Source organism: Orcinus orca, chromosome 20, assembly GCF_937001465.1.
Source record: "Orcinus orca chromosome 20, mOrcOrc1.1, whole genome shotgun sequence".
Taxonomy (NCBI): domain Eukaryota; kingdom Metazoa; phylum Chordata; class Mammalia; order Artiodactyla; family Delphinidae; genus Orcinus; species Orcinus orca.
This window is the reverse complement of record NC_064578.1, coordinates 42,998,013-43,066,390: the sequence shown is the minus strand read 5'-3', so window position 1 is coordinate 43,066,390 and position 68,378 is coordinate 42,998,013. Positions and strand designations below refer to the sequence as shown.

At 56.1% G+C, this 68,378-nt stretch overlaps 3 protein-coding genes and 1 non-coding gene across 11 annotated transcripts; 1 reads left to right on the top strand and 3 right to left on the bottom strand.

Annotated features, from left to right (window-relative positions):
- Positions 1–11,690: 11,690 nt before the first annotated feature.
- HPN (hepsin) lies at positions 11,691–29,719 on the bottom strand. 3 transcript variants are annotated; one of them, XM_004284171.3, is made up of 13 exons: positions 28,998–29,717; positions 28,364–28,433; positions 22,269–22,370; positions 22,139–22,180; positions 16,965–17,094; positions 16,773–16,895; positions 16,594–16,634; positions 16,084–16,249; positions 15,792–15,982; positions 12,924–13,019; positions 12,588–12,730; positions 12,242–12,406; positions 11,691–12,024 (listed from the first exon to the last, which is right to left on the bottom strand). In XM_004284171.3, the coding sequence occupies exons 2-13, from the start codon at positions 28,377–28,379 to the stop codon at positions 11,986–11,988; spliced, it is 1,254 nt and encodes a 417-aa protein (XP_004284219.1). In that variant the 5' UTR covers positions 28,380–28,433; positions 28,998–29,717; the 3' UTR covers positions 11,691–11,985. The 3 variants fall into 3 exon arrangements, with proteins under 3 accessions (XP_004284219.1, XP_049559002.1, XP_049559001.1); XM_049703045.1 differs by having other exon boundaries at positions 11,691–12,406; positions 28,998–29,151; positions 29,611–29,701; XM_049703044.1 differs by having other exon boundaries at positions 11,691–12,406; positions 28,998–29,719.
- Positions 29,720–30,571: 852 nt separating this feature from the next.
- SCN1B (sodium voltage-gated channel beta subunit 1) lies at positions 30,572–41,006 on the bottom strand. Of its 3 annotated transcripts, none has more exons than XM_004284181.3 (6): positions 40,612–41,006; positions 38,781–38,947; positions 37,878–38,118; positions 31,922–32,063; positions 31,296–31,367; positions 30,572–31,207 (listed from the first exon to the last, which is right to left on the bottom strand). In XM_004284181.3, the coding sequence occupies exons 1-5, from the start codon at positions 40,649–40,651 to the stop codon at positions 31,301–31,303; spliced, it is 657 nt and encodes a 218-aa protein (XP_004284229.1). In that variant the 5' UTR covers positions 40,652–41,006; the 3' UTR covers positions 30,572–31,207; positions 31,296–31,300. The 3 variants fall into 3 exon arrangements, with proteins under 3 accessions (XP_004284229.1, XP_033269769.1, XP_033269770.1); XM_033413878.2 differs by having other exon boundaries at positions 31,291–31,367; positions 40,612–40,799; XM_033413879.2 differs by lacking the exon at positions 40,612–41,006 and adding an exon at positions 40,152–40,300.
- On the top strand, positions 35,298–35,404 carry LOC117198266 (U6 spliceosomal RNA). Its single transcript, XR_004479354.1, has one exon. It is a non-coding gene; the product is annotated as a U6 spliceosomal RNA (small nuclear RNA).
- A 3,020-nt stretch (positions 41,007–44,026) lies between the features above and the next one.
- On the bottom strand, positions 44,027–62,956 carry GRAMD1A (GRAM domain containing 1A). Of its 4 annotated transcripts, none has more exons than XM_033413831.2 (20): positions 62,764–62,954; positions 58,559–58,672; positions 58,225–58,435; positions 58,100–58,120; positions 57,536–57,620; positions 57,303–57,406; positions 57,126–57,221; positions 56,300–56,380; positions 52,860–52,972; positions 52,536–52,686; positions 51,801–51,999; positions 50,649–50,792; positions 48,965–49,083; positions 48,730–48,872; positions 48,053–48,156; positions 47,792–47,965; positions 47,586–47,673; positions 46,265–46,372; positions 46,061–46,181; positions 44,027–44,483 (listed from the first exon to the last, which is right to left on the bottom strand). In XM_033413831.2, exons 3-20 carry the CDS (start codon positions 58,324–58,326, stop codon positions 44,391–44,393), a joined length of 2,046 nt encoding a protein of 681 aa, XP_033269722.1. In that variant the 5' UTR covers positions 58,327–58,435; positions 58,559–58,672; positions 62,764–62,954; the 3' UTR covers positions 44,027–44,390. The 4 variants fall into 4 exon arrangements, with proteins under 4 accessions (XP_033269722.1, XP_033269723.1, XP_033269719.1 ...); XM_033413832.2 differs by having other exon boundaries at positions 58,563–58,672; XM_033413828.2 differs by lacking the exon at positions 58,559–58,672.
- Between the last annotated feature and the right edge of the window lie 5,422 nt (positions 62,957–68,378).

The following is a 68,378-nucleotide window of genomic DNA, read 5'->3' as shown; positions in this document are numbered from 1 at the left end:
GGAAGGCCAAGAACCCTGGTACAGAGGGGCAGGCCAGGGAGGGCAGAACCCCCAGCTTCCCCCCGCCCCCCACCAGATCCTTCTGCTGGCCTTTGGAACATGCAATGGGCTACTTCCTTTAGACAAAAAGGGGTTTTGTCTGAGGGACACTGAACTCACTCCTGAGAGGTGCATGGGACTGGGGTGGGCGAGGGGAGTCCCTGGGTCCCATGAATTAGCAGGTCCCGGGCCGTCAGGATAAAGCCCTCGCTCCGTGCCTGTCATTCAATGCCCTGTGGGCCCAGCCCTGGCCCATGTGCAGCCTCATCTCTCTCCAGGGATGACCGAGGTCATTCAGACCTCAGTTCAGAGGTCCCCTCCTCTGGAAACTTCCCCTTAGCCCCCAGGCTGGCCTGGACCCCTCCCAAGGGCTCCCACAGAACCAGAATGTCCCTCATTGAGCCCCAGTGACTCTGCCTGCACTTCCCCCCATCACAACCCCGACCGCCCTGGGTTGTTGCTGTCTGAGCACAGCTGTCAACGTCAGTGGAGTGGGGGCTCCACTGGACAGAGCCAGGGACATTGTCAGTCACTGCTGTGTCCCCAGCATCGCCCAGGGCAAGGTCTGGTCCAGAGTGCCTCCAACCCACTCTCTAGCTGTGTGGCCTTGGGCCAGACCCCTCACATCTCTGCCTCAGTGTCTCATCTGTGAAAGGGGTAAGAAGGTGGCTCAGGCCACCCCTCAGCTGCCTGCTGAACTGGGGAGGGTCTGGGCAAGGCTGACTCTTACTTCCCCCCAGGACGGGGTGACTCAGGATCTGGAACAACATCTGTCACCAACAAGGCCCCGGGGTGCAGAGCCCTGAGGGCAGAGTGACATCAGTGCAGCGTCTTTCCCTAAGGTGAAGAGTATAAATCTATCGAATAATGACAGCTAATACTTGACAGCATTCGCTGTATTGCCAGGAATTATTAATCTGTTGGATTCTCACAACAACCCCACAAGCAAGGTACTATTGGCATCATTTGTTTTTGTTAAAGGGGAAACTGAAGCACAGAGAGAGGTTAAGTGACTTTCCCAAGAGCACCCAGCTAGGAAGCGGTGCTGATCGAATTCTAACCAGGGCCGGCTGACTTTGGGATCTGTGTTCTCAACCCAAAGGCTGTACAGGTATATTGGGCAATCCCTGCTTTTAAAAAATAAAATAGAAAAAAAGGGAATGGAAAGTATTTGAGGACTTCCCTGGTGGCGCAGTGGTTAAGAATCCGCCTGCCAGTGCAGGGACACGGGTGCGATCCCTGGTCCAGGAAGATCCCACATGCCATGGAGCAAGTAAGCCCGTGCGCCACAACTACTGAGCCAGCGCTCTAGAGCCTGAGAGCCACAGATACTGAGCCCATGCGCCTAGAGCCCGTGCTCCACAACAAGAGAAGCCACCGCAATGAGAAGCCCGTGCACCGCAATGAAGAGTAGCCCCACTTGCCGCAACTAGAGAAAGCCCACGCGTAAAAATGAAGACCCAACGCAGCCAAAAATAAATAAATGAATAAATAAATTCATTAAAAAAAAAGAAAGAAAGTATTTGAGTGTCAACTATTTGGTGACACTTTCTATTATGTGTATGTACATATTGGTGTGACCAAATATTGGCCTAATCTTTGGATCTTGTGAACCTGTTACATCACATGGCAAAAGGAACTTTGCAGATATGATTAAGTTATGGACCTTGAGATGAGGGAGGTTATCCTGGATTATTCAGATGGGCCCAATGTAATCACATGAGTTCTTGACAGTGGAAGATGGAGGCAGAAGTGTTAGAAAGAGGCAGGAGAGATTTGAAGCATGAGAGGGACTGGGCCTGCTGTTAGTGGCTTTGAAGACAGAGGAAGGGGCCACAAGCCAAGGGATGTGGAAGGCCTCTAGAAGCTGAGAACAGACCTCAGCTTACAGCCAGCACAGAAATGGAAACCTCAGTCCTACAACCACCAGGAATTAAATTCAGCAATAATCTGAATGAGCGAGAAAATGACTCCCCTAGAGCCTCCAGAAAGGCCCACAGCCCTGCAGACACCTTGATTTTAGCCTGATGAGAACTGTGTCAGATTTCTGACCTATGGAATTGTACTGTCATAACTTTTTGTTGTTTTAAGCTACAGAGTTTGTGGAAATCTGCTACAGCAGCAATAGATAACGAACACAATTGGGTCCCCAAACTAATTGTATTTTGTACTGTGAGTCTTCATCAAAAATATTTGAAAGACTGCTTAATGATCCTGACAAAGGTGGCTCAGCAGCAGGGCAAGGATGGGGAGAAGAGTGTATGTTTGTCCTTGGGGCACCAGCCAGCACCCACTGTCCACTGCTAACATCACCCCAGCTTCTGCCCAGGCAACCTCCCCAGGGCCAGAGCCTGGAGTCAGGCAGAAGCCAATTGGGGAATCATCCCACCCCACATCCCTGAGCCTGGCCAGTGATTGGTTCAAGAAGGAGCCAGTCACAGCCACTGAGACACAGCGGAATTATGCTGGGGCTTCCCACCTGAGGCTTTCTCTTACCTGCTGGGCTGAAACCTGAGTGCCTGCAGGTCTGGAGCTACTCTTCTCTGGGTGAGCCTGTCCGGACAAGGGCCAACGTGGCAGGAAGCAGGAAACCAGGGCTGATGACACTGTTTGAACTCCAGACTGAGCCAGGCCTGAAGTAGCTACTCTTAGATCATCAATTACAATCAGCCAACAAAATGAGCTGCTTGGTTTTCTGTAGCTAGCAAGCAGAAGACTCCCGGCTGGCATGGAGAGGAAGGCAGTACCCATGCCCTGAAATCCAGTACAGTGGTCACTCACCACAGACTACCAGGTGTCTCCAGGGCTGCATGGGGACGCCATGCTGCTGGTACCGCTGGGCATAACTCCCCAGCACGGTACACAAGATCTCCCTCAAACCCCCGGTGGCACAGAGGTCGTGGACATGGTTCTCCATGGAGACTTGGGCCTTGGCTGGCTTGTCGCAGGCCTGGAAGGGCCCTTTGTGGCCCTCAGCAGCCCACAGAAGTTCAGGGACTGGTACTGGCCCTCCCTGTCGTGCGGGCACAGAGGGGCACGGAGCAGCCGGCTGCGGAGCCCCGGTCCTTCCAGCTGAGTGCAAAAAGACCTCTGTGTCGGGCAGCAGGGAGTCATCGGGGCCACAGTAGTCATCTTGGGGGTCCCCACTGAAGTCCCCACCCAGAGGGCACCAGCATAGGTCTCGGGCGCCATGACACATAGGTGGTTGCACCAGTCATAGGCGACTAGGAGGCCAGTCTTGGTCTGCAGCACTGCCCCGGAACCACTGAAGTACACATGCACAGGGTCTCCGGCCAGGGGCAAGGGCAGGTGGGCCTGGGTCCCATTAACCTGGAAACATAGATGGGGCCGTGTCCATATCAGACACCCCCGGGTGGGCCCTGACTCCCTCAGGACCCTTGGGATGGGCTCCCCAGGGGGGTTGCTGCCCCCCATGGACTTCTGGCCCTAGACCCTGCCCCAGCTTACCTGGACCCTCCCAGGAGTCTGAGCCTCCGTCATCACCTTCACCCTGTGGGCGTCCACCTGGATCCGCCGTGCCCCTGTCATGCTGGCTGTGGGGCTTAGGTAGTCATTGTCGACCCATGCTGTGAACGCCGGTGCCCCCGGCCAACTGGACAGGTACAGCTCAGCACATAGTGGCAGACCCCCTGGGCTGCGAAGGTGACCCCATCAGAGGTGCGGTAATGGGGGTCACCTGACACCCAGGTGCTGCCTCTCGGGACTCCACAGCGCCAGGCCCCAGCACGCAGGAGACATGCGGCCCCATCTCTGCAAGCCTGGGGGCTACAGCGAGGGGGCCCCCCAGGCTTTTACCCTTGCACGGCTCACGGCAGTGGGGGCTCAGCTCTCGAGCCCCCAGGGACAGGATATGGCCTGCCAGGGCAGCCCCAGGGACCAGGTGCACGCAAACCCCACCCGTGAACACAGAGCCAGCGCTGCACACACAGCCCTCGCGGCACGGGCTGTGGCAGGTCAGAGACACCTCCTCATGTGGGCAGCTGGCCCCGCAGATATCGGCACATGTCTCCCAGTGGCTGTTTTCAGGGTCTGGAGCAAGCAGAGAGAGAGAACGAAAGAGATCAGTATCAAGCTTTGAGTTCAAGACAATCTCAGACACACACACACACACACACACACACACACACACACGGTAGGGCTGTATCCTCTCAGACCCCAGAACAGGGCCAGATGTTTTTGTGCAGTTCACAGCCTGTGCAACTATACACAATGTTCTTGGGCCCAGCTCCCACCCTTCTCTTTACTATCTCTCTCCAGCTTACCACAGAAGTCAGGACCACGCCAGGTGCCCACAGGGATGTCAATAGTTTGACAGGCCCGGGTGACGGCAGCCAGGGCCTGACAGAAGACAGCCAGGCTCCCGTTGTCTGAACATAGCTCCTCCACACAGCTGTCCATGAATGGGCCTACAGGGAGGGTCCAGGCACAGGCTGCAAAGGGGCCCGTCAGCTCTGAGAGCTGCCCACAGGCCTTGGGACCTGCATACCTGGCCCTCAGGTGGGCTGGGCAGCTGGGCCATTCTGAGCTGCAGGACCCCGCCTCCTGCCAGCTGGCCTGGAATGACCCAGGCTCCAACTGGGGTGTTCCCAGAGGGGTCAGGGCCTCAGCTTCTTGTTCCACAAGCTCCGGATGCTCACGCTGGATCCACAGTTCGAGGCTGGTGTCCATGGCCAGGCGGGTGGCTGAGTCCCGTGCATGGACAGCAAGCCCAGCCTCGGGGATGTAGAGGGGCAGAGGAAGCAAACGCCCATTCACCTGTGGGGAAAGGATACAGCACTGGGCTCAGGGGCCTTGGCACGGTTAGACTATGGGGGAGGCTCTCGGTGGGAGACATTTGAGATAGAAATGCTTGTGTCAGGTGAGGCTCAGGTTATGGTGACACTCCTGAAGGGGGAAGGGGATGTAGATGGGGGTATTTACAGCAGAAAATGTGGAAGAGATGCCCAAGGGAGTGGGTGAAGATGGGGGTGAGAACACGGTGGACTGAGCCCAGGGGCACTCAGCGTTTAGGGTGACAGCTGATGAGGTGGCCCAGCTGGAGAGATGGGAGGAAAACTAGAAGCCTGGGGTCTTAGAAGCGGGGAAAAAAGTGCTTCAGGGAGGAGAGAGGTATCGGGCGGTGTCTGAAGCCCGCTGATGGTCAAGCAGGACATGGACGGAGGATTGACGGCTCGACGGGAGGCGGGGGGCCGTGCTCATCAAGGGTGGTTTGGGAGAGGGAGTTCCCTGGTGGTCCAGTGGTTAGGACTCAGTGCTTCCACTGCAGGGGCCTGGGTTCGATCCCTGGTCAGGGAACTAGGATCCCGCAAGCCTCTCTACAAGGCCAGAAAATAGATAGGTGGAGAGATAGATAGATAGATTGATAGATAGACAGATTTTTTAAAAAGAGTGGTTTGGGGGCTTCCCTGGTGGCGCAGTGGTTAAGAATCTGCCTGCCAATGCAGGGGACACCGGTTCGAGCCCAGGTCCGGGAAGATCCCACATGCCGTGGAGCAGCTAAGCCCGTGCACAGCAACTACTGAGCCTGCGCTCTAGGGCCCTCACGCCACAACTACTGAAGCCCCCGCGCCTAGAGCCCGTGCTCCGCAACAAGAGAAGCCACGGCAATGAGAAGCCTGTGCACCGCAACGAAGAGTGGCCCCCGCTCGCCTCAACCAGAGAAAAGCCCGTGAGCAGCAACGAAGACCCAATGCAGCCAAAAATAAAATAATTTAAAATTAATTAATTAATCAAGAAAAAAGAGAAAGAGTGGTTTGGGAGGCATGAAGTTGAAGGGGGACAAAAGCCTGACCAGAGGAGGTTCAAGAGAATGGAAAGACAGGGCCTGGAGGCAGCGAGCACAGACGACTCTGGTGGGCCTTTGCTATAAAGGGTGTCTAAGAAAGGGGGCAAGAGCTGGCGGGCAGGAGGGACCGAGGGAGGTTTCCTAAGATGCGACACATCGAAGCCTGTTGGCATGTGGTGAGGAGCCAGTAAAAAGAGGCAAACTGATATGGTGGGATTAAATCAGTGGGGCCCAGGCGTCAGAGTCCCCGAGGGGCTGGTTAAAACAGACTGCTGGGCCCACCCAGAGTGGTGGTCTAGGGTGTGACCCAAGAATTTCCACTTCAAACAAGTTTCCAGGTGACGCTGATGCTGCCGGTCTAGGCCCCCTTTGAGAACCACGGATGCAGAAGAGAGAGAGAAGGAGGCATCTCCGGGTGAGATTCGGGAACAGTCACGGAGTGGGGCTTAGCCAGGAGCACAGGCCGTCTTCCATCACCGCAGCCTGGGAGGCAGAGGGGCTCGGGCAGAGGGGCTCACAGAGGGTTTCTGCCCAGGTTTCCCAGTGAAATAGGAAGCGAGATCATCGCAGCTGAGAGTGAGGTGATTTGGTCTGAGGGGAGAGGGGGCCAGTGAAGGTACTGGGGGCCAGGTGAGATGGCTCTTCGAGTTCATAATTCCAGGTAAGGAGGTGGCCCAGAGGTGTTCAGCTGCCTAGGGGTGACCGCAAGAGGAGAGGGGAGCCTTCTGACGCGGGGTTTGCTTGGTGTGTGGGAGGGAGGGCACAGGAGGGAACGTGAAATCTGAGGAGGAAAGGGATGAGAAGGAAGCAGCAGGGTCAGTGGGTTAGTAGGTTGGATGGCCAGTGAGGTCAGCCAGTGGCTAGAGTCCGGGAACCAGGGCGTGGGAGCCAGAGTCTGGGTTGTGTAACAAAAAAAGGGGGTGGAGGGGTGTCAGCCTCCCTCCCGCTTTCCCTCGGTCTCTATTTCCTATTTCTCCTTTTCTGCCCCACCCTCCCACTCCCCGCCCGCTCCCCATCTATCCTTTTCTTCCTCTTTTGCTCTGTCTCTCTCCAACTGATGGTCTCACTCCCCTTGCTATCTCTCTGTCTTTCCTTCTCCATCTCTCTCCCAGTCTGTGTCTTTCCCTCTCTGTCACCCATTCTCTCTCCCTCCCTGCAGTTTCCCCTCTGTCTCTCCATTTCTCCCATCTCCCTCCTGTTTTTATCTCTCGCTCTTTTCCTCTGTCTCTGACTCTCTCCCAAGTCTGCTTCACTTGCCCAAGAAGCAGACCCTTCCTCCCTGGGCCTGGGCCAGAGAACCCCAGCCTGGGTCCTTCTCTCCCATCCCCTTCCTCACCTGGGGGCCAAGGGTCCCCCAAAAGAGAACTTGGTCCCAGGTGGCCACGAGAAGGGCGCGTGGGGTGGGAGGGCTGCAGGGGAGGCATAGGCCAGGTCTTGGGCCGCCCGCTGCAGTAGTTCAGGCCGGTGGCTCTGCCTGTACCACACATGGCCCCTGCTCGATGTGGACCACCCACCCAGAACGGGGCTGCAAAGGCCTGGCCCATCTCCAGGGGAAATGCCTCAGGCATGAACAGGGCCACAGGCTCCCTGAAGGACACCAGCCCACTGGTGCAGACCTGGGGGAAGTGGGGAAGGAAGAGACAGGCAGAGGGTGTCATCAGGTCAGGGATCAGACGGGGGACAGGACCCAGGACCCAGAAGGAGCAAGGAGCAGATACAGACAGGATGAGGCGGGGTGGGGGGGCGGTCAGGGTGAAGATGGGGCCCAGGGACCTCTGGTCAGGGGTCAGGGCACTCACACAGGCCATCCTGTGTGTGAACTCAGAGTGTAAAGGGCTCCTGCCGCTGCAGCTCCTCCAAGAAGCCATCATCCTCAGCAGGAAGGGCTTCGTCCCCGTGCTCCAGCCCGTAGGGGTACAGGAGAGAGGCTGGGGACACCAAGACCACTGAGGCTCCCCCAGGCCCACCAGGGCGGGGCCATGTCCCTCCAGCACCGCGCACCCCCCCGGACTGGGCCATGTCCCTTCAGTCTCCAAGGTCAGGGTCATGTCCTCTCAGACCCCTAGGACCCTCCCTACCTGCCCCCCAGTCCTGTCCCCTCACCAAGCTGGGAAGCATGTCCAGCCTCACCTCTGAGCTCCTCGCTCCAGGTCACTTGGCTCTGCAGGACTAAGGGGACGGGGTGTCTGCTAAGGGCCGGGGTCCACCCAACACAGCTGACCCTTTTCCAGAGCCCCCAATCCCACTGACCCACCAGCAGCAGTCAGAGCAGCCCCAAGGTAGCCCCATGGATTGGCTGGCCGCTCTGACTTATGCCTGGAGAGGAGGTGGGGGCCAGGTAGGGACCTGTAACTCAGCTCCACCAACCCATTGCTCATGGATCCAGGGGGCCTGGGAAGCACCCAGGGATGCTGGGTCTCATCCGGTCTGGCTGAGGCTGGGCCAGACCTGCAGGTGGGGGTGGGGCAAGGAAGGAGAGAGGAGGTGGCCCCAGGGCTTTCCCAGGGGGCAGGGTTGTGTCACAGGCATCCAGGCCCTGGAGGAGCTCCCCGCCCCATCAGCAGGCCAGAGCCCGGGTCAAGGAAGCCGCAGGTGAGCACACTGGAGCTCTGCTGAGACTGGAGGGCTGACGGTGCAGAGCGCCGCTCCTTCCGGGGCCCTGCCAGTTCTCTCCCCAGCAGGTTAAAGATGAACTCACAGCCTCCCCGATCCTCAGGGAGCATGTGTAGGGGGCGTGGTTGAGATGTGCACCTGGGGAGATGAAGGGGCCCAGGGGGACATCTGCAGAGAATGATGGGAGAGTCTGTGGTAGAAACTCATAGTTGGGCCTTTGGGAACATGACTGGGGGATGGACCGTCAGAAGGAGAGATCCACCTGGAAAGATGAATAAAGGGCAGGCGACAGGGGGCTCAGACTGTGCACGTGTGGAGATCGCTGGGGGCTGCCCTGGCAGAGGAGGTTCAGAATTAGAAAGTGGGGACTCCATCTTCAAAGTGGGGATCCCCAAGCCACTGCTCTGGCTCCCCAAACCCAAGCTAGTCCTTCACATGGTCAAACCCAGTGGGACAGAGGCCCTGCTTTGCAGGCTCCCTCCCACCCAGCATGAAGGAGTGGCCCCGTCACCTTCTCCCCACTCTGAGCAATCTTTGGTCAAGGCCTCCCACCTTCATCCCCAGAAGACCCCCAGCATCTGGAAACAACAGGTTTCCCTGGGGGCCCAGGGAAATCCTGGGGGGCAGTGTCCAAGTCCGGTCACCCGAGAGGGTGGTCACTCGAGGGGGAGTGGGAGGCTCAGTACCATCTCCTGAGATGTCCCGGTCGTGGTCCCAGTCTTAGCTTTCCCCCCTCACATGCGCCACCTTGAGCAGATTCACAGCCCTCCTGGCTTGTTGCTATTTTATACCACCAAGTTTGGGACGGTTTGCTATGCAGCAGTAGAACTGGGACAGCTGCTCACAAAATAACTGCAGGATTTAAATAGTATTACTTTTTCTGCAGAAACTAAAATCCATTCTCCACTTACAGCACTATTTGAACATTCAGAATAATTATTTCTGAATACAGATTTCGTGGCCATCACAATCATTGTTAATTATGGCGGTAATTTACTTGCAGAATAACCATGGTGGAAAAATAACTGTACATTTCTCCTTCAACTTGACGGGGAGAATGCCAACTTATAAACCACACATGGAGCTTTCCATTCCAAGTTACATCCAGCAGGCTTTCTATATTTGAAAGTGAATATTCAGATATAAACACTCACCATGAATGCAAAGCCTTGCTTGTATCCCTGAGGTGGTTACATAAATTAGATCAGATGGGCCAAATACTTCTGGGTCGGAGATACACAGCAATGACATGGAAGAAAGAGATTTGATTTGATATTTGATCTTTCTGAAGATCAAGGTCCTAGCAGAGCTTCAAAGCAATCCTGTGATTGTTATTATTATTTTTCTAATATCTGCGTGGCTCCTTGGGGTGGGTGACAAGGTTAGTGGCAGCAGGAAGAGAAACAGGCTCACCGACCCCTGGCCAACAAAGGAGACTGGTGAGTGGCTGTTGAGTGGATCGCAATCTCCCAACCCCCTCCCCGCTCCAAGAGCAATGCTGTGCGCAGAGCCCAGAGTGGTCCCCTGGTCGACATCTTCCCAGTGGACAACCCATTGGTTTTTAATGCCCAAATTTCCACCATGTCTCCTAGAATCAGGCTGCAGCCCCTCAGGTCTCCCAGGGCGGGGCCCTGCCCTCTTCAGTCCCACCCAGAGCAAGGTCATGTCTGCTCAGACTGGCCCCCTCCCTGCCAGGGTGAGCTGTGTCCCCTCGGAACCCCCAGGACATGGTCATATCTGCTCAGAATCCCCAAGGTGGACTATGTTCTTTCAGAGTCCCCAAACTTCGTAAAACACACATACAGTACATTTTTCAGCTAACAACAACAAAGGGAAATGTACAGCCCCATCCCCGTAACTCAATACGTTTCTAACAAAGCAACGTGTGGGTCAAGTCTCGAATTATATCTCCGATATGATGGGTAGAACGGTGCAGCAGCATGCAGACGTTTGGAAAAGCGCATGGAGATGTGGGGCTGGGGAGTTCCTGATGGACAAAGTAATGGTGGGGATCACCAAATCCTAAGAGTTTGGTCCAGGGAGGGATGCTTGGAGCATTTTCTAAATGGATATCTGTATGTTATTCAAAGGGGCTTTCCTGTGTCTATTTATGTTTTAGGAAATTGCTTGGGGGCTTGTAGCTGATGAGCAACACATTTAATTTTTATCATTGAAAGTCATGGGAGGGACCCCCTGGCAGCCCAGTGGTCAAGACTCTGCGCTTCCAATGCAGGGGGCGTGGGTTCAATCCCTGGTTGGGGAACTAAGGTCCCACATGCCCCACGGCGCAGCCAAAAAAAAAAAAAAGAAAGAAAGAAAGAAAAAGAAAGAGAAAAGAAAGTCATGGGAAACAGGCACCTGCTGGGTGTTTTCCCGCAGAGCATCTGGTGTCCAGCAACACCTGGACAAGACTACTCCTTAACTTCCCGCAGTTTAGGGGGCATTAGTGCCCCCTGGTGGCCATTGGTGTCCCAGCAAGGTCTGCGGATGTTCTAGGGAACAGAGTGGGTCCCAGGGGAAACTGAGAACCACCTCCAGCCCAGATGACAAGATGAGGGTCTCAGGTTGTGCTCACAGGGCCTGGTGCTTCTGCCTCCTCCCTACAGGGCCCTGCTTCCCATGATGATCCACAGTGGATGTCTTGTTTTCACTGGGCATCTACAACCATTTTTTCTGGAAAGAGCAACCCACTTTCCTTTGGAGAACCCCTCACACTCAAGTCATGTCGTTCCTGAGGGTCAAACCTCCTCCCCACCCCATGCACAGGTGCACAGTGATTTGATAAGGGATGAGCATGTGACCCAAATCCGTCCAGGGAGAGCCAGGCCTGGGACTTTTTTGCTGTAGTTGATGGGAAAGAAGGATTCTTTTTCCACTGTGGCTGTTAAGTCATCCATGGCATATAAGAGTTTCGGTGGGTTGGGGGGACATCTCTGTCTCTGACTGTAGGGGAGCCTGCTTGGAAATGAAGCTGACACAGAAAAGCAGATGTGAGAGAGGAAGTGAGGCACAGTCCTGATGAAAAATATTCAGCAGCTAGATCCAGCAGTACCTGAAGCCAGATGCTCCAGAGCATTTCCAGTTAGGTGAACCAATTAAGGTATTTTCTCTTAAGCCAGCGGGAACTGGAGGATCACACTCCCTGTCTGATGTTTGCCAGGCCCAACTGCTCTCTTCCAACCCCCCAAAATGTCCTCATTTGCTGCTTACATTTGCAAACTCAGAGACCACATTAATCAAAACCATCTTTATTATTTAAAGAGCATCCTGTCATCAGGGGCACTAGATGGGACTCCCCAGACGGCAGAACAATATTTACATGGGGGTCAGAAGGGTGAGGCTCGGGTGGTCCCAGGGCTGAGTGGGCCCGCCACTGTGGAGGACCTTGGAGGGAGGGTATCCTTGGACCTGTGGGCTGGGCCCAAGAAGAAAAATGTTCCATCCCAGGGTGAACCCCATCATGTGGGCTGGAGCCACCTAGAGCAGCTTGGGCCCTGCAGGCGTGCACAGCGAGGAGAAGCCACAGGTCAGAGCTGGGTCACCATGCCGCTGGCTTCGGAGTGAGTCTGGGGAAAGACAACTAGGGGCTTCCAAGGTCTGAGAGGCTTCCCCCAAAGTCCCACAGCTGAACTCCCCTCCCCAGGAGCCCTTTGAAGGCTATCCGTTCCCTAGGGCACCCTCTTCTAAGCCTGAGCGCTGGTTTCTGGAAAACCCTGGCTCCCTTTCCCCCTCAGAGTCCCAAACCCTTCCACCCTCTGGCTCCCATCTGGGCCCAAATTTCACCTTTATGGCCTGGAAGATCCACTCCCGGAAGTCACTGACTTTGGTGTAGACGCCTGGCTTCTGGGCCAGGGCACAGCCGGTGCCCCAGCTCACGATGCCACACAGCCGCCAACGTGGCGTCCGAGAGATGCTGTCCTCACACACGAAGGGGCCACCGCTGTCACCCTGGTAGGGGACGGAAGGCCTGGCTGGAAGCCAAGATGGCTAGCCGAGAGGCCCTCCTCGGATGACTGTGGGCTGTGGTCACAGAGCGCTCTGGCCCCGAGGTAGCGAGCCTGACCACCCACTGCCATGTGTCTCCACCCCCGAGAGGCGGAGGCCCGGGCTGCCCCTCACCGTCCCTCACCTGGCAGGCATCAATGCCACCCTCAGGATAGCCGGCACAGAACATCTTGGGTTTGATCTGGTTCCCGTAGAAGTCGGGGCCGTTGCAGACATCACTGCTGATTATGGGGACTCGGGCCTCCTGGAGTACCCCCGCCTGTTGGCCTGTGGGTGTGCAGGCAGGGCTGGACGAAGCTGGGGGGCATGCACACCCCCCTTCCTTCCTGGTGCCCACCCAGGCTCCTTAGTGTCCCTACACCCCTGGGCCGTGAGACCTTCAAGCAGGCCAACGGCCCTTCCCCAGCCCGGATCAGAGTCTCCCTTAACAGTGACTTCACAGGCAGAGGACGGAACTCACCGTAGTACTGCGTGTTGCCCCAGCCAGTCACGGTGCAGATCTTGCCGTCCACTAGGGCCTGCCCGGCAGCCGGGAGGCACACGGGCTGGATGTACTCTGTGAGACAGACCACGCTGGTCCCACCCCTGCCGGCCTGCCCCGCCTGGTACAGACCTCAGCCCAGCTGCCCCTGGTGCCCCCGGCCCACCCTTCCCTCTGTTCTTTTACAACAACAACAGCAGAAGTTGCCTTCTACTGAGAGCTCACTAGGTACTAGGCACCTTCCTGGGTGAGTTCCTTTAATGTCCCATCAGCCCAGGGAGGTAGGAGCTATCAGTACCCCATTTAAAGAGGGGAAAATAAGGCCATGTCATTTGTCCAAAGCCTCAGAATGAGTCCATGAGTCGATGGCAGAGCCAGAATTTGAACCCAGCTTGGCCCAATTTCCAAGCCTGTATTCTTAACCATGGCCCATGGGGCTGCCCCTGCCTAAAGGGTGCCTCTGTGAGAAATTTTACAAGGTACTATCTTGAGATGCTGGACTTCCACCTGTCGAAAAAATCATCATAATAAACACACCAGTCCACCCTGTCCACAGTAAGAATGGCACCCCTGACACATGACTTCCTTGTGCAGTGCACCACCCACACCAGTGGTCCTGGCAGCCCTACCTGCTGCCTGCTGGTGACTTCACCTCCCTGAGCTCAGAGCTCTCAGGTGCAAAGTGGAAAGAATAATCATTTCCCCCCAGAGGGGTATAGTGAGACATCGGCGACGCGTTGAATAGCATGCCTGGCTAATAGGAAATGCTCACGTAACTAGCAATAGTAAAAAACAGCGACAATGGCAATGATTGTTAATATTAACTGAGTGCTGGCGTTGCTGTAGGCTCTTGACTCAGATTAACCCTTTTCATCATTTCAATAACCCTCAGAAGTCATTTAACAGATGAGGGAAACTGAGGCATGGAGAGGTGAAGCCACGTGCTCAAGATCGCAGAGCTGGCAAGTACCTGACCCCAAAGCCCGTGCCGTTACCCCTCAGCCACGTGTCTCAAACCCAGGCCCCTCCCACCCCATCCACCTGTGCCCCGTGGATACCTCCCCACTTCAATCTTTTTAACCCTCTCACTCCATTCACTAAAGAGAAGGGTTTATTTTAAAGAGAAACATGCACACCATTGTAAAGCAATTATACTCCAGTAAAGATGTAAAAAATAAAAAAAAAGAGAAACATGTATTATTCAATACTCTGTAATGACCTATATGGGAATAGAATCTAAAAAAGAGTGGATATATGTGTAGGTATAACTGACTCACTTTGCTGCACAGCAGAAACTAACACAACATTGTAAAGCAACTATACTCCAAAAAAAAAATTCATTTAGAAACAAGAAAAGAAAAACATGTATCGCTCCCTTAAATGGAAAACCAGCATCATGGACCATTCAGAAGAAAAATAACCATAAAAATAAGAAAAATGCAAACCAAATAGTACTGACTTCCCCGGCAGCACAGCCAGGGGCTCACAGGCACTGATCCCAGCGCCGGGCAGCCTGGGCTCAAATCTTTGCCATTTGCCAGTTGTGGGAATTGGGGGCCTTATGTACCTTCTCTGTGTTGGGACCTTTCCCCTTGTGAAAAAACAGGATCATAAGAGAACCAACTCTCCCCGGGCTGTTGGGACAATGAAATGAGTGCATGCCTGGGACATGCTAGGGCAGTGGCCGCACACAGGAGGAGCGTGCAGGTGTTGAAGTTAATCCTATCATCATTATTATTGTATTCTTTCATTATTATTATTGTCATCATACTGTTGCCTGCTGAAGGCACCATCATCGCTATTTTAACTTCGTTATCATCACCATTACTATTTTTTTAAATTTTTATCATTATTATTACTATTCCTGCTACAGAGTGGCCTTCTGAAAGCTGAAGCCCGCGGCCTGCCCTTAATCCAAAAGGCACGTGTAGATGAGGTATTAAAGACACCCTGGCACCCAAGTGAATCTCACTGAGAGCAAAGGAAATGCTCCAGAGAACTGTAACACGGATAACGCCTGACTTTCTGATTCATTCATACAGTTAAAATTTTTTCATTTTTTTGGGGGGGGGGCAGTAACGGCTTTTCTGAGATATAATTCACATACCACACAATTCACCGGCTTAAAGTGCCAAGTCAATGGTTTTTAGAGAGGTTTTAGATATAGGTACTAGCCTGCCTGGCAATAGGAAGGTGCAACCACCGTCACAGTTGATTTTAGGACATTTTCATCACCCCTTTTACCTGGGACCTCCCGACATCCCCATGCCCGCCCCCCACCACCACCTCCTGGGGAACCACTAATCTACTTTCTATCTCTACAGGTTTGCCAGTTCTAGATATTTCATAAGAATGGAATCACACAGCATGTAGCTCTTTGGGCCTGACTTCTTTCTTAGCACAGTGTTGTCCAGGGTCATCCACTGTGTACCATGAATCAGGACTTCATCCCTTTTTATGGCCTAGTATCGTTCCATTGTATGGATCTAGCATGTTTGGTTTATCCATGTGTCAGATGGTAGACGTCTGGGTTGTTTCCATCTTTTGGAATAATGCTGGTCTGAACACTCGTGCACCAGTTTTGGTGTAGCTATGTGTTTTCATTTCTTTGGGGTACGTACCTAGGAGTGGAATTGCCGGGTCAAATCGTCACTCTGTGTTGAACTGCTTGAGGAATCGCCACATGGCTTTCCAAAGTGGCTGTAGCCATTGTCCCCATCTAATGAATGCCCAGTGTGTGCCCCTCAAGATCATTTCCCTCATCACCATGGATTCCTATGCCCTAGCCCCCTCCTCTGTCCTCCTGGCCCCTGGTGTCCCCAGGCCAAGGAACAGCCCCAGACTTACCTGTGAGGGGCAGGGAGCTGGACAGGTGGACCAGGGCAATGTCATTGCTGTTCTCCTCGCTGTTGGGGTCTCGAAAGGGGAGATAGCCCCCGTGGTAGATTACTGCCTGCACCCCCAGCTGCACGCCATGGGGTGAGGTCTGGGCCACGGCACCGGCAAACACTCGCCATCGGGACAGGACCCGGTTCCGCCTACCAGGGACAGGAGGGGAGGGTGGCAGCCTGCCTGGGCACAGCCTCCCCGACCCCGCCGCTCCCCAGCCTCCCCCCTCAGCGCCATGGGAGACACTCACTCAGGGAAGCAGTGGGCGGCTGTCAGCACCCAGTCTCTGGAGAGCAGGGACCCCCCACAGAGGTGTGCTCCATCATAGCGAAGACTGACTTGCCACGGCCACCTGCCCAAGCTGGTGTCCTGGCCACCCACGATGCGATCGACGGGCAGCTTCCTATGGCCACAGTCTGTGGGAGAGGGGGCAGTCAGGGGCAGTGGGAGGCCTGGACCCCCTGCCTTAGGGGGTCTGAGAGGTCATGCGCCACTCTGAGAAGAGTGAGTGGACACGATCCTAACCTGAGGGGTCTGAGGGACGTGGCTCCACCCTGGGGGAGGGTGTCTGAGGAGACACAGCCCCCTCCTTGGGGACCTAGAGGGACATGGCTCCACCAGGAGGGGAGGGAGATCTGAGAAGACACAGCCCCATCCTTGCAGGATCTAAGAGGATAAGGCCTGCCTGGGGGTGTCTAATGGGACGTGGCCCTGCCCTCGGGGGGGTCTCAGAAGAAGACTCTGAGTTTCAGGGTCTCACCTTGGCAGATGGTAGCTAGGAAACGACCCCTGGGACAGTCGCTGTGGGAGAGACAGGGATGGGGACACAGGGGGAGACAAAAAGAGAGGCCAATTAAGAGGCAAGAAAGGCACACTGGGGGAGCAGGGGTGTGCGTGCCGGGGGCGGTGCGCGCCCTGCCTGCCCGCCGCCCTCCTCACCACACGGAAAGGACCTCGAGCAGCCTCCGGGCATGCGGCAGCCTCCCCTCGTCCACGCAGAAGAAGCCCGACGTGCCGTTGGCGCCCGCCGTCCGCACATCCAGCTCCGAGTGGGCCAGCGCCCTGGGCGGGGCAGGGGTCAGGCCTGCAGCCCCGCCCCCCAGCCCCCCACCCCCAGGGGCACCCCGGTACCTGAGGAAGCCCATCTCCTCGCAGCTGAGCCCCGCCACCCTGGCGTTGGAGCGCGAGGAGCACAGCAGGCGCCACGTGCCCTCCGTCTGGTCAAACACCGTGAGCCGAGCGTCGGCCGGGCCGGCCTGCACTGCAGGGTGACAGGACCGCCGCCTGGTCGCCTTCCTGCCCGAGCCCTCCCGGCCTCTTCTCCGACCCCGTGGATCTAGTCCTGAGTCCTGACAGGCCCGATGGCAGCACCCCGGGCCCCCCACACTTGTGACTGCGTCTGGAAGGGCCCATGACTCAAGTTGAACCAAAGATCGGGGTCTCTGGGACTCTGGCTGCCCCGCCAGGGGGAACCAGGGGGCTTCCTCCTACCACTGGGGTTCCTAAGCTGGTTGCCCATGAGCTGGCAATCTGGAATTCTGCCAGGAGATTTGGGACGAGGGAAACTGTTTTAACCAAGCTCCCAGGAGAATGGCACGTGAGGCTGGGTCTGCCTGGGCCCATCTTCGCCCCAAGGAGGGGAAAAATGAGCCAATGTGGAGGAAAGTCAACAGATTTCTGATAACACTTTTAAAGCCCCTGATGGAGTCAGGCTTGAAGAACCCCCAGAACTGTTGCTTAAGTGAGTCAATAATTTCCCTTTTTGTTTAAACAGTTTCTTAGATTTTCCTTTCATCTTTTGCAGCCTGAAGACCCTTGACTAATACATCACAGTGCCAAAATATTTAAATAGATTTCCTATAATCTTAAAAAAAAAGAGAGAGAATAGCTATCTTTTTCTGCAGGACTTGTCAGAGCCTTGAATACACACTAAATTGCATGATAATTCTCCAAGCAGAGGATGCAGTATTCATTCATTCATTCAACAAGTGTTAACTAGACACATACTCCATGCCCAGTCCTGTGTGGGGTGATGCCGGGGGACATAAAGATGACCAAGACAGCCCTGGGCTGTGCCCTCACCAACCAAAGTCCACCAATGGGGGAGACAGACAGCAGTAAAAAAATCACCCAACCAAACACAGCATCACAAACTTTGAGAAGAGGTAGGGCGGAGATACACAGGAAGACTGGAGAGAGCTTATGGGGGATTCCTCCTGCCTGGGGCTTTACTGTGTTGAGAAGTGATGCTCCCCTCAGCCCCTCATAGGCTGCTCCTCACATGGTCAGAGGACCCTTGTCCACACCTAAGCCAGGTCACAGCCCTTAGCCGTATTTATTTACATTTAGCAAACACTCAGTATGTGCCAGGCTCTATTTTGGGCAATGAACAGATCAGACAAAACCCCCAGCTCTGAGGAGCTCAAAGGCCAATAGGTGAGATGCATAACCAACAGGACAGAGAGGTTAAATAGATGGTGTGTCACAAAAGAAGGCGCCAGGGAGGTAAATCGAGCTTGACCGAGGCAGGGGAGTGCCGGCATTGAGGGGAGGGGAGGTTGCACTTTCCAACAGGTGGGCAGGGAAAGCTGCAAAAGATGCGAAGGAAGTAAGAAGCCAGGGGAGGGAACAGAGAACCAGGCCAAAGGAACTGCCAAGTGCAAAGATCCCAAGGTGGTGGGGTGGGGGGCGGGGAGACATGGGGGATGTTTAAGGAACAGCAAGGAGGCTGGAGCAGAGTGAGCTAGGGGAGGGGAGATGGGAGATAAGACTGGACTGACACTAGGACTTTGGCTTTTACCAGGAGTGAGATGCGGCCAGAGGAGGGCTCTGAGCCGGGAGGGCCCTGATCTGACTCAGGGGTACACAGGCTCCCTCTGGCTGTGTGTGGGGAGCAGACTGTAGGGGCGGGATGGGAGCAGGGAGACCAGGGAGGAGGTTGTGTGATGGTCCAGGAGGGAGAGGATGGAGGCTGGGCCAGGGTCGGGGCAGTGGGGTGGGAGGGGGAACAGAGTTTAGATTTAGGATAGATTCTGTGGGTGGAGCCCACAGGGTCTGCTGAGGTTGGATGTGGGTGTGAGGGAAAGAGGGTCTGAGGGCAATTCCAGGGTGTTTGGCCTGAGCCGCCAGAAGGATGGAGCTGCCACTGACTGAGATGGGGAAGGTGGGGAGGAGTAAGCCTGGGGAAAGATCGGCTGTGCACCCCTTTTCTCCTGAGCCTCCTGCATGGCTGGTGTTCTGAGAGCACATTCTGGGAACGTGAATCTGGTGCAAACTCAATTTTGCATCCTCGTAGGAAGAACTTGGTGAGGCCACACCCAAGCTGAGCAGTCTTCCCACAGCCCCACAGATCTGGACGAGGGGAGGCAGGACTTCCAGGGAAAACCCTATCCTGCTGAGGACAGAGAAAGGCAAACAGAGGCTGTGCATTCAGGCCTGAGGGACTCCAAACCCCAAGCTTTTAACGTTGCCCTAGACAGCCTCTCAAGGGGCTTCCCTCCTGAGGGTTAAACAACAATGGCACAGTAATAATAACACTTGTCTATGTTTCCTGGGGATGTCAGTGGGCTGACCCCATGCTATGTGTCATATCTGGGGGGTTCTTTGAATCCCACCACCATCCTGGAAGGTAGAGACGATTTCTATGCCCATCTTGCAGATGGGGAAACTGAACCTTGGAGAGGCTATACTTGCTCGGGGGAATATAGCTAAGAACCTGCAAAGCCAGGATTTGAACCCAGGCCTGCCTATCTGCATACTCCCTGCTCCTTCTGTGGCTCTCACATGGACCCTTACCTGTCCCCACCCTAAATATACTCACCCACAGCCTGAACTAGGAGCTTCCTGGCTGGCTCGCCTTAGTCACGGCCTCCAGGTGGGGGCCCAGGGATGCCTGGTACCTCTGCTGGGTGGTGCCCACCACCCGCTGAGTCCCCAGACCAAGACTTCGGGTCTGAAACACCAACTGTGGGTGGGAGTGAATTCTTATTTTTAAATGACTTCTCAGTGCTCTAGGAATGTGATTTCCAGAAAGTGTGAGGTTTTAGGAAAAAATTATCACTTTATGGATGGATTTGGAGGGAGGGGGAGGGAGGGAGGAGGGAATGTCAAATGCCCCCTCCAAGTATTTTTAAAACTATATTCTGTGCCACTGTTTCTCACTTCTAAACTCTTTATTCTTGTTTGTATTATTTTAAGCAATGCAAAAAGTATGTTCTGGGTCACCTGGTTTGCTCAACAAATTGTCTGATATATTTAGAGGTGTGAAAATCCCAGAAAAGTGAGGTGGGGATATCATTTCTGGGTTGTTTTTGTTTGTTCATTTTGTAATTTCCCAACGTTTTTGAAAAACCCGAGTATAATGGAAGGGCACGGTGCTGGCGTTGGCCAGAGCCAGGTCTGAATCGTGGCCTAATTACTTTCCAGCTGGAGGCCCAGGACAAGTTGGCTCATGTCGGCGATCTGTCCTCCTGCTTATTCATTAAGCAAAGGTTTCCTGAGCACCTACTATGTGCTGGACACTGTCTGGGACAGTAAACAAAATGCCCCCGCCCTCCTGAAATTCACCAGGAGTAAAGCATGAACTTCAAGTGTGAGGAGGGTTTTACCAGGGGCAGCAGGATGGCTGTGGGGAGCGGGGTGGGGGGGCAGTGTGGAGCCTGGGGGCAGAAAGGCCCTGCTCAGGAATGTTACAGCCTGAAGCATGAGACGCAAAAGCCCAAGTTAACCAAGTTGGCTGAGAGTCAAGTGTTGCACGGATCATTACCTCCTCTAATTCTCACTCCCAGTTTCCAAATGAGGACTCTGAGAACCAGAGAGGGCAGGACAGGTGTGAGCCTCAGCCCAGCAGGGATGGTGCAAGATCCTGAAACCCGCCTCGGGGTGTGAGCGGGAAAGAAGGTGCTGCGGGGAGGGTCCTTCGAGGGCGTGAGAGCGGCCAGTGCGTTGGAGCATGAAGGGCACCGGAAGCAAGCATGAGGTGAGGATGGAGAGGGGCCCACACCCTAGGAGCCTCGGAGCCTGGCTCCTTTTAGCCCAGTGGCAGTAGCGAGCTTCCGGCAAGTGCATGACCCTCTGCCCTGCCATTTATTCAATGTGCGGACTTGGACAAGTCAGTTCACTTCACTGGGCCTCAGTTTCCCCATCTGCAAAATGGGGATGATGATAATGGCCCCGACTTCACAGGGCTCTTGTGCAAAGGCTGCAGCCAGGGCCTGGCATGTGTTAGCCGTCACTATGGCAACTCACTTGGCTGTTTCTTGAGAAACAATAGAGTATAGTAGTTCTACCCAAGAGCTGGATCCAGGCTGCCTGGTTCCGATCCCAGTGACCTGAGGCAAGTCACTTGGTGTTTCCAAGCTTCATTTCCCCATATTAAAATGGGCTGTGGGGAGGATTTAATGAATCAGTACCTGCAAAGCCCTGAGGCCTGTGCCTGGCACGTGTAAACGCTCTCTAAGGGTCAACTGTGGTGCTTGACCTTGATGGTGGCTTTCCTTGTCTAGATGCTCATTTCTGCTCTTAATGTGAGCTGAGTCCTTTACGGAACTACATGAGGCTTGTGGGAGTGAAAAATGCATCCCATCACCCGACTTCCCCATTCTTCCTGCTGCCCTGAGCCACAGAACGGCAGCTTGGAGTTGGCATCTGGGAAGATTCATTCATTCCACAATGAGTTTCCGCATCTATTTGTGTGGCCACCTGCATGCAGATACATCTCTACCAGTCCAGTCAAAGAGCTATTCGTGGCCCCATCATTTACCAGCTGCATGTCCTCTCTGGTCCTCACTTTCCACATCTGTAAATGGGGATGCTAACAGCAGCTACCTCCAAGGAGAGCTAGAAAAAGGTTGGCTGAATTCATACAGTACCTCTCAAACATGTTTTGACCACGTTCCGCAATAAGAAACACATTTTTACATTATGATGTAGCCTTGAACGTCTGTTTTCTGGGGTGAACTGTGGCATTGCTCTAAGCCTCAGTTTCCCCATCTGTAATATGGAGACAATAACGGTCCCACCCTCATAAAACCAAAAGAAAAGCTTAACAGAACTTCTTCTTACTGAGAGAGATGCACTCTGATTTTTTTAATCTATTTCATACTTTTTAAAGTGTGGTTTTCAGCTCACTAATTTCATGATGCACTAACGGGTAACACATTTAGAGTCTGAAAAACACTGGGTTAGACAAGTGAAGTGTTTAGAGCAACAATATGAGTTCATTCCAAAAAATCCTTTCATTGAGTTCCCACCAGGTACGGGCTTCCTCCAGGGCTCCCCAGAGGGTCTCAGCACGCTCTACTCACCTGGATACAGCGGCTCTTGATCACTCCTGAGTAGAACGGTCACTGCAGAGAAGGCAGAGGTGAGGGCAGGTAGGCTGGGAACTGCAGGGGGCAGGGGAGGGTAGAGGAGCAGGGGTCCGTCCACTCTCACCAATGGCCCAGGACGCTGCCCCGATGCCTGTCAGGAGCAGCACGGTCCCCACAGTGAGAGCTGCCACCTTGGGTCCAGAGCAGCATGGCACAGTCCGGCCACCTGCAATAGACACCATGCTGGGGCCACAGCCAGGTCTGTCCTCATTGTGGCAGGATCTGAACACGGGGCCAGCTCTGCCCTGCCCCCAGGCCAACTTCGCACGCCTGAGCCTGCCCTGCCCTGGGCCCAGTTTCCTGGGGTGAACAGTTGGCAGGGCCGTCCCTCCCCTGCGGCGAGGACAACCAGGTGTCCAGCCCCCCAAGGGTTCCAGCTGGGAAGAGCCGTGGCTGGGACAGCTTCCGCCCTCCCTGCCTATATTCCTGGCACTTAAGGGATTTCTCCTCCCCTATGACGCTGCGCTTCTGTATTTCCTTCATCACGTTGTGCCGTCTTTTCTTGAACGTCTCACTTCTGCTAACTTTCCCAGAGGTTCTTGGAGCCTCTTGGGGGCTGTGACCCCTGACCTTTGCCCTCTTGGCAACTCTCTTCCCTGCTGTTTGGCATTTCCTCACTGCCTCACTTCTCTCTGCTATACCAGACCCTCTGCCCCTGGGAACCCCCCAAAACCAGAACTCTCCCAGAGGACCCAGCTCCAAGGTCAAATTTGCCCCTGGAGGTTGAGAACCTACATTTGGAAATTTGCCAGCCTCACTTAAAAATATTGGCCTTGGACTTCCCTGGCGGTCCAGTGGTTAAGACTCCGCACTTCCACTGCAGGGGGCAACAGGTTCGATCCCTGGTCTGGGAACTAAGATCCTGCATGCCGCGTGGCGCGGCCAAAAAATATATATATATATATTGACCTTACCCATTCCTATGTGGGACCTTGGGCAGGTGGTGTCACCTCTTTGAGCCTCAGTTTCCTCATCTATTTAATGGGCATCCACCTAGCACACACCTCTAAGTATAATGTTTTAACGTTCTTTTAAATAATAATAATAATAAAAACCATACTCTTATCACATGTTTTATGTGCCAAGCACTGCTCTGAACGCATTAACTTATTCAGTCCTTATCTAAGTTATGATTCCCATTTTTCAGACAGGGAAAACTGAGGCTCAGAGAAGTGGAGTCACCTACCCAAGGTGACTCAGCCAGGAAGAGGCAGTGCTGAGTCCTGAACCCTGGGCAGATTTGGCACTGGGGTCCAAGTGTATAACCACTAAGCCATGCTACCCCTCCCTGTGCTATAGTGGCTGGCATATAGCAAGTTCTCAATAAATGCTTTTATTTATTTATTTATTTTTCATTTTTTATTGGTCAATAAATGCCTTTAAATCATTAGAGCTGTGTGGTCCTGGGCAACTCCCTTCACCTCTCTGGGCCTCAGTTTTCTCATCAGTAAAATGAGACTTTATTCATTCATTGTCCTATTGAACATCCACTGTGCACCTGGCACCATTCTAGGCTCTGGAGACACATCCCCAAACAAGACGGATGAGATGTTGGTTCTCATGGAGCTCACATTCCCATGTGTGTAAAGTGAGGGGAAAACCAAAACAAGTAAACAAGTAAATGAACTTGATAATCTCCAGATCGTGGCAAAGTCTATGAAGAAAATGATGTGGGTTGGGGGTGGCAGTGTTCTGTGGGGTGTTCAGGAAGGGCCTCCCTAAGAAGTGACTTTTGAGCGGAGACCTGAGGGGTGAGACCAGCCAAGCAAAGACCTCTCATGGAAGGGCACAGTGGGCAGAGGGAACAGCACAGGCAAAGTCCTTGAGGCAAGAATAAGCATGGTGGGTTAGAGGGCAAGAGAGGCCACTGATGTGGCCAGAATGGCATGAGCTTGGGGAAGGCAGTGGGACCAAGGCTGGGGCCAGCTGGGGAGGGCTGGCAGCCCCCAGACAAGAGGGATTTTATTCCCAGTGCAACAGGGGCCCTGGGGCTGAAAAGCCAACCCTTTTGCTAGAGATCAGGAGAACCAAAGGGAAAAGGCAGCTGAAAGCTTTTGCTGGGCCTGGCATGCACCCGACTGCCCTTGGCATCTGCAAGGCCCTCCCAGGGCTGCAGGACCTCCCAGCTTTGCCATCTGTGTCGTGGCAGTACGGCTGATGGGCACAGGGCCAGGCCAGCACCCGGAATGGAGCAGGGAGCAGTCCAGCACCTTCCTGGGATGCCTATTGTCCGAGTGTCTTAAGAATTTGAGAGCCCAGCCATTCCCGTCAACGTGCTCCTCCCTCCAAAGAGGCCCCAGTGGACCGGGCCAGCCCAGCCCTGGCTGGCTGACCCCTCCCTGTGTCCCTGAGGAGAGAGGTCCCCACCTCCACCCCCAACCATCTTCCTGGTTCCAGTGGGAGGTCTTGGCTCTGCTAGCCGTCAGGCTTGTCCTGGTTCCTTTCTGTTCAGATGTGCCTGCAGAGCTTTGGGCCACTCAGAGCCCAGCCCAGAGGCTTTGGCACGTCTGCTGGGGCAGGAAGCATTGCCACCCTGTGTCTCTTAAGGTGAGAGGCAAAACTTGCTTTCATGCCTTCTGGTTCAGGGGACTTCGGGCAACCCCCAAACAGGTGCCTCTGGTGGGACAGGAAGCATCCTCGCTCTGGGTCCCTGGTGTGAGAGGCATTCTCACTGCATATCTTTGCTGAGGCAGGAAAGCGTCCTCACTGTGCGAGAGGCAGCAGCATCCTTGCGTGATTCCTCAGGGGCGAAAGGGCTGGGTAAGCCAGGACCCCCGAGCTTCCCCCTGAGGCTCTGCTCTCTGTTCCTCCAAGGGTGCTAGGTTGCCCTTGTCTTCTCACAGGACAGTGCTTCTGTCCCCACCATTTGGCTGCAAAACCCTCCCAAGTGACATCTTTGGCTCCTTGTCTCTGAAACTCCATTCAATCTACAGCTCCGTGTCTGTCTTCATTGTACACAACTCCAACTTCCTGAACAGAAGTCTCTCCCCGTCTGATTTCTGGGACACCGCCCGTGCCCGATTCTGATTCTCCCCCTACTTCTCCATCTCCTCCACACACTCCCTGAAATCTGGGGTCCCCAGGGCGGCCATGGCCTCCTCCCCCTCATGCCTCCCCACTCCCGTCTGTCTTACACACCTCCACAGCCTGTGTCCCTTTTCTGTCCCCAGCCCTGGACTCTCCTTTGTCCTAGATCGGGGGTCCTGCAGTCTCTTAGATGCCTCCCACTTGAATCCCCAAGGTCCTTCACACCTCCCAGGTCCCATATTGGCCTCAATGTCTCCCCAGATCCCCAGGTCCCGTCTCAGAGGCCCTCATCCTCAGGAATGTCCCTCATCTGCAGGACGCCTCCCTCCCACCTCAGCTACAGGCCTCCTAAGTGTCTCCCGCCCACTCTCTCCTTCCCTGCTCCCACCCCATCCAACCCCTGGGCTCAGTCTCTCCTTCTGGCCCAGCCTCCACATAGAACCCCAGGGAATCTTCCTAAACACCAAATCCAACCTGTCCCTACCCTCCATGACTCCCCAATGCTCCCCAGGACAGAGTCTAAAGCCCTCAGCCCGTGGTACCAGCCCCTCTGGGATGTAAGCATGGCTATTAGAGATCTGGGGGTTGAACATGATTTCCTAAATTCCCACACAGCCATATGGGTCCTTATCAGACAACTGATAAGCCGGTCCAAAAAGCAACCAAAACGACAGGACTTATAAAACAAAGAATACCCACCAGCGCCACCTTGTGGAGAGACCCGGCACTGCCCAGTCATGGGCCAGCTTCTCACCAAAAAGAGTCCTAACGGATCTCAATCACCCTCCCAGTTACATTTCCAACTTTACCGACAGAAATACGAAATTAGCTACGTGCCACTGCACACCGGGCAGACTGTCACCCCGGCTGTTAGCCTTGCTCTTCCCTCTGCCTGGCACACCTACCTACTCCCTCCTCATCCTGAATGTCAACTCAGATATCACCTCCTCTGATTCTAAGTCTCCAGGAAGCACCAAACCTCGCTTTAGGTGTACTTCAACAGCAGAATGGGGCTTCCCTGGTGGTGCAACGGTTAAGAATCCGCCTGCCAATGCAGGGGACACAGGTTCCATCCCTGGTCCGGGAAGATCCCATGTGCCGCGGAGTAACTAAGTCCGTGCACCACAACTACTGAGCCTGAGCTCAAGAGCCCACGAGCTAAAACTACTGAGCCCGTGTGCCACAACTACTGAAGCCCGCACGCTTACAGACCATGCTCCGCAACAAGAGAAGCCCGAGCACCGCAACAAAGAGTAGCCCCCACTCGCTGCAACTAGAGAAAGCCCGTGCGCAGCAACAAAGACCCAACGCAGCCCAAAATAAATAAATAAATAGATTTATTTATTTATTTGTTAAAAACCCAGCAGAATGGTAACACAAACATTAGCACAACTGCAGCCACAATGGTTCTCAGAAGCTACACCGACCTTAGCCCTGTCCTAACCCCATCCTGCGGTTTCCTAAAATCCTTGCAACTGTTAATGAGGAAGGTGTCATTATCACCATCCCCAATTTACAGATGAGGAAAGGAGGCCCAGAGAGGTGCAGCCACCCACCCGGGGTCACCCAGCAAGTAACCACAACGCCAGAACTTTTCAGCATTCGTGTCTAGGTTTGAAACGACAGCAGGACTCCCCTCCAGGGCCAGGCCCGAGCTGCCTGGGGATGCACTGAAGCCCACTGTGCCTCGGTTCTCTCTGTCCCCAGGCCAGTCTCTGGCCATCCTTCAGCACATGCTCTGCTTTTCATCCCTGGTTCATTCACCCGTAGGCCCCAGGCCTGGTGAGATCCCTTCAGCGGGCTCCAGGAAGGAATGGTTCCAAAGGTGCAGGGCTCTGCTGCCCACCTGCTCCGCAAGGGCACAAGCACCTTCTCCCGAGCCACTGGGAGCCTGGATTTACTCCGGGCCACAGCTGAATGATTTGGGCTCTGATTTGCTAGCTGTGCTGAGACCCAAAGAGGCCAGTAATCTACACCCATCATTTCCGCCAGTACATTCAGGGCTTCCTGCCTATCACGGCATGTAAATCCTCACACCATCCTCTGAGGTGGGCACTAGTACTGTCTCCATTTTACAGAGGAAGAAACGAGGCCCAGAGAGGGTAAGTCACCTGCCCAGGGCCTCACAGCTAGAAAGTGATACTGCCTGGGACCAAACCCAGCTAGCCTGGTTCCAGGAAGAAGAGAGGGAGTCGGCCCCAGCTGGGGAGCGTGGAAAGGAAAGGCCACCCCTAACTGGGCCCTTCCAGCTGGCTCCCAAGTGTGGACCAGGGTAAGAAGGAGCCAGGGTGTCTGGAGCCCCTGCCAGGGGCTTCCATGAGCCCTCGAGTGCCCGCCACTCTGAGGATGTGGTTTCTCCCCACCATCCCTGGAGCAGTTTCTCTGTTGTCTCTCCCCTTTTCATCCATCCGGACCGAGTCCAAAGTCCTCCCTCTGCTGTTTTGCCCACAGTGTGAGGAGGTGGCAGGAATGTCTGGAATCGGTGGGGGTCTTGGGTCCCAGGACTCCAAGTTGGCCGACCTCTTCCACGACAGCTCTGGTGCACCGCATCTGCCTTACACGCTGAGCCCCATGAGGGTGCCTTGTGTGTGTTACGTGCTCCCAACAACCTCACGTAGGTAGGCAGGTAGGTGGGTAGGGAGGTAGGGAGGTAGGTAGGCGGGTAGCATTAGAATCCATGCTTGACCCAGGGGGGAAATGAAGCCCAGAGAGACGACGACACTTTCACAAGGTGGCACAGCAAAAAAGTGGCAGAAGCCAATTCGAATGCAAGCCTGTGTATTTGACTCCGGAGTCTGTGTCCTTAACTGTGATAGCTAGTCTCCCTGCCTTGGCCCCAAGTAGAGGACAGGTCCAGGGATAGCTGAGAGATCACTGGGGGATGAGGGGAAACTGAGGCAAGGAGCCAGGAAGGTCATATGGGGTGGCAGGGAGGCAGGTGGTGCCACAGCCCCACAGAAAATTTGGTTAATAGTTAATCAGGTAGAGGAGACTTCAGAAGCGGGTGGGGATGGGCCCCAGGAGGGGTGCCAGAGAGAGGGGGCTCCAAGGGGGTGGAGGGCTGGGAAGGAAGCACAGAAGGAAGGGCGCCAGGCACAGCCAAAGTTGGGGCTCAGGGAAAGGGGGACTCACCCTCCTTCTCCGCCATGTCACGGCCTCTAGTTAATGATTCCCCGGCTGACCTCCTGGGCCGGGGCGGGACCTGTGGGGAGATGAACGGGGGGAGGCAGGGCCTGGGGGAGCCCAGGCCAGCCCCTGTGCCCCCAGTCCCAGGCGCCCATCCAGGGAGGCTGAGGGACTGGGCCCCGGCCAGAGCACGCCATGATCACGGACACAGACTGGGCTGGGTTCAAGGATGGGGTCAGTGTGTGACCAGCGGCCAGGGGGATGCCTGGATTTGCAGGCCTGGGGGACCCCATACGCCTGGGCCTGGGTGAGGAGGAGACTAGGGCTCTGAACTCCTGGGTCTGAAGGAGGAGAGCTGGGGCCTCAACTCCTGGGTCCTGGGGAAAGAGGTTTGGGGGCCAGCCCTCCTTCGGAGGAGGGACACAGGGGCCTGGATTCCGGGATCTGAGGGAGGAGGAGACCGGGGCCGATCTTGGAGTCTGAAGAACAGGGGGCTGGGACTCTGAGGTCCTTGGGGAGAAGCCTGACAGCCCACCCTCCGGGTCCCTGGGAGCCCTTCTACTGGGAGCTGAGCATTAGGGCGGGTTTGGGTGAGGGGGCCCACGTCCTGGGGACTGGAACTGAGGACCCTGGTCCTTACCCTGGGGTCCGGCAGGTGGGGGCGGAGCTGAGAGATGGTGCCGGTTTAGGGTCAGTCTCCAGGCCTGGGCAGGAGCATGGTGGCCCCTCAGCAGCGGCGGCCCCAGAGGCAGCGGCGGCGGTGGCGCGGGGCCTGCTAGGCCTGGCTGCCTCACCTGAGGAGGAGGGGGCTGGGCGAGAGGCGGGGGAAGGGGCGGGGAGGGGCCGGGCAAAGGGATTGGCAGCGCTGGAGGCCACCTGGCTGGTGGGACAGGGTTTGCAGGGGATGGACCAGGCCGGCCCAGCAACCTGCCTCCGGCCTGGAGGGGGCTCAGGTGTGCCGGTCTGAGGGGACGAGGAGCTGGAACTGGCTTGGCCTGAGGGCCGGGGGTCTGGGGAGACAGGGCAGGCTGGGGGTGCTTACAAGGACCAACGGAAGGAGCTACGAACTGGAGGGACACAGAGGGAGGGCACCAGCTGCCCCAAGCCCACCCTGCCCCGGCTTCTTCGCCTGCCTCCTGCCCAGCCCCCGCCCTGCCCCAGCTCAGGCTGAACCCCGTCCCTGTCCACCCCTGCCCCTTCCGGCACCCTCTGCCCAGCCCCAGGCCCACCACTGCCCCTGCCATTTCCTGCACCTGTTGTCCAACTCCCGAACAAGGCAGTCCCAGCTCCAGGCCGGCCTCAGCCCAGCCCGTGCCCCAGACCCCTCCCGCACCCCAACTCCTGCACCAGCCTCTGCCCCTCCAGTGTCCCCAGCCCAGCCCCAGTCCCGACGCCTGCCCCCGCCCTTGCTCTCCCTCCCCCCAGCTGCTTTCCTACAAGTCACGGGGGCTGGTTTGCTTTGGCAGCCTCTCTGCCGCCAGCAGCAATGACCTCTGGAGCTGGGAAGTCCTAGACGGGGGTGGGGGATGGGGACCTGGCCTGGAAAAGGCAGCACTGAGTGCTGAGGCCCAGGCCAAGTGGCCGGAAGTGTCCAGAGGCAGATACACACTGTCCCGCATCAGACACTCTTGGCCAGCAGCCAAGAGTCATCCACGTCACACCCCAGGGCCAGATAAACACCCAGACACACAAGGATCACCAGCAGACACCTGCCTGTGGACAGCCATGCCCTCAAACACAGTCAGACCACGGCTGCTCACGCCAGATGGGCCGTCCCTGTACAGTCGGACCCACCCACTCACCCCTCGCACCCCCTGTACTCACAGCCACAGCCTCCCACAGGGGGCCACACTGGGGCAGCCTTGGCACTGCCCAGCCCCTAGCCTCTCCTCCTCTCTCTCCATTCATGGCCCTCTCTCTCCTCCCCTCATCACCCCCGCTGACACCGGCTACCAGTCTGCTTCCCTGGCTCCTGCTGGCTCCCTCGAAACTCTTGGTACCCGCAGACCCCAACACATTCATCAAGTACCAAGTGGCTGTACCCGCTGAGCCTTCAGGCAGGCGCTGAGCCTGAGACACTGCCACCATCGTATCCCCGAACGTGTGTGGAGAGGCCCTGCTGCCTGCCCTGGAGGCCCGGTCCCCAGGAAAACTGAGGCTCCTGGATCTGGAGGGGGTGTAGAAGGTGACTGGGCTCACGAGAGAGACTATGAAGCAAGTCCAAGAATCTTTATTTCATGAACAAAACTACTTGTGTAAAGAGAGACGAGGCTGAATGGGCCCCTTTCGAAGTGGCCACAATCCAAGGCTGGTGAGAGACGGCGGGTTGGGCTGGGGCGAGAGTGCATCACAGGGAGAGGAGACCCCAGGTCCAGCCAGAGGAAGCAGGAGGGGAAATGTCGCTGCGGGTCGGAGCGGGTCCCAGAACCCCCCGTCCCGAGCTGTTCCAGCCCATCATAACCCTCACCGGGCGGGGAGGGGGCGGGGAGGGGCTGGGCCCCAGTAGTGCGCGTCCAAAGCGGCCAATGTGTGCAAATCAGCAAGAAAGAGGGGTGCGGAGCCGCTGCCCCCACCTCACCGCCCCCTCCCAAACAGGCAGCAGAAGCAGGCATGGGGGCAGCGGCAGTATTGCTTTACCCATCATGCACGGCACGGGCGGGTGATGGGGCAGGAGGAAGAGGCTGGATTCGGGGTGTAAGCCAAGCCCCCTGCCCTCTCCCACCCTGGAGGCTCCGTTGGCAGGACTTTGAGGCTTGTGGAGGCCCAGGAATGGCCAACCCCCATTGGGGGCAGGCTGTGCCCGGATGTTCCCCGTTAGGGCTGGCTCTTCCTTGAGGCGGAGCCCAGGGCCTAAAGGTGAGGGAGACACAGGGCATCAGGCACCTAATGGCTGACACCTCCCAGGCCCTCCAGCCCCTGCCTGCCCAGCCCACCTTACCGGGGCTATTCGGCCACCTGGACGCCCGTACAGTTCTCTTTGCTTTCTGAGGTGATGGCCAGGTATTCTGAGCTGTGGGGGCAAAGGTCAGGGGTACAGCAACCCCACCGTCGGTCTGGCCCACCCCCCGGAGGCCAAGGAGGGTTGCGGTCTCTGTCCCAGGTGCACAGGGCTCCAGTCAGAGAGAAGAGGGGGCTGGCTGGCTGGCTCCCAGGGATCCTAAAGAAGCCCAGGCTGGGGCCTGCAGTCCTGAATGTGAGGGAGGAGGCATCTGGGGGGTTAGACTCCTGGGTTCTAGCGGGGAAAGGGGTTGAGGGCCTGGAGTCTGAGTCTGAGGGAGCAGGGACTGGGAGGTTCAAGGGCTAGGGCCTGGAGTCCTGTATCTTTGGGGCAGAGGATGCTGGGCCCGAACCCTGGGTCCTGACAGAAGTGGAGGCTGAGAGTCTGAGGGGGGAGGGGCTGGGACCTCATCCCATCTCTGACACCAAATGGTCCCCTCTGGGGAGGACCGGCAGATGGCGCCCTGGGCTGCTCCCCTGCCCACCTCCCCACTCAGCTCATGCTCCCCTCTGGGAAGCGCTGGCTGTCCTGGGCCGCCTCTCCCCCTCCTCAGCGACCCCACTCACGCGTTCTCCTGTGCAGCAGCCTCCGTGGCAGCAGCGATCTTCTTGTAGCAGTAAACCATCTCTGCCACGAACCATATGGTCAACACCACGATGAGCAAGTACATCATGATCTCAGACACGATGGACGCCATGTCTCTGTTGGCTGCAGGGGCCGGGCAGGGTCAGGTGGCAGCCTGAGTGTGCCTTGAGCCTGCTGTGCAAGCTTGGGCAAGTGGCTTGACCTCTCTGGTCCTGGTCTGCAAACGAGGCCAGGCTGCTTCCCTAGAGCCATCATTGTTACTGTGATTCTCAATAACCAGCCTTGGACGGGCTTCGGGATCACCCTCAACCTGCCTCCCTGTGTAACTCGAGGGTCCTCTGTGTCATTCAGGTGGTTGTAGGTGCCCAAGAGCTGTAGCTCTACAAGGAGAAGACTCAGGTTCAAATCCTGGCTCTACCACTTGCCAGCTGTGTGACCTTGGGCAAGTGACTCAACCTCTCTGGGTCTCCGTTTCACCAACTATAAAAAGTGGAGGGCTTCCCTGGTGGTGTAGTCGTTAAGAATCCACCTGCCAATACAGGGGACACGGGTTCGATCCCTGGTGCAGGAAGATCCCACATGACACGGAGCAACTAAGCCCACGTGCCACAACTACTGAGTCTGCAATCTAGAGCCCGCGAGCCACAACTACTGAAGCCCGTGCGCCTAGAGCCTGTGCTCCACAATGAGAGAAGCCACTGCAACGAGAAGCTCACGCACCGCAACGAAGAGTAGCCCCCACTCGCCGCAACTAGAGAGAGCCTGAGCGCAGCAACGAAGACCCCACGCAGCCAAAAATAAATAAATAAAATAAAATCCCCAAATAAAAATAACAACAAAAAATGATTTTAAAAAGTTCATAATCACAATATCTCTTTCATGGGAGTGTTGTGAGAATTAAACAAGCTCTAAAAATCCTTAGAACAGTACCTGACATATACATAGCATTTGATACATGTTTACTATTATTAATATTATTACTGTTATTATTGGGGCAGTACAGCACAGTAGTTAAGAGCAGGGGCTCTGAGACCAGACTGTCAGGGTTCAAATCTTATCTCTGCCTCTTACTAGTTGTGTGACCTCAGGCAAATGACTCCACCTCTCTGGGCCTCTATTCTCCTTCTGTAAAATAAGGATGATAATACTCATGCCTTCTCACAGGGTTGCTGGGAAGAGAAAACGAGTTAACATCTGTAACATGCGTGGATGTGCCCACAGTCAGCACCGCGTTAAGTGTTGGCTATTCGCTGACGTTTTCTGGAAACACTCTATCCTTTCCGCAGCCCTGGCTCTTGCCAACACCAGCTTCCTTTCATTGAGCCTAAATTTAAACTGTAAAGGGAGCGCGTTCAGCCAGGGGACCAGAGCGGAAGGCCACTGTGGCGTCCTCGGCCGGATTTCGCAAGTGTCCACTCCTCATCCCTGGTCCCCTCCTTCTGGATGGTCAGGATCTCATTTTCCCCGCTGTTCCCATGTGGTCTTCCTCCCCTGGGAGTGGGCACTTTCTGCTGCTACACCCGGTGCAGATGGCACCAATGTTTTCTGGACCACAGGGAAGGGGGGGTGCAGGGCTGGATGCTTCTCCCCTGCTTCCCTGCAGGAGGAGCTGGGGACAGGGTTCCACACCTCAACTGTTTGTTCGTTCTTTCACTCCAAAGATACCATGAATGTGTCCCATGCAGTGAATGCATGCTCTCAGCCAGGCTCTGTGCTAAATTCTTTACCTGAGCATCTCTCTGACTCTTTGAAACAACCCCAAGGATAGAGACGGTCCAGGCTTCCCACGTCAGCTGACCTCCGGAAGCACACTGAGTTGAATATATGTTGGATAAAGCTCAATCATCGGAATTCTCACCCCTGCTCCTGGAACTCAATGCCCAAACGGATTTAGGTAATCTGGTATCTCCTGCTCTCCCAATCGGATTAGGACAGTGACAGGTATGGGCTCTGTAGCCCATTTGCAGGACAAGGTCACTGAGGCCCAGAGAGCGCAAAGTGCTGGGCAAGGATGCACAGCCAGGACTGCACTCAGAGTCAAGATTCAACCCTAAGTGTAACCGACTGTAGGGTCCAAGCTCTTATCTGCTCTGGAAAGCTTCCCCAGCCAAAGAGAAACTTGGAAATGGCTGGGAAATGTCCAGTGCAGTCTCCATGGACCCACACAGACATCTCAGGAGGTGGGACTCCTCCACTTTACAGATGAGGAACTGAGGCAGAGGGGTCACACTGAGGGGCAGAGGCACCTTCTCTAGGGAGACCTCTGATTTCTTCAGAAACCCCAAATCTTCTGAGAGCTTCACCTGCCTCCCCACACAGGCAGCCACCAGATCTGAAGCCCAGCCTGCACCTTTGCAGGCCGGATGTCTCGCCAGCCTCAGCGACTGCTTCACCTCAACACCTGCTCCCTTCATACTGGGTGTGTCCAAATAGAATTAGCCAGCTTGGCCCCAGCTGCCAGCCCCATCCCTGGTGGGGGACCCCCAGGTGCTTCCTACCATCTTCTGCACCCCTGCCAGGTCAGTGAAGGTCTCACCACCAGCGCCCACTGCCCCTCATTTGGAAATGACTCAGCTCATTGCTGAGGGGTCATTACCAGGAGGCAATACAGACTGATGGGTAATGTTGAAACTGCAGTAAGACAGTGGATTACAATATAAAAAGAATATAGCATGGCCAGTGATGCTAACAATACAATAATATCACGGGGAATGAAAAAAGTACTGTAGAGTGATAAGTAATGTTAAAAATAGCAATGCTGGGACTTTAGTGGTGGCACAGTGGTGAGAGTCCGCCTGCAATGCAGGGGACACGGGTTCGTGCCCTGGTCCGGGAAGATCCAACACGCCACGGAGCAGCTGGGCCCGTGAGCCATGGCCGCTGAGCCTGTGCGTCCGGAGCCTGTGCTCCGCAATGGGAGAGGCCATAACAGTGGGAGGCCCGCGTACCGCAAAAAAAAAAAAAAAAGCAATGCTGGGACTTTCCTGGTGGCGCAGTGGTTAAGAATCCACCTGCCAATGCAGGGGACACGGGTTCGAGCCCTGGTCCAAGAAGATCCCACATGCTGCGAAGCAGCTAAGCCCATGCACCACAACTACTGAGCCTGCACTCTAGAGCCTGCCAGCCACAACTACTGAGCCCATGTGCCACAACTACTGAAACCTGCGCGCCTAGAGCCCGTGCTCTGCAGCAAGAGAAGCCACCAGGATGAGAAGCCCGCACACCACAACAAAGAGTAGCCCCTGCCCGCCACAACTAGAGGAAGCCCATACACGGCCCTGAAGACCCAACGCAGTCAAAAATAAATAAATTTATAAAATAAAATAAACTTAAAAAAATATATTAATGCTACAGTATGTTGTCACTTTGGCAGCACATATACTAAAACTGGAATGACACAGAGAAGATTAGCATGGCCCCTGTGCAAGGATGACACGCAAATTCATGAAGTATTCCATATTTTTTGGCGGCCGTAATAACTAATGACAAATTCATGGCTAGTGATATATAAAATAAAATTTTCTTTAAAAAAAATACTACAGTATGATTGGTGATAATAAATATATACCAAGTAAAAATTTTAAATACTACAATATGATTGATAATATTTTAGAATACTACAGCATGGTGGCTAATGATAAAAATGTGATAATATGGTTGATAACATTAAAAATACTCTGGTATGATGAACTATGATAAAAAGTTATACGTCTGCTAATGTGAAACAGTATAGCATATAGTATAATATAAAATACTACACTACAGTGAGTAATGTTAAAAAAAGCAGTACCGTAATGTGGTGGATAAGAAATACTGGGGTATGGTGGAGGATGCAGAAAATACAGGCTCTGGGAAGATAACAGAAGGAGTTCTACGTTACATAAATATAAGAACACAGGCTCTGGGGGACTTCCCTGGTGGTCCAGTAGTTAAGACTCTGTGCTCCCAATGCAGGGGGCCCGGGTTCCATCCCTGGTCAGGGAACTAGATCCCTCATGCCATAACTAAGAACCCGCATGCCGCAACTAAAAAAAAAAGAACCCACGTGCTGCAACGGAGATCCTGCACGCAGCAATGAAGATCCCACGTGCCACAACTGAGACCCAGCGCAGCCAAATAAATACATAAATATTTTTCAAAAGAACACAGGCTCTGGGAGGCAGTATAATGTGGTAGATAACGTTAAAAAACAGAGACTCTACTAGGTCACGGGTGTGCGTGAGCCCAGCCTCCACCATGCAGGTGAGGACAGCATTGTGAGCAAGGGCTGAGCCACAGGGTGGAAAGAACCTGGATGCCTGAAGGGCATCGTGGAGCCTCCCCACCGCCTGACCCTTCACCTCAACACAGATTTGAGAGACAGGACTGACAGAGATTTTAAGCCACAGTATTTGGGGTGTCTTTGTTACAGCTGTCCCCCCAACTCATGAGGGCAGGGCTCCATCCTCTACATCCATGGGCGACTGTCCACCCAGCATAGTGACCTATGCCAAAGAGTCGCTCAGACGTGTCTCCTGAATTGAATTCTGCTGGATCACTTTGACAATACACTGAAAAATGCTAATTATCGGGGCTTCCCTGGTGGCGCAGTGGTTGAGGGTCCGCCTGCCGATGCAGGGGACGCGGGTTCGTGACCCGGTCTGGGAGGATCCCGCGTGCCGCGGAGCGGCTGGGCCCGTGAGCCATGGCCGGCCACTGAGCCTGCGCGTCCGGAGCCTGTGCTCCGCAACGGGAGAGGCCACAACAGTGAGAGGCCCGCGTGCCACAAAAAAAAAAAAAAAAAATGCTAACTATCAAAAGAAACCCACAGGCTCTGGCTGACAGAGTATAGTGAATCATGCCAAGAACAGAAACAACAGTCACACGGGCTTGGCTGGGTTCAAATCCAGGTCCCAGCTCTGTGACCTTGGCCATGTAATCTTATCTCCCTGAGCCTCTATTTCCCCATCTGTAAAATGGGGATAGGAAGAGCCTCTACCCCACAGGGTGGGTGGGAGGATTCAATGATGGACTCCATGTAGGGCACTAAAGCCAGCACCCCTCTCAGGGAAGGGTGGGCCAATGCACGTTGCCCGTGATGATGTGTGTGCACTGCAGGCCCGTCGGGACTCACGTGCCCTGCTCTTTGGTGGCCCAAGGTCTGGGATACCTCCCTGACTCTCTAAGCCAATGGGTCATAGGGCCCTGGAAAATTCCAATTTACACCCAATCAGAAGCTAGTTCAGGAAAGGGGTTCAAGGCAGCTGAAGCCAAAATGATGAAATGGTTCAACAACACCTTATATCTATGCTGCTCGGTGTGGGCCCAGACCTGCAGCCTTGGCCTCGCCTGAGGGCTTATTGGAGATGAAATCCTGGGCCCAACCCAGATCTGCTAAGTCAGGATTGACACATCAGCAAGACTGCCAAGTGGTTCGTGCACACAGTCAAATACGACGAGCACTGCTCTAGGAGACGCTCTCCTATCTCCTGCGCCACGTGACAGAGGGAGGCAGGGCTGAGGCTACTTGACAGTCAGACGCACCACCACCATTGCCCCCGTGTGCTGAGGCCCTGCTGTGACAGACACACCAGCAACTGACACCCCGCAACTCGCTCAATCCTCACCAGCTCCCTGGGACATAAGAATGGCTCCAACAACACCAGGAGAGGCAGATACTGTTATCATCCTGTTCGCTACAGGACGATCCTTCGGCTCAGAGACAGGGAGGCACCCGCCTGGAGGTCACACAGCGCAGGTGGCAGAGCTGAGTTATGCGCCCAGCACTTCCACGGGACAGGCCCGCTGTGACCTCCCCGTGGCTGAAGGGAAATGGAGGCTGGAGCTGGACTCCAGGAAGGAGGTGCTACTCCCCGCCCCCGCTGCCCAGGCGCGGAGCCAACCCGTCCCCTACTCGCCATCTGTCCCTCCATCTGGCTGCCCGTGGGCCCGACTCACCTTTGTTCACCACCTCAATGTGGATCTTCTTGACGACGCTGGTGTTGTGCTCGTAGTTGTCGAAGAAGAGCAGGCGGTACACGTGGCACTCGTAGTCGCCCGAGTGGTTGTAGGTGACGTTGGTGATGAAGATGGACAGGTCCTGCAGGTCCTTGGTGCCCCGGCTACCATTCCACACCACACGGCCCTCAAAGCGCTCATCCTCCTCCAGCTGCAGCACCTCGTTCTCATAGCGCAGGATCTGGGGGCAGTGGGGGCGGGGTCACCGCCGGGCCACGTCCCCCACCAAGACCTCTATTCTGTCCCGAGCCCTGACACACACACATGCTGACACATGCGTTCCTCAGTTATCCGCCCAAGCCCCCACGCGGCATTCCTGGCCTTCATTCTCTACCATTCTTCCCCGGCCCCCAGACACGCTCCCCAGGTGGGGAGAGAGGCAGCCTGATGCCGGCTGCTGTAGACCCCAATTCTCCAGCAGGCCCTCAAAGTTTATGGCGCCCCCTCATATGTAATTCAAACTACACGGAGCAAAAAGGAGGTCAAAAAAGTTCTGTTTCCTTCTATGACGACCATCTAAGACATTTTCGCTCGTACTAAATAATGGCAATGACATTGATTGGGTGCCAGGTGCCAGGTGCAGGAACTCAATCAATCCTCATGCAAACCTCAGAGCTAGAGACCACCTGCCCCCCATCTTTACAGAGGCAGAAACGGAGGTTCAGAGAGGCTCAATGACTTGCCCAAGGTCACCAGTCGGTCATGGTGGAGCTGGAATTTGGATCCAGGTCATCAGTAATAGCACATTATTGCAAACAACCAACCAACCCCTACCAGAACCCTGCCCCCGCCAACTCCCACACAGACGCCCACCCTCCACCACCCTGCCAGGCTCCCACACACCTTGACAAACTCCTCTGTGCCCTTCTGGCGGAAGGTCCACTCTGTGAAGGTCTCGGCAGTGGTCTCGCTGCGGCGCTTGCAGGAGATGCACAGAATTTTGAAGGTCATCCCATACACGGCCTCGGTCTCTGAGTCCACCTCCACACAGCCTCCCCAGGCTGAGGACACTGCGGGGACAGCAGGCTCAGGTCGAGCCAGGGCACCCATCACCCTTGGCAATGCCAGGCTCGCTGGCTGTTAGTTCTTGGGCCCCTCGGAAACCATCTGTTTCCCCTCAATAATGATCAGGAATGGCCAGAAGCAGATGCTGAGCCTGGCCCTGCCACCTGCTACGTGCCCTTGGCAAGTCCCTCATCCTCTCTGAGCTTCAGTTTCCCTCTGTGAATGGTGAGGGAATCGATCGTCTTTGCTTCTGGAGGTTGCTGGGCAGGTCCTTTAGGGTAGGTAAGGTCGCAAGGGGTCTGGCACACAGGACACCCCCAATTAACAGGGCTATTACCGTGGTCAGTAGCTCAGAGTCTTTGCTACCCAAGTACCCCTTCTTCAGAAGGCCACTTGCCCAAAATACTGCAGCGTGTAGGTGGTGGGACCAGATTTCCAGCTGTGCTAAAAGTTCAAGGTGGCGGTGTCAGTTCTACCATTATTGCTCTGTAAGACCAGCCAGCCCCAGAGAAATGGGTTGGGAGAAGGCAAGGCCTGAGAAGGAGGTGGGCATGGGAACCAGGGCAAACCCACACTCCAGCCCTGCTCCCCAGTCCCATAAGTTCCTGTCGTCCACCCCCACCCCAAGCTTCTGCCTCAGCCCCCTCTGCTCCCAGGGTCCTCACTTCCTGAAGCCAATCCCACCTCCTATTAGCTTCTCAAAACTCTCAGAGCGCTTTCCTGCCCCAGGGCCTTTGCACCCTCACCGGATTCCAGTCCGTTTGAGTCCCTCCACATTCTTACCTGCCACCTCCTTCCTGCTCACTAGCTAATGCTCTGTCTCTCCAGCTCTGGGGCTTTTCCTTTGTCCCTGATTCTTTCTGCTGTTAATCTTGGGGTTTTCTGCCCTCCTCCTCTGCTGTCTCTTTCCATCTCCCTGAACGCCTCTGTCTTTGTCTCCTCCTCTTTCTCACTCTTAGGGGTCTCTCTAAAGGTCCCACCACTTTGTGTCCTTTTCCCAGGCTCAGACACGCTCTCCGGGCCTCTCGCTCTCTCACTCCACCTCTCCCTGTCCTTTTTAAACTCCATCTCTTCCTGTGTCTACCTGTGTCTCCATCTCCTTCTGCCTCGCTCAAGTTTTTCCTCTCTCCACCTCTCAGATTCTTAACTCTCTCTCCTCAGTCTCTCTCAGGCACACTCTGCATCCCTCTCTCTTGGCTCCCCCCTTACTTCCATCTCTCCAGTCTCCCAGCGGAGCGCTCAGGAGTTCTTCTGTGTCTCTCGCCCCTTCCTTCCGTCTCCATCTCTCCCAGTCTCTCCTTCACTCCGTCCCAATCTCCGGGCGCCGCCTCCACCCCCGTCCCAACCCCCACCACCCGCGGCTGTGGGTGTCACATTGCAGCCTGCGGGGCTCCGGGAGCAGCTGACTCCGCGTTTCCTCGCCCCCGGCTGGGCGCCCGCAGCCACCAACCTGTGCCAGCCCGGCCCCCGCCCGCTCGCGCCCACCCGCACCTCCGCGCCCTCCGGAACCCCGCTGCCCGCGCGCACAACTTCTGAAGAGGACTTAGCCGGGCCGGGGGATGGGGTGAGGGCGGCCCCCGCCCGCGGCCGGGAGTCCAACGCGCGAATCCCGCCGCCCGGCCAGTGCTCCAGCTGTGCCCCCCGCCGCGCGCGCCCCCAGCGCACTCACCCAGTGCCGCGCCGACCACGAAGGCCAGCAGCGTCCCCATGGTTGCGCTGCGCACGCTGCGCCTCCTCCCGTGCCGCCGGTATTAACAGCGGGGCGAGAGGCGGCGGGACCCGGCGGCGGTCAGAATGTCCCCGGGAGCGCGCGGGCGCAGCAGCTGCGGCTCTGGGACCGGCGAGGGGGGGAGGAGGGGGGGCGCGGCCCCCCCGCTCCGGTTACCGCCGGGGGCCCAGCCCCGGAGCCCGGTGTCCGGGCATCCCCGCCGCCGCGCAGGCGGCGGCTGCTGCTCGGGCTGTTGCGCTGGCGCGCGCAGCCGAACACATTCGCCAGGTGCGCGGACCCCGGCCCCGCTCCGGCTCCGGCGCGCCTGGGCGCGGGCCGCGGTCTCCTGCGCACTGCAGCGGCGGCGGCTGCGGCCACGGGAGGGAGGAGGGAGAGGGAGGAGGGAAAGGGAGGAGGGAGAGGGAGGAGGGAGAGGAAGAGGGAGAGGGAGGGGGCGGGATGAATCACCGCGGGGGGAGGGCGCGGCTGCCCAGCCTTTGCCGCAGCGGCCCGGGAGTCGCCCGCTGCACCGGCCTCTCCCGGTGGCGCAGGGACCGCGGCTTCGGGCGTGGGGCGCGTGGTCTGGTTGTCCGACCCCTCCAGACTCCGGGGAGCCCCAGTGTTGGAGTCTGGGAGAGGTCACCCTCAGAGTTACAAGAGGGTTTGGAGAGCGGTTTGAGGGCAGAGCTTCGGACTTCAAATTATGGAGGTCATCCCCATGGGATCTCGAGGGGAACTTGGCTGGGACCTCCAAGTGACCTCCCCCTCAGACCCCTGGCACTCCGGCCTGGAGGTCACTGTGTGGGAACCCAAGTGGGCATGGGGGGGTGTCAGGCTAGGGCTACCCATAATACTCCAGACCCCTCTCAAGCAGGATGGGCACCCTGGATCCAAACCAGAAAGTCGGCTCTGGGGATTTGAGGCGCCATGATTCTAGAGGAAGGCCCTTCAAGACCCCGCTACCCTCTTTTGTCTCTGATGTCATCTTCTACTCGCCTCTCCAGGCCACTCCCCGCTGCTGTCCGGGTCCCTGTTGTCCCCAGTACACCAAGCTCATTCCCACCTCAGAGCCTTCACCCTTGCTCACCTCTGCTTGGGCCACTCTTCCCTTAGGTGACCAAGGGGCTCACTTCCTCTTCTCCGGCAGCTCTCGGCTCTAACGTCACCTTCATCTGGCCCTCTGTCCACTCAGGACCAACTGCCTCCGCAGTCCCTTACTTGACCTCCTTTACTAGTTTTGTTTTGTTTCTTTTCTACAGCAGTTGTCACTACCTGACATTATACTCTTCTTTATATAGTTTTCCTCCATTCACTGCTTGTCCCTCCAACCCTGGAAAACAAGCTCCCGCAGGGTGAGGACACCGTCCTGTGCACCACTGCGTCTCCAGCACCTTCCACTGTGCCTGTCACATTGCAAGTACTCAATACATATTCGTCAAATGAATAAATAACCGCCAAGCACAGAGCCCTTCTTGTATGGATTCACTTCTACCTCCCCAAACATTTACTGCACTTCCATTATTAATCTGCATTTTACAGACAGGGAAACTGAGGCTGAGAGAGGGCCACTCCCTTGCCTAGGGTCATGCAGCTGGTCTCAGGTGGGTCTGGAATCCTGCCAGGCGATGGCAGGGGGCTTGTCTGCTAAATGGAGAGGATGAGGGGCGAGGCTCCGTCAAGACCAGGGTGGGAGGCTTTTGGCTGAGGGCTGCTCCTCAGGTCCTAACCTCCAGTTCTGGGTGGGGTGAAGTTCCAGAATCTCCCCCCTGCAGGCTTGCCAGGTGAGAGGAACCAAGGGTGGGGCTGGCCCGGGGCAGAAGGAGAGGAAGCCAGGGACACCAAGCCAGGGACACCAGATACCTTTGTGATCTGGGCCTTTGTGCCAGCACCTCCTAGGCTGTGAAATTCCCCTGCAAAAAATAACTCTCTTGCTGTTCTGATCCCTCCCCTCTGATCGGGGGTGGCAGGCAGAAGCACAGTGAGGACAGGCCGTAGGCACCAGGCAGGGGCACCTAGTGACAGCCCTACAAACTGATGTTGGCTGCGCACCTACTACGGGCTTGGGGCTGTTCTAAGCACTTTACTAATATTAACTCATTTAATTCTTCCTACGAAATGGGTGTTACCATTATGCCCATTTTACAGGTGTGGGAAACTGAGGCTCAGGATGGGTAACTTGCCGTGATCACATAGCTAGAGGTTAGAGGAGGCTGGCTCTGTCCTTTGTCACCTGTGGTCCATCCTGCCCCATGCAGCCCCTCCTCCAGTCCTCTGCCCCAAGCCATCAATTAAGATTCTTACAGCCTGACTGTGACTTGTCAAAGGTCTCTCTTTACCCCACCTCACTCACTCTGGAACCAGAACAGGGTTTCAGTGAGACAAACCTAGGTTCTACCTGGACCGAGACCTTGCCTCTAGGCCCATTTCCACATCGGTAAGATGGGGTCCAGATGGCCACAACCTGGACAGGCTGGTGTGGGGTCCTGAAGGGGGGCCCTTGTATCTAAATGTGGAGACACCAGGGGCTAGGCCATGCCTCCCAGGCATGTAACCGTTTGTTTGTCTCCATCTCTTGGAGTAACTGTGAGAATTAAATGAACATCAGACCGTGGCACAGAGCCTGGTACATACTTGGTCCCCACTCCATGACTCACTTTTTTCTCCCCTCAATTTTCCTGCCATAATAGTAACGTTTAGTGAATACGTACTCTGTGCAGATCCTGTTATAAGTAGCCACCTTTATTAACTCCTTGAAACCTTATAAAGCGGTTCTCAAAGGGGGGTCCCTGGAGCATCAGCGTCACCTGGGAACTTGTTGGAAGTGCAGGAGCTCAGCAGACTCGCCCCAGACGTGCTGAGTCGGAAACTGAGGGTGGGGTCCGGCATTCTGCTTTTTAAAGAGCCCTCCGGGAGAACGACTCACTTCTGACAACCCTGGGAGACGGGTGCTATTCTTTTTTTTGCAGCACGGCATGCAGGATCTCAGTTCCCTGACCAGGGATCAAACCCACACCCTCTGCAGTGGAGGCGCAGAGTCCTGACCACTGGGCCGCCAGGGAAGTCCCCAACAGGTACTATTCTTATGCTCACTGTACAGAAGAAGCCGCCGAAGCTCAGAGAGGTTGACCTGCTCCAGGTGACATGCCCACTAAGTATCAGAGGTAGGACTGAACCAAGCCACCAGCCACCAGGCTGTCCTCACAGCCCCCGCACTGGAGCCTGATGGTGCAAAGCTTGTGAAAGATGCTCAGGAATTCCAGGTCGCGTCAGTGACTGTGGCCCCAGAAAAGGGATGGTGTGCCCCTCCTACCACCGCGGGATCTGAGTGCGACAGGAGGCCCCCACCCACTCCCAGGGCCCCGCAGGCACAACCACAGCCATTTCCAACCCTTTATTGGGGCGCTGTCAGCCCCAAATAAATATAATACATTAAACCCAGAGCTGAGGGAATCGTGCACCCCGGGAGGTGCCCCCCATAACCCCAGCAGAGCACAATAAGTTAGTGGGGGGCCTGCCGAAGGCCGGGCCAGTGCCCTGGCGGGGCAGGCGATGGCAGCTGGACTCACACGCTGGTCTAAAGTGCATCTCGGTTCTGTGGTCCCCATGTCTGCGTGGCCCCTGGCCGGGCCACTGGGAGGGGTGGGCGGGAGGTTCCCGGCGCTCACACCGAGCCAGCAGTGGCCACCGATCCTCTGTGTCCATCTGTCCATTTGGGGAGATGGCCGAGCGGCCAGATATCCTCAGGAGAAGCTGTCGTCGGACCGTGGCTGGGAGTCGAAGGGAGGGTCTGAGATGGTGATGCCTTGATGCAGCTTCTCCAGCGAGAACTTCATCTGGGGGAAGAGGTGGGCAGGGTGGGGGATGAGTGCTGGCAGGGGTGATGCATCCCCCAACATGCCGCAGCTGAGGAACTGGGGAAGGTCCAGAGAGGCCAAGGTCAGCCTGTGCCTCTGCACCCCAGCCATTCTGCACCCAGTTTTACTTCTCATAGGCAGCAGGTGGAAGGGGCCCAGGTGGCCTGGGTTCAAGTCCTGGCTCTGCTACTTACTGGGTAACCTTGGGCGAGTCCCTTAACCGTCCCAGGTCCCTCAGCTGAAACGTGGGTCAGTAACATACCTGCTTCACAGGATTAATTCAGGGATCTGACGGGTGGACACCTAGGACCTGGCACACAGGAGGTGCTGGGTACACGTTAGCTATTCTTACTCCCTGCCGTGCAACCTTGGGAATGCCTCTACCTCAACATTCCTGTCCATTAGATGGGGGGTAACAAGAGCACCACCCTCGGAGGCTGGCCATGAGAAACAAATCAGTTGGTCATTTTAGCTCTTAGAACAGCCCGGCTCAATTGGTGTCTGCTGTTAGTATTAATTTGTGCAGTCAATCCCATGCCCTTGGCAGTTTGAGAGAGGAAAATCATCAGAATTGAACTGAGGACGGGAAGGCCCTGACCTCCCTCTCTCTGAGCGACGGGACCCCAGCCTCAATGATCCCTCTCCCCTGTCCTGCGCAGCCCTTTCCTGCGTGAGCATCTCCCTCTGAGCATGATTTCAGGGTGCAACAAGGCCCCTAAAGGTGAGCCTCAGCATTCCAGTCCATGGTGACCAGGAATGATTTTCACCATCACTGGCACCCAGCCAATGCCAGGTGCTCCCCAGCGTCCGGCACCTGCTTTGCGGGATCTCACTAACAACAGTGAATGCAGGTGAGGTGTTTGCATGAGCTGGGCCCTACTCAGATGCTAACTCCTTTAATCCTCACAGCAGCCTTTGAGGTAACATCGATTATCATCCCGTTTACAGAGGAGGAAGCCAAGGCCCCAGTGGTGAAGTCACCTGCACGAGGTCACAGGTCTGAATTTGAACCTGGCCGTCTGAACCGATGCTGCCAGCGAATTACAGTGGTTGTCTGGGGCAACCCTTTCTGGAGATGAGATCCCAATAACCTTCGGAGAACCTCTTTCCCACCCTCACGTGACCCCTTAGTCACCTCATAGGCGGGGAGGGGTTCAGTGACCAAGCCTTATCCCTGGCCACTATGACTGGTTCAGGGATGGGAATGTGACCTTTGGATGTTACCCTGGAACTGTAGGTACCATATTGGTCATCCTAGGATGCCCCAAACAAAGGCAACCCTGGGGGTGGGCAGAGTCAAGACCTGGTAAGAGAGACTGATTCTCACTACTATTGAGTGGCTGGATTGAGCCATGCCTGAAGTCAGACATCCCTGGACTTTTTTCCCAGGATGAGAACCAATAAATTCTTTCTTCCATCCCACTGATTTTTCCAGCAACCCTGGGAGGTAGGGACTATGAATGGCTTTCTCATGTAACAGAGAAGGAAAGTGAGGCCCAGATGCACACGCCACATCTTGGGATCTGAATGCAGGGTCCCGCAGCCCAGAGCCGCACCTCGTCCAGGAGCTCCACAGAAGCCCGCAGGATCTGCCTCCACTTGTGCACCTCGACGCTGTGGAACTGCTTCTGCAGGGCCAGGATCTCCGCCCACTCCGTGGCCGTCTGGGGGAACTTGCTGTGGGGGATACAGGGCCTGAGTGGGATCTGGGCCTCCCCCGACCTCCCCAAGCTCCCAGCTCCCTGGGGCTACCCACTCACCCCTTGGCCAGGGCCAGACTGTGCCAGGACTCGAAAGTGTGGGCTGTCCTCTCCAGGGACCAGAGGCGGTAAAAGAGGAGGATGTTGAGGGCAATGAGGACGATGAGGCTGGGGGAGGGGTCAGAGGTCAGAGGTCAGGAGTCAGGGTACCAACGTTCCCACAAGTGGGGGGTCACCCACGTGACCACACCTTGAAGGGGTGCCAAGATTAGCCCTCTTTTCAGAGGAGGAAACTAAGACTCAGACAGGGTGAGTGACACGCCTAGGGTCACACAGTCCATAAGCAGCAAAGTCAGGGTTCAAACCCAGGCCCGTCTGATGCTCGAGCCCTCAACTGCTAGTCCAGGCCACCTCGCTGGGGGAGCTGGGGGCACGGAGTGAGGACAAGGGGCTGAAGCTGAGGGTGAGACACAGGTGAGGGGAGGTCAGGACGCAGGACCCTACCTCACACAGATCCTGAGGAGGCACAGAGGGGGAGACAAAGAGATGAGAGCCGCCCAGCCGGTCCCGGCCACCCCCGACCCCGGCAGCCCTGAGCTGAGCGCACCGCACAGCACCTCACTGGACCGCTGTTATTGGCAAACTGAGGCCCAGAGAGGCTGAACGTGTGGCCGATCTCTCACTGCCCAGGGTCTTCGGGGAGCATGGATCTCATCTCCATTTCCTCAGAGCACCGTGCCCCTAGCCCCGGCCTCTGTGCATGTCGGTCTCCCCGCCTAATCCCCGTGGGGTCTCAGCTCAGAGTCCTCTGCTTTCCTGGGAAGCCTTCCCTGACGGCCTACCTGTCCAGCCTGGAGGAAGCCTTCACTGGCCTCCGAAGGCTTCCCTGTCCCCACCGCCCATGTTTCCTCCATCACCACCCCATCCCTCTGGTCTGGTGCCAGGTCTGTCTCCCCCCAGGGCTGCTGGTCGCTACTGTGTCCCTCGTATCACACAGCTCAGGGCTGGGCACAGAAAACCTGAATGAAGTGTGACATTGCTCCTTTTGCGCACCTCTCCTGGTTCACCCAATTCCGGCTCCCTCGGGGGCCTGCTCCTCCAGCCCTGGGGGCGCGGTCAGGCCCCTCTGACCCCCGCCAGAGCCCCGAGGCTTCCCTCTCCCTGCAGGGATGACCTCGCCATGAAGACTGAGCAGTACACCACGTGAGGAGCCCTGCTGGGCGCATCTCAAGCGTCACCTCCTTTAATCCTTGCTATGGGGTGGGGAGCCCATGCTCTCACGTAAGCAGAGACCCAGAGAGGCCAAGCACTTGCCCAAGCTCACACAGCCAGGGTGCAGATCCAGGCCTGTCTGACCCCCAAGCCCGGCCCCCTTACTCACACAATGCTGATGAGAAACAGGGCGCTGGGGATGCCTGCCCCGGGGCCCTGGTCCACGGACGGTTCTGCGAAGCGGGAGCTGAGGGAGCCTGCGGGGGAGCAACTCGGAGTCAGACAGACTCATCCCCACCCAGACGGACGGGCTCACCCCACCCAGACCCCCAGCTCCTCCCCCGCCCCCCCGACCCCAGGCCTGACGGAACTCACCTGAGGGGTGCATGCCAACCCGGGCGCAGGGGTCAGGGTCCGGGTGCTGCGGCCCGTCACCATGGCCCCTCCAGCTCAGGGGCCGCTTCCGCCTGCGCAGGCCGGACAGCAGCCCGCGTGCATCCTTCCCGCCTTCCTCCAGAGACAGCTTCTCGGCCTTGGCGAGCTCTCGCTCTGCAGACACGAGAGAGGACCCTGCACGTCTGCACCCGGCCCGGCCCCGACCCCGTCTGTGGCCCTGGCCGGACCCCGGCCCCCTACCCAGGTGGTGGAAGTACTCTTCGATGCCGCTCCACGAGTTCTTCTCGATGAGCGACTTCACAAGGCTCCAGGGCTGCTTCCGATAGCGGATCTCGGAGGACACTCTGGGGTCGGGAAAGGGGTGAGGGGGTCAGGCTCTGACTCCAGCCTTGCTGTCCCATTCCCGGGGGCAGCCTTCCCTCCCCTGATTCAGAGAGGGCCCCTTGTCACCCACAGACAAAACAGACACCCCCAAGGGTTCCCTGTGATCCCCACTCACCACCCCACTCAGCCCGCAGCCCCTTCTCTGTCCACACCCACTACCTGGGCAGGTCTCCCGCCTTCGGCGCTGCCCCAGCACTGCCCACCCAGACTGCCATCCTAGCCTACACCTCACCCTCGAACCCCTTTCATCTTGCTGCTGCGTCCAACTCCACACGGGCTTCTGAGAGACATCCCAGCAAGTCCCAAGCTGAGCTCCAATCTTCCCCCAAACCTGCCCCTCCCCACCTTCCCCTCCCGGTCAATGGCGGCTCCATCCTTCTGGTGGCTCAGGCCAAACACCTCGGGGTGTTCCTGACTTCTGCTCGCCTGCCACGGTGGCAACCACCATTCTGCAGCTGACTTGGGGTGGGGAGACTGGGGCAGGGGCCCTGCGACCATCAGGGGTCAGGTGGAGGGGCCGGGCCACTGCTCACCGGAGGCGGGCCTTGTTCCGGGCAAGGCCCAGGATGCAGTAGCGGTGGGCAGTGTAGAAGTAGTCTTGGTAAGGGATGCCCTGCGTCAGCACCTCTGAGTCCACCACACACCCGCCTGCCTGCGGGCCATGCCGGAACAGCGTCTGCGGGGCCAGGGGAGGAACAGGGAGTCAGCGCCATGCCCCCCACCCTGGCCCCCGGCCACCCCACCCGCTGGCCACCCTGCCTGGCACACCTGTGTCTCCACCACAGAGGCGCTCTTGGGCCCCAGCGGGTTGCTGATGGGAATGGTGTAGGTCAGCACTCGGCGCTGGCGGCACTCGCTGTCCCTGCTCCAGGGGCTCAAGGTCACGTCTGGAGGATGGAGGGGCAGAATGAAGACACCACTCTCCAGTCCTTTGCCCACAGGCTGTAGGAGACTCAGCCTTTCTGGAAGGTTCCAGTTCTCTGGGGACTTGCCCCCAAACCTGCGCCTCCTCCCTGCCCCCACCCCGGTGTCTGCCCCGTCTTCCCTCTGGACGCCCAAAACTTCAGACGTTGATGATCCTCAGAGCTGGGACCGCTCTCGTGCCTACACTTCTCAGCCCTCCTGGGCCACCTCCTCTACTCCTGCAGCCCCAGTCTCCTCTCCTTACCAGTCCTGGCTTCTCCCCTGAGCCTCAGACCTAGGGTCCTGCCACCTCTTGAACACCTTCCCCTGGAAGTCCCCAGGGCCCCTCACACCCACTGGCCTCCACATCTCCTCAAACACATCCCTCCTCGCCCCACTGTCCTCCAGGCTTCCTGCAGAGCCCTGAGCCTCGTCCTGGACACTCCCTCCCCGTCTATTCACTGACCGCCTGAGCACTGTCCTAGTTCAGCCCATCCTTGCCTGTCCAGGGCCCCTCTTCAGCCTCCCCCTGAGCTCCTGGCCTCCGTCTCTACCCCTGGTCCAGCGGTAGCTTCTTAAAGCCAAGCCTGACCCTGTCCCTTATCTGTCTACAACACTCCATGGCTCCCTAGTACTGCCAGACAGAGTCTGAGCTCCTCAGTCTGATGTGCCAGTCTCTCCAGGATATAAGCATAGTTTTGGGGGACTCGAGTGCCCCCAACACAAGGCATAGTCTTACTCATTCTGCAGGGGATTCTATGTGGTTCATTTTCATCAATACAGAAAAAAGAAACAGAGAAAACTACCATCTGAGTAGGCCCTCCCCAACTTGAATCTCTTTTGCAGCCTCCTGAGCTCCCTGCTAGTCCCCTGGTCAGCCCTTCTGCCTCTGCTCGTGCTGTGGCTTCCCCTCTCCACACCTGGCGACAGGGGCCCAGCCGCAGGGGGCTTCTCCCAGTGCCAGCCTCCAGCCTCAGGATCTTTGCAGGTACCCTGCTGGTCTCCTGGACTCCTCTCTCCCACCTCCTCCACTTTCCCTAAGAAAGTTCCTCCTTCAGGCCTTCGTTTCAACGCCACATCCTTCCAGCAGCCTTTCCTAACAGCCCCCAGACCACAGCCACCTCTCTGACATACACACTTATCTGCCTGAGTATCTGCTTACTGCTGTTCTCACTAGATTCTGGAGTTCATCTGTCCTGGTCTCTGCACGGGCCTGACAGAGCGCTCATTAACTCGTATTTATTAAATGCTTACTGTCTGCTACTGTTCTAGGCACTTGTCTAGTATTAACTCATTTAGTTCTCCTGATACCCTGACAAGGCAGGTAACTAGTATCACCCGCATCACACAGAAGAAACCGAGGCACAGAGAGGGTCCGCACCTGGCCCAAGGCCGCTCAGCTGGTAAGAGGCGGAGCCCCTCTGGCCTCACAGATGCTGCTTTTAACTCCCCAGCCTGCCACACCTGCTCTGCACAGCGGTGCCTGCCCGTCTCCTGGTCTGCCCCTCCTCACCCCCTCCCGTGTACCTTGGTCACCTCGGCCCCTGACCTGTGAACTTGCACTGCTGCAAGAAGCCCTGCAGGAAGGGCGAGTCTGAGAAGAGCATCTGCTGGAGCCGCTCGGCACCCACGTGGAAGACGGAGTTGATGAGGAGACGACCGGAGAGGTCGGGAAGGAGGGCCGCCAGGTCGGCTGGGCGACAGAGAAGGACAGGGGATGAGGCTGCCTGCGTTCCTCAGTTTCCCTCTGAGTGACCGCTCCTCCCCACTCCCAGGCCTTGTGGGGTGCCTGGGCAGCCCCGTCCTCCTGGACCAGAGCGGACACAGACACGGAGCTACTCAGCCCCCTCCACCACAGGATGGCTTGAGGGTGGGCGTGTGCCCCAAGCCCAGACAATCAGAGCTACCACCATGGGTTCAAGGCAGAGCACACACCTAGGCTCACGCACCTGCAGTCCCAGTGATGACAGGGGTGGGCCTGCCCGTTAGCCTGAGCTTTCGGCCCCAGTGATTGGTTCAGGGGTGGGTGGATGGGGGTGTGTGTGTGTCCCAAGCCAGGCCATCAGCCACAGTGAGGGGCTCAGGGGTGGGCTTGCTCTCCAGTCAGAGCCAACCCTAGAGCTTTTGGTGCAGCCACTGGGAGAACCATGCTTTCTCTCTGCTAGGCTTGTCTGGGGCAGGCCTGGGGCTCTTTCTGCCACAAGAGTAGAAGCTATCTGAGAATAAAGTTGGCACAGAGAAAATGGAAATGATGATGATGATGATGATATAATAACAGCCAACACTTACTAACTGGTCCAAACACTTTACCTGTATTAAGACATTTAATTCTCTCAGTGACAACACTATGAAGTGGGTAGTGTTATCGCTAACCCCAGGTGAGGAAAATTTTTAGATGAGGAAAATGAGGCTCAGAGAGGTTGAATAATTTGCCCAAGTCACACAGCTAGGAAGCAGCGTGGCCAGGATTTGAGCCCCAGCAATCTGGCTTCAGAGCCTATACTCCTATCCACCCCGCTAAGCTGCCTGCAAGCAGAGCTAAATACAGACAGATTTCTAACACCACCATTTAAACGCCTTATCTTAGCTGCCTACTCCGTGGACTTTTCGGTCCCACGAGCCAGCGAATCCCTCGGGGCAGCCCCTGTGAGTGAGGTTTGTCACGTGTACCCAAAGCAAAGGAATCGGCCACCTGCCTCACCTTCCTCCCCCGTGGACGAGGAGGAGTTACTCGTGTCTGTCAGCAGCTCCTCACTGGGCAGCAGATCCAAGGGGCCCAGGGAGGCGGGCCCGTCAGGGGGGGCGGGCTCTGAGCTCGCGGGTTCGGCCACCGGGGTCACTGTCTGGCTGGAGGAGGCGTCTGGCTGGCTGTCTGTCTGCTCCTCCTTGTCTTCCTCTGCCTGCAGAGAAAAGCTTAATCCAGCCTTGTCCCAGCCTAAGGGCCCCTTGTGTACCCACATCCACCAGAAGGCTTCGAGACCGTAGGAGAACCAGTGCCGGGAAGGTCATGTGTAGCTCTTCGCTGAGCTACGGGGGGGCCCTGGGGCCACCCAGACGAGGACTCCTCTCAGCCTCTCAGCCAGGCCTGTCCTGGATGCCTGGGCCATGAGCCTTCTTATGCCTGTCCTGTCCATGCCTTATCTGTTTGTATCCGACCTCATCCAGCCAGCCAGCCCTCTATCGGCTCTTCTGTCTCTCCCGCTTCCCATCTATCTACCTGCCCCATCTTTGCCTGTCTCTCTCTCTCCCTACCTGTGCCTAGTCTCCTTGCCCATCTTCCCAGCTCCATCCCATCCCTCCATCCATCCCCTCACTTACCCCTCCATCTACCTCTTCTCTGTCCATTCCCCCCGATCCCCCCTCAATCTGTCAGTCTGTCCCTCTCTCTCCCCGGCACCACCCAGCACCCTCCTCGCTTCTCCACGCGCCCGCTCACCCCGTGGTCTGCGTCACTGCTGGCCCGGGAAAGGCTGGGGGTGATGCGGCCACGGCGCGAACCTGCCGGGCTTGGCTCCTGGCTGTGGTCAGCTGCCCCTGAGGAGGTGATGTCGCTCAGGGCAATTACATCGCCCACTTCCTTGGGGCTCCTACAGAGAAAGAGAGGGAGTAAGACCGCTGCATCTTTGAGACACCCACACACCCTCCTGGTCTCCCAGACTTTGTACCCCCGCCTCAGTCCACCCAGGACTCCAGGAGCTCTGCTCGCAGCCCCTGCTGCCTCCTCCCGACCCCCGGAACCAGCCTCCAGCTACCGACTCACCCTAGACCATTCAGCTGCAAGGGGCAGACATAGTCTTCGTCCTCGCTGGTGAGGCCCAGCTCTGAGCCGTAGCACTGATGCACCAGGTGCCAGAGCTCTCGGGGACTCAGCGTCTGGGCAGGCAGGACGGTAGGTTGGCCTCCACCTTATCAGGGCCAGAGCCCTTCCACCCGCACCCACCAGCCCTCAGCCTAGCAGTTCCCCTGGTGTCCACAAGGGGGAGCATGACCTCCCATCCCAGACCTCTCCCAATCGCACTCCGCACCCCATCGCATAGGAGCCAGCGTGCTCAGGAATTCTCCCTTAGGTCCTCACAATACTTCCACAGCTACAGGTTAAAGTTCCCAGTTTTACAGAGAATATGAGGCCCAGGGTGGAGAACTCGTGCTTGAGGTCAACTCTGGGGTTCAAACCCAGCCAGACTCCAGAGCCAATGCTCCCACCTGCCATGCTGTCCTGCCCCCAACTACTTTCCCAGGTGTCCTCAGAAGCTACCCATGGCTGGAGTGGCTGGATGACGCTGATGAGATCTAATAGTAGTAATAGTAGCAGTACCAGCAGCTGACATCCACTGAGTTGTTACCATGTGCCAGGCATTCTTCTAACCCTTTATGCGTGCTAACTCAACAAGTCTTCAAAACCATTCTGCAAAGTAGGTGCTAATATTGTCATCATTTTAAGATACTGACGCTGAGCCACAGAGGTGGGTGATGTCATCCAGTTAGGAAGTGGCTGTGTTGAGATGTGATCCCAGGGGGCTGGTCTAGCCCTGGAGCTAACCACTGCACTGCACTGCCTCCCACAAGCTGACATTTCCAAGCTCTATTCTAGGTCCAGCTCGGGTGCTGTGAAGGAGGGACGGTCCGCATCTGACCAATGGGGTTCAGTGACTCGCACTCGGTGACGGGGCTGAACTCCATCCCCAACAGTCTGGCTACCCTTGTCCTCCTTGGAGACTTTGACACTGCACTGTTCCTCCCTCGGGCTCCTGCTCCAGTGCTCTCGCCCCTGAGGATGGCCATAGCTGGAGCTGCCCCTGAAGACAGGAAGTGAGTTCAGCGCTGCTGGAGGAGTGGGTTGGGGCCTTCTGAGGTGCTACAAGCCAGCAGTAGCAGCCACTGTGTGATGCCTACCTGACATCTATCCACCATCCCTTCCTGCCAGCAGAACCCTGATTTGTTTGGGGTGAAAATCTTCCCCAGCCCCAGGGAATTATAACTCGCTTATATCAACTCATTTTTCCTTTGCCACATACCCAGCTTCCTGTGCAACCAAGGGTGATCATGTGACCAAGTCTTAGCCAAAGAAATACAAGGAAAAGTCTGCTAAAGGAGGCTTTCCCCCTTCCTGATCAAGGAGGGCCCACTTTCCATCCATCCCTTTCTTCTTTCATGTTTGGGACACTTAACTGAGGGCATGACATCTGGAGCTGTAGCAGCCACCTGCAACCATGAGGCAACAAGCATGTGGACAAAACATCAATATGCAGAAGGACGATGGTGTGGAATGATGGACAAGAGCTTGGGTCCTGGATGACATAGGGAGCCCTCAAATCTACCCTGGATTGCCTGCCTCCAGACCTCTTGTTACATGGGCATCAGTGTGATTAAGTGGACTCCAGAGCCTGACTGTAATGGGTCAGAATCCCAGCTCTGCCACAGAAAAGCATATGTGCCCATGGGCAAGGCTTTCCCTCTGTGCTTCACTGGTGAAATAAAGATACTAACCACACTGCCTTGAAGGGTGGCTGTGATGATTAAATAAGTTAATTCATGGAGAGCTCAGAACAGTCCCTTGCACCCAATAGCTCTGTTAAGCGTTAGCTATTATTATTATCATCTGAAGTAATTCAGTGTCTGTCTGTTTAAACCATTGTCTGGTTGGGTTTGCAGCTACTTGCAGCTGAATGCATGCCACATAAACTCATGCAACCACAGTGGGCATTCCAGGAGAGCCCACTCAGGGCTGGCCCATAATAGACTATCACAATGTGAGAAGTAAATGTCTGAAATCCCTTACTCAAAATCTTTGGGGTAAGACTTGATTCAAAAGTAAGAAATTTGGGGATTTAAGAAAGATAATACACTGCCTATACAATAATACAGCACTAAAAATATCTATATTATATTTAGGATCCAGTAAGTACAGTGTATACCAGAGGTTCTCAAAGCGTGGTCCAAGGATTTCTGGGCATCCCCCGGACGCTTTTAGGGACTCCATGAGGGCAAAATCATTTTCATAAGTATGATAAGTGTTACTAGTAGTAGATCACTTGCCTTTTTCACTTTTATTCTCTCATGAGTGTACAGTGGAGTTTTCCAGAGACTATGTGACCTTATCATTGTTCTGGTGGCTAATGTAATGTGTGTTTGTGTATCTTGTGTTTAAAAATTTCCCAGTTTCAGGACTTCCCTGGTGGTCCAGTGGTTAAGACTCTGTGCTTCCACTGCAGGGGGGCGCGGGTTCGATCCCTGGTTGGGGAACTAAGATGCCACATGCCACGCAGCGAGGCCAAGAAATTAAAGAAATAAAAAACACACTGAAAAACTTACTCTCTGTGGGAGGCCTTCCCACTGACCCACTGCACCACTACCTCTCCCAAACCTGCCCTTCTTCTGTTCCTTTCTCAAACTCTGAACACTTTAAAAAATTTTCTCCCAGTTTCAATTTCTAATACAGTATATATTGATAGATATACTCTACTTAAACAGAAGCCCTTTGGAGTCTATAATTATTTTAAAGAGTGCAAAGGATTCCTGAAACTACAGAGTTTGAGAATCACTGGTATATTCTGTACTGGATACTGTAATATTATACTGAGTCACAACTATATTTAAGATTTACCCCAGTCATTCACATTATTATTTTTTGGTCCTCAAACATATGAAAAGTCCCATTAGTTGAGATAAATACAGACCTGTGTTATACAAGAAGCACACGTGGTGTTTTAAGTTTAATTAAAACTGAAATTAAATTAAAAATGCAGATCCTCAGTCACACTAGCCACGTTTCAAGAGTTCAACAGGCAAGTGTGGCCAGTGGCTACCATACCGACAGCACAGCACAAAACTCTGTTAGACAGTGCTGATAGGGACTGTAAACCATGTCAGCTCAAGTCAGGTTTTGCTTTACCAAAAACCTCCCCATCTTGTCAGGTTTTGCTTTACCAAAAACCTCCCCGTCTTCGGAGCATTTTTGATTTGCAGGTGTTGACTAAGCAGTTGTGAGTATGCATTTCTCATGGGCAGGGTGTGGCACCGGAGGCCGTGGCGGCCCCCTGTGGGGGCCTATGGAAGAGCTGCCGGCACATTGGGTCTGGTGCCCATGGAGAAGAGCTGGAGGGGTCCTCCAGTTCCCCGAGTCCTGGCATCTCTGGCTCCATGGTCCCCCCACTCCAGCCCTCCCCCTAGCCCCCCTGCCCAGGATTCGCCCAGGCCCACCTTTTCAAGCAGTGCGTTCTGCCAGAGGCGGAAGATGAGGAGGAAGCAGCGATCTCGGGCCCCAAAGGAAGTGAAGAAATGCTGCAGAAGAGAGAGGTGTGTGAGCCCTGGGGGAGAGACAAGGCTGGAGAGAGGAGGGAGCTCCACCCACTGCACCCTGTTCCCGGCTCTCCATGCTGATGTATGTAATCATTCATCCCTTCCCTCATTCCACAGAATATCTGTCCTGTGCCCAGCCCAGCACTGGATGACCCTGGAGTCACCACGATGTGGAGATGGCCCCCGGCCCCAGGGCTCACAGTCCAGAGCTCACAGCCCAAACTGGCTGGGCTGCTTGGGGGAAGCCCAAGGCACATTCCCAGTCTCCTATGCCCACAGTGGGTGGCCAACGGATCCCCTTTTGGCCAAGAAAACACAAAGGGAAGTCTGCTTGAAGTCTTCCCGCCCCATTTCCTTCTCCAGTCCCGTCTGGGCCACTGGTGTGAGGCAGCCCTCTTGGATGGACCCTGAGGCAACAATCATGATACATGGAGCATCAGGGAAGGCTTCCCGGTGGAGGAAGCCTCTGAGCTGATAGAATTTTTCTGTTAATACTATCCCTGAACAGCTGTGTCAGGGGACAGACTGCAGGGCCTGAGACAGGAGCAGGTGCAGGAGTCCGGGTCAGAGACTACAGGAGCCCATGCTGGGGCCGGGAGAATAAAGAGAAAGGGAAGATGAGAGAAGCTGGGTGCTGAGTCAACAGGGCTCTGGGTGGTGGGGAGGAGAGAGGAGCCGGTGAAGATCGGGGACCCCGGGGCCCCTGTCTGCTGGTCCTCTCGCTAACCTTCTCATTCTCCGTGCAGATCTGGATGGCGTTGGGGATCAACTTGGCCGTCTTTTCCTTCTTCAGACACGTCACTTCCTTCAACTGGATGGAAATCTGAGGACAAAAGACAAGTCAGAAGGGGCCAGGGCCCTGCCCACCCTGGTGCCCCTCCTCGTCCCAGGCCGGTCGGCTCACTGTCGTCTCCCAGCGGAAGATGTTGCTGTAGAAGCAGATCCAGTTCTCGGAGAGATAGAGGCGGCCCTGGAGGAGGATCTCGCGCTGCAAGGCACAGGAGTAATCTGAGGCGGCCGAGGGGAGAGACGGGCAGACACCCGAGTCACACGGCTGTCCTGGCCGCTGGGCCGGCACATGCGGCAGGGTCAGGAGGGCAGAGCCGGGAGCCCCGGGTCTGGCTGGCAGGGACTCACCCACAATGAGGCGTTCGGCTTCAGGGAGCTTGCTGAACAGTTTACGGAAGTCCTCATTCCGCTGCTTGTACGTGGGGCTCAGCATCTGGGGGAAGTTTGGGAGGTGAGAACCGGGACAGGGGGCCACACCCCTAATTCTGTCCCCCAAAGCTCACAGCACCCCTCAGTCTCCTCAGCCTGGGAGGAGCCTCTCTGAGGCTTCAGTGTCTAGCTCACCTCTGGCTCCTACTGCCTGTTAACACAAGAGTAACCATAACGAGAGCCATTTACTGATTGCTACCTAAGCCAGGTCCTGCACCACGTACCCACCAGTATCACTGACTCTCAGTGAATGTTCCCTTCAGTCTAGTAAGGTCAGAACTGTTTCTCAAGGAGAGAGAAACCCAGAGAGGTTAAGCAACTCACTCAAGGTCACAGAGCATGTAAGTAGCAGCATAGGATGTGAGCCCCAGGTCTGCTGACCCCAGCACCCACTCTGTGACTACTGCAGCCAGGGGCCCCTGGTTCAGCACCTGTCCCCCTCCCTCTCATCCTTCCAGCAAGGCCCCCTGCCCCGATACTTACACTGTACCAGCTCTGCATCTTCTGGAAGAGAAAGGAACGGAGTCAGAATGAGCCTCGGGATGCCCCTGCCCTCCCCCCCTCCCCCCATCGCTCCCCCCACCCCACCTGGGCTTGCAGCAACTGACCTTGCTGTTGCGGATGAAGTTCCGGCTGCCCAGGCTCTGGGTGCCGGGTGCCCCAGGCACCCCACCCTTCTCTGAGGAGCTATCTGACCCCTTCTCCACCATGGTACCCGGTTCCGGCTCAGGTGGGGGTCGGCTTGGCGGCAAGAGCTGAAGCCGCTTACGGAGAGATGGGGAGCTGCTTGGCGTGCTCCGGCCAGAGTGCGGGGTGGTGCTGGGGGAACAGGAAGAGGGGCATTGTGGGGAAAAACAGGCTGGGGTGGGGGGACAGGCCGGCGTGGGGGGGACAGGCCAGCGTGGGGGGAGCCCACCCATCAGCCCATTGATCCCCACCTACCCACCCTGCTCCACTTCCTAGCCATGTGACCCAGAGCAGGCCCCCTAGCTCCCCAGGCCTCGGTCAGTTCATCTGTAATCCAAGGGTGAGAAATGCATGTCCTCTTCTAGTTGTCTGGAGGGTTAAACAAATCAGTACATGTAAAGGGCTTCTGACAGAGCCTGGCACATAGTGAGCTCTCAGTAATGCCTGCCGGTCTTAAAATTAACTTATTAATTAATTCATACAATAAATATTTATTGAACAACCACTTTCCACTCAGTGGCTTGAGCTAAAAACCTAAGTGTCTTCTTCTTTCCTACTCACCCCTCATTTTTACTCTATTAGCAAGTCCCACACGGTCCAGCTCTAAAATCTATCTCCATTATTTCTATTTGGCCCACCTCCCCCTGCTGCAGCGGCCTGGCCCAGCCTCCATGCTCCCCGCTCCTGGACATCGCAGTAGCCTCCTCGCTGCTCAGGTCAGGGACCTCCTGGCTTAGTCCTCTCCCCCTGCATTTGACTCCAGGTGAAGGCAAGGTCCTTACCGCCTCTGCTCAGGGGCCAGTTCTCCAAGATACCTTCCCTCGCCCCTCCATGTAAACCACATCCCCTCTCCCGAGCCCCCTCCCTCTTCTCTCTCCCCAAAGCGTTTCAAAGCCTCCCACACCAGGAGGTGCACTTCACAGGGGAAGGGGGTTTTGTTCCCATTGCCTAGAATGAGGCCTGGCGCACAGCAGGTGCTCCGCAAGCTTTTGCCCCTGTAGACTGAATGAGTGATTGACCCCGCCCCGCGCCCCCCACCCTCCAAACTTGGATTCCACCAAGTGTACCACTGGCCCAACCCTCCGCAGGCTGAGGCTGCTGCAGATCTCAGCTGGACCACTTCCCTGTGACCTTGGGCAAGTGCTTGAACCTTTCTGTGCCTCAGTTTCTTCTTGAGTATAATGGGGATAACAGCGGTTGTCTGGAGGACATACATACATAGAGCCCACCACCTGGAAGGTGCTCGGGCTGAGTAGGGACTGTCAGGCTGAGATGGAACACGCGGCCCTGCCGCCACCCCAGAGCACTTGCTGCCGAGGTGCCACGCTGAGCCCTGCACAAACACCTCAGCCTGGTATTTGGAGCCCAAACGGATGCCAGCCCCAGTCAGTCACCCCTAAGTGCACACGGAGCACCCGCCCTGCACCGGGCACTGGGGACACAGAAATGGGCAAGACAGACCCAACAGCTGCCCGTAGGGACCTGACATTCTGATGGGGGAACAGAGACGATCAGTAAGAGATCATGTAAATAAGGATGATGATCTCAGACACTGGTCAGTGCTGTGAGGCAGCGCTGCGCACAGGGGCAGCGCCAGCAGTGCCTGGAAGCTGTCAGAAATGCAGTCTGGAACCTACCGCAGACCTCCTGAATCAGGAAGTGTGGGTGGGGCCCAGGAGCCTCTAATGCATGTTCAAGTTTGAGGACCACGGAGATAAGGAGGGCTAAGTGGGTTGGTGTGCAGGGACCACTTGAGCTGAGCCCAAAGGACAAGGAGCAGATCTGGCAAAGGGCCGGGGAAGACTGTTTTAGGGGCAGGAACGGTGAGTTCCGGCACAGGACTGAGTTTGGCAGGTCTGAGGAGGAGCGAGGTGGCCAGCGGGGCTGGGGAAGGAGGACAGGAGACCACAGGCCCACCTGCAGGCCCTCTGGGCCCTGAGCAGGTGTTCAGGCTTCACCCTGACGGCCCTGGTGAGCTCGGGAAGGGTTTAAAGGAGGGGTGACCACATTCCTCCCCTGCCTCATCTTCCTGCCTCTCTAGCCCGAAATGCAGACCCCTCCTCCACCTATCCTACTCTCCTGCAGCCTCAGGTCTAGGGAAGGCGCCTGCAGACAAGTCCGACACACACAGACAGGGCCCAGCCTGCGCCCCCAGATCTCGCTCCTTGGCAGGACAAAGAGGAAGTGCTCAAGCCTGACAGCCCGGAGGCTGCCCAACCAGGCAGGCTGCAGCAGAGGGAAGGGAGGAGCCCGACACGGTGACATGGCTCAGGGACTTGGAAGAGAATGGGGTTTTGTCACTGCAGACACCTCACCTCCGGTTTCCCGGGCCTAAAGAGGCCAACAGCTCCCTCCGGTCAGAGAGGGGCAGAGGCCTACACAGGTGTGCACAAAAGGGAACCTCGACGTGGCTCACACACAGCCACTGTCACAGGCAAACTGCAGTTCCCCACAGTTGTAAGAAGTCTCCCCTACCCCTCACCCCCCATACACCCTGCAGTAGTATCACAGGTATATTACAGTCCCACACAAAGCCACAGAGTCTCAGCACAGTCACACACAAGGACGCCACAGCCACACACAAAGTCCCAGAAGTTACACACACACACGCGCGTGCATGCATGCACAACACACACGCAGCTGCAGAGGGTCACAGAAACAGAAAACCATGCAAAGTCCCAGGTACATTCACACATACGGGCACGAGAAAGTTTCAGAGGAGACTTGAAAGCAAGTAACATTCCCACAGTTACAGAGAGAGCCACACAGTGAAAGAACAGTCACAGGGGACCCCAGCTAACACGTGCACAAGCCAGGTAAATGAAGCCTAGGGTCAGCTCAGCTCTCATGGCATTCCCCATCTGGAGGGGAAGCCAGAGCAAAGACCTGCTCTTACGTGGCAAGGGATGGACATGTCAGCTGCTGTCGCTGACCGACAAGAGAGCCCTGACACTCACACAGCCATGAAGGACTTGGGAAAAATGCAGCCCCGGGAGGTCGTGGACACATCTCGACAACACAGTGGCCAGGTACTGAAATCATGCGTGGGACATGCTTTATAAACTGTAACAGCGGAACAGCATCAGTTACGATTATTGCTCCGGAGAGTCAAGGGTACAGCCAAGGTCTCAGGAGGGAGGGTCCCAGGCTCACTGTGAGCCACAAGGGGTCTCTCTCTCACTCACACAAAGCCCCAGAGGGTCCCAGCTGCTCACATGGAAGCCCAGGCACGTACAACAATGTCATGAAGCGACACACACAGGAACTTTCACACAAAGATGGAACCAGAAATAGATAAAAAGGTACAACCCCAGAGCGTTTCAGTCATACTCAACGACCCCAGACACACAATAATGTCGCACATGGACACACACAGGTGACTTACATTTGCACACAGAGCTAACAGGTTCAGAGGCAAATTATAAGCACACAGAGGCAAAGGGTCATAGCAGCAAAGAGCCCCTGACACATGCACACACACACACTACAAAGTCACAACTGAACACACAGGCAGCTTACAGTGACACTTGGAACCACAGATGGTATCCCAGATAAATTCACACACACGCACACAGCCAAGGAGGATCACAGCTGCCTGCACACTAGGAGACTTAGACACATGTACACACACTCCAAAGTCACAATCAGACATGCACAGGTCTGACGGGATGAGATACATTACACACACACAACCACGGAAGGTCACAGCCACACACACAAAGCCCCAGACCCACACTACAGTCACAATCAGACACACGCAGGGAGCTTACAGAAACACATGGAGCCACAGATGGAATTCGAGGTAAATCACACACACACGGAGCCAAAGAGGATCACAGCTGCCTGCACACTAGGAACACAAACACGCATACACACTTCCAAGACACCTATGCAAAATCTAAAATACCCTGGGCCCAGACAGAGAGTAGGTCAACTCCGTGCCCACGACCCCAGAGGATCTCACGCACGCGGTCGGCCGGCCAGCCACGCAACAGCCCCCATCCGAGCAGCGCCGGGCCCAGCAACAGATCACAACGGCGGGAGGGGGCCCAGACCGGGAGAGGCTGCTCCCGGGCTTGCCCCGGGCTCCGGGACCTGGGGGCCCGGCCGGAGGGGGCTCGTCTGCGTCCTGCCTCGACCGCAGGCCCGAAGACCTGGGTCAGCCTCGCGCACACCCCTCGCCTCCCAGGCAGAGGCGAAGGAGGCCCGGGCGCTCCCGGAAGGCCGGGTCCCCCAGCCAAAGCCCCGCCAAGCCAACGAACCGGCCCCGGGGGCCTCCCCGCCGTCAGGGCCCATCCCCGAGCGCACCCATGGGCCCCCAACGCCTCCCTCCCCTCCCCCTGGCCGGCCCCCGGTGCACAAGCTCCCGGACCTCGGCCGCTGCCGCGCCACCCCAGCCGAGCCCGCGGAGCCCCCTCCCCCCCGACCTCCTCCCGAACCTCCCCCGCCCCGGTCCTCACTCGAACATGGATGCGGAGCGGTGGGCGCGCCCAGCCGCAGGGCAGGGCCGGGCCCGGCTGAGCGTCCCCGCTGGGCAGCCGCCTCGCCTTCTTCGGCCGCCGCCCGCACCCGACCCCGCCGCCCGCAGCCCGCCGCCCGCACAAAAGGCCGGGGCCGCGGGAGGCAGCCGCAGCGTCAGCTCCCCCTTCCTGCCCCCGCCCCGTCGCGTCACAGCACCGCCCCCCGCCCGCGGGAGGGAGGGGGGAGGGGAGGGACCGGCCGAGGCGGGGAGTGGCGGCGGGGCCTAGATGGAGAGAGTCAGATACCTGGAGGGAGAAAGGGGCCGCAGGGAGGCGGGAGAGCAGGAGGTGAGAGCGAGAGGGAGACCCACGGGGGGCTGGCCAAGGCGAGGGAGGGACGGCGGGGACAGAGCGAGGCCACTGGGAGAGAGACGCGAGAGGGAGAATTAGAGAGGGAGGGACGGGGCGCTGGGGCAGGAAGAGCGAGACAGAGATGGAGAGGGGCGGCTGGGACGCCACAGCACGGAGAGAGCAAGAGAGAGCAAGAGAAACAGACAGAGGCTCTAAGGAGAGAGACAGAGAAGTGGACCGGGGAGGGGGAAAGACAGGAGAAAAACACAGACTTGATTAAAACACGACACCGCCATGGCAGCTAGAGGCTTGGGCACAGGCCCGACCCGCTCCCCTGGTAGCGGGAAAGGGGTCCTCGGCTCCGGTGAGGCCCCAGGCTGGGGGCTCTCGGCACCCCCCCCCCACCCGGGGCGGAACCTGAGAGGTGGGGTGGAGCTGGGGGTGGGATGGAGATTCGGGGAAACGGAGGGGTTGCGGCTGTGGGTACGCAGCTGGCGGGAAGCGGGTGGGGCCCTAGGCCGCCTCCCTCTCCGCATCTCTGAACCCCCGCTGTCGGCCCCCGGAGGGCCCAGCGCCTTGGTTTCTGGGGACCCCTCTTGGTCCCAGCCCGCGTCAGCCAGCCCGCGTTAGAATCCAGCCTCCCTGGCGCTTATCTGACTTCAAGCAAGCCACCTAGTCCTGGGGATCCCACTAACTCTGTGGTCAGGACTTTCCCACAGGACAGTGGGGGGGTGGGGGTGGAGGGACTGCCCTTTTACAGAAGGGGAAGCCTGGCCTCAAAGATGGGAAGTGCCTCGCCGAGGTCACTGTTGTTGGACGCAACCCTCCCGTGACGCCATAACCTGCGCCTGTCTCTGCAGCGGCTGCCTGAGTTATCAGCTGCCTGAGTCTGTCGGTGTCCTGGACCCCTTGTCCGAGAACACAGACATGGGAGTCCCACCTCGCAGCTCCTGGCCACGGGCGCCCCAGCACAGAGACTTGCTCCCCGCTCCTCTAGGACAGGCTGTTCCTAGCTGTTGAAAAAAACTCCATTCCCATGGCTCTCCCACCCTACACCCCCTCCCTCCAAAAAAACCCACTGGCTTCTCCATTTTGGTGGATGGTAGGCCCCAAACTTCAGCTTTTCTTGACCCTCTCTTTCCCTCACACGCACATCCAGTCTCTCAGCAGACCTTGTGGGCTCCACCCACAAAGTCTATCCAGAATCTAAACTCGGCTCCTCCACTGACCCCACCCAGGCCGAGCCTCCATCCTCCCTCCTGGACCATCACACAGCCTCCTCCCTGGTCTCCCTGCTCCCATCCCGCCCCTACAGTCTGCTCCCCACACACAGCCAGAGGGAGCCTGTGAACTGGTGTCAGGTCAGGGCCCTCGGGGCTTGGAGCCCTCCTGGAGCCCCACCTCTCAGTCCCGCTGAAAGCAAAGTCCTCCCCTTGTTGCCTAAGACTCCAGTCTTACTTCTCCTCTGGCTCCCCCTTGCTCACAGCCTCTAGCTACCCAGCCTCCCTGCTGTTCCTCTAACTCCCCAGACACATTCCTAACCCCAGGCCTTTGCACTTGCTTTGCCTCTGCAGGGAGGCTCTTCCCCCCTTCTTCCCGTGACTGCCTCTCAAGGTCAGATCTCAGGGTCAGATCTCAGCCAGGCCTTCCCTCCACCACCTCCCTTTGTCTCACTGTTCTCTTTCTTTGTATTTCTCTTTGCCTGTTTCTTCTTTTGAAATACTTTAAAATTTTTAATTAGGGAATATTTATTTCAAACAGGAAAAATGCAAGAGTCATCCTGGTCCCTACCAAGCATATATGACATCAATAGATGTGGACATTTTGCCATTTTTGCTTCAGATCCTTTTTCTTTAAGAAATAAATGATTACAGTTACAGTTACCAACTCCCCATCCCTCGTTTTTCTGTTCCTGCCCCCCAAGGTACCCCCTGCCCTGAAGTTGGTGTGTGTTCTTTCTGTACATTTTTTTATCCTTTTTCTGCATCAAGATACATCCACTAACAATATATCCTATTAGTCAACGTCTTCTAAAAAGATACACAATTAGGCTCCTACTGTATCATTTTGCAACCGTCATTGTTTCTGAGACTTCTCCACGTTGATACACAGAGCCCTACTTCATAAACTTTAACTCTTATCGAATGTTCATTGTTGGAAGAAACCACAATGGACATTTCTATTCAAGGCCAATGTAGTTCTTTCCTCTTTCCTCCTATAGCCTTGAACCTCCCTGTTCCTGTCTCCTTGTGCCAGAGGTAGTGTTTCTATGCAGAAGTTTTGTTTAAACTTTTTTTTTTCCCCAAGAGTTTCAGCAGGAAATACCTTTTACATTGGTTTCCAAGTACACACTTAAAAATACGGTCAGCCCTCTGTATCTGCAAATTCCACATCTGTGGATTCAACCAATCAAGGGTCGAAAAAAAAATTTTTTTAATTCCAGGAGGGGTACACTTGAAACTAACACAACATTGTAAATTAACTACACTTCAATTTTTTTAAATTGGTACGTAATATATTAGTTTCAGGTGTACAAAATAATAATTTAATATTTGTATAAAAATTGGGGGGCTGGGGAGGGATAAATTAGGAGTTGGGATTAATACTATATATAAAATAGATAAACAGCAAAGACCTACTGTATACCGCAGGGAACAATATTCAATATCTTGTAATAACCTGTAATGGAAAAGAATCTGAAAAAGAATAGATATATGTGTGTATGTATAACTGAATCACATTGCTGTACACCTAAAACTAACACAACATTGTAAATCAACTATACTTCAATAAAAAAAAAAAATTCCAGGAAGCAAAACTTGAATTTGCCGCCTGGCAACTATTTACACAGTATTTGCAACCATTTACATAGCATTTACACTGCATTAGGCTTTATAAGTAATCAAGAGGTAATTTAAAGTATACAGGAGAATGTGAGTAGGTAATATGCAAATACTACACCATTTTATATAAGAGATTTTTTTGTTTGTTTGTTTTTTGCGGTACGCGGCCCTCTCACTGTTGTGGCCGCTCCCGTTGCGGAGCACAGGCTCCGGACGCGCAGGCTCAGCGGCCATGGCTCACGGGCCCAGCCGCTCCGCGGCATGTGGGATCTTCCCGGGCCGGGGCACGAACCCGTGTCCCCTGCATCGGCAGGCGGACTCTCAACCACTGCGCCACCAGGGAAGCCCTATATAAGAGATTTAAGCATCTGAAAGTTTGGTATCTGCAGGGGTCTTGGAATACCCCCATGGATACCAGGGACAGCTGTATATGTAATGTCACAAAATTTGTAGGAAGCCACACTTGTTCACTGCCTCATACAGTGTGTTATTTTCTTTTTCTTTTTTTTTTTAACACTGTTATTTTCGATTCTCTCCTGATTCTATTTGGGGAAAAGTGTTGATTGCTGTGTAGCAGCCCTTAAATGGGTCATGACCCACAGTTTGAAAAACACCAGGTGGGTCAAAAGAGAATGTTCGCCTCTGGTCTTAGTAAGCAGTGCTCAGCTGAGCTCAGTTGGTTATCCCAACACATATTCCCAGCTGCAATTTTCATCTGCATCTATTTCACAGCTTCCAGTCAGGCCCCTGTGGGGCTAAGGCCACATTCTAACTGACCTTCAGCACCCCACCTGGAGTGCCAGCCACAGGGAACCCACCCTGTGGGTCCTGAGAGAGAGAGCCCCTTTCCCATCCCACCACCCAGGTCTGACCTGTCCTGGGGCAAAGTCTCCGGGTCTGGGGTCCTCGGCAGCTGCAGGCGCTGGGGAGGTGGGGTGCAGGGGGGTGACTCCCCATCGCTGGCTGGCGTTATCTGAATGGAGGGCACCTCTGGGAGCCTCCAGGGCTTAGAGGCCAGGCCCTGGGCCCTGCCACCCTGTGGCTGCTGGCTCTGCCACTTGGCTGGGGGGACAGGTGAGTCCTGGGCACCGCCGTCCTGGGTCAGCAGGGGTGCGCAAGGCAGCAGGGGCAGGAACTCAGCCATGGGGAGAGTTCTGCCTGCCCAGTTGGGGGTCTTGGTCTCTGGGGGAGAAAAAAGAGGTGAAGAGGTGAAGGGGAGAGTTCCCATGCAAACCCTGCCCCTCCCCCTCCCCCTGCTGCCCCTCCCCCTCCCCCTACTGCCCCTCCCCCTCCCCCTGCTGCCCCTCCCCCCCCCCCCCCCCCCCCCCGCTGCTCCTCCGAGAGGAGGGGTGAGCTTGAGCTTCAGAGCACAGTGTGGGGGTCAGAGAGGTCTGGGTGGGATTCCCACCTCTGCCAACATCCTCCTTTTCGACCCTGAATCTCAGGTTCCTCTCTGGAAACTGGAGATCCAGATAGCGACATCCTAGGGTGACCGGGCAGTGTCAGGGAGCTCTGACAAGTGTAGGGCCCAGCCCAGGGCCCGGACCACAATAAGTGGTCAGTGAACTCTGTTCATGCCCCTAGACTGGGGTTTATTTTTTCTGAGAATTCACCAAGGCCAAGCCCTAGGTAAATATATACCCACCACCCCAGCACCCTTCCCCACACACAGGGCCAGGAAGGAGCCAGGCCTGAGTGGGCCCTAGAGGCCCTTGGGCCTGAGTAACGGGCTGATGAAGCGGAAAAGAGAGTCAGAATCCAGGATTTCCCTTCCCTGTTTGCTCAGCAACTGCCCCTCCCAAGACACACAAAGGGAGGGAAGCAGGCCAGCTCCTGCCGTTGTGATTATGATCCTGGAGGCCTCGTGGGTCTGGCGAGATGAGATTAGTGTCTGTCTGTCCTCACAGCAGTACGTGGCAAGGGCTTCTTGGCACCCAGCTACTGCGGATAGAGGGAAGGAGGACCCGTGGGACCCAGAGAGGGTTTCCCCTGGTTTGGGAAGACCCTGACCTTCACAGGCCAGGCCTGGACCCCAGAGTCCCTCCCAGACACCCCAACGCCCCTACCTTATGGCTTCCTCCTCCTTCCGTCCTCACAGGGTTTGCTCTGACTTCCAGGGTGAGGGCAGGTGACCAGGCCCTTTTCTCCCCGCCAGGAGTCCTGGCCAGAGAGTCACGACGCTGTCAGGCGGAATAGCGTGTCCAGCTGGAGTCATGTTCCCCTCTGGCCAGCTGTTCCTGGGAGAAGGGCGGGGTGCCGGTGGGGGCATTCATATCTCAGAAGAGGCCCTTCCCTCTTGACTGCCTGTGGAGCAAGGGGCTGTCCTCACCCTAGGCCTCTATTGCTCCATGTCTCCTGTTGGCGGCAGCCAGCACGATGTCCCTCCTGTCCCCACTTCTCCCCCAGGACTGCTCCTCCAAC

Coding starts and splice junctions, on each gene's coding strand:
- GRAMD1A (XM_033413828.2), bottom strand. Junction 57,621..58,099: donor AGATGCAGAGCTGGTACAGT/GTAAGTATCGGG, acceptor AACTTCCCCCAG/ATGCTGAGCCCCACGTACAA. Junction 52,000..52,535: donor GCAGTGACGCAGACCACGGG/GTGAGCGGGCGC, acceptor TTTTCTCTGCAG/GCAGAGGAAGACAAGGAGGA.
- SCN1B (XM_004284181.3), bottom strand. CDS start 40,651: ATGGGGACGCTGCTGGCCTTCGTGGTCGGCGCGGCACTGG. Junction 38,948..40,611: donor CGTGGTCGGCGCGGCACTGG/GTGAGTGCGCTG, acceptor CTGTCCCCGCAG/TGTCCTCAGCCTGGGGAGGC. Junction 31,368..31,921: donor GCTGCTGCACAGGAGAACGC/GTGAGTGGGGTC, acceptor TTGCCCCCACAG/CTCAGAATACCTGGCCATCA.
- HPN (XM_049703044.1), bottom strand. Junction 16,896..16,964: donor GAGGAGATGGGCTTCCTCAG/GTACCGGGGTGC, acceptor TGCCCCGCCCAG/GGCGCTGGCCCACTCGGAGC. Junction 13,020..15,791: donor CAGCTCCCTGCCCCTCACAG/GTAAGTCTGGGG, acceptor TCTGTCTCACAG/AGTACATCCAGCCCGTGTGC.